This window comes from Oncorhynchus mykiss, chromosome 2, assembly GCF_013265735.2.
Source record: "Oncorhynchus mykiss isolate Arlee chromosome 2, USDA_OmykA_1.1, whole genome shotgun sequence".
Lineage (NCBI taxonomy): Eukaryota > Metazoa > Chordata > Actinopteri > Salmoniformes > Salmonidae > Oncorhynchus > Oncorhynchus mykiss.
In genome coordinates this window covers 89385128-89457216 of record NC_048566.1, presented here as the reverse complement: position 1 = coordinate 89457216, position 72089 = coordinate 89385128, and the positions used below count along the sequence as shown (strand labels likewise).

Here is a 72089-nt window from a genome sequence, read left to right as displayed (position 1 = left end):
TGGCCATTATAACACCTGGATATGTTTATTTTTGAACCATTCCATTGTAGATTTTGCTTTATGTTTTGGATCATTGTCTTGTTGGAAGACAAATCTCCGTCCCAGTCTCAGGTCTTCTGCAGACTCCATCAGGTTTTCTTCCAGAATGGTCCTGTATTTGGCTCCATCCATCTTCCCATCAATTTTAACCATCTTCCCTGTCCCTGCTGAAGAAAAGCAGGCCCAAACCATGATGCTGCCACCACCATGTTTGACAGTGGGGATGGTGTGTTCAGCTGTGTTGCTTTTACGCCAAACATAACGTTTTGCATTGTTGCCAAAAAGTTCAATTTTGGTTTCATCTGACCAGAGCACCTTCTTCCACATATTTGGTGTGTCTCCCAGGTGGCTTGTGGCAAACTTTAAACAACACTTTTTATGGATATCTTTAAGAAATGGCTTTCTTCTTGCCACTCTTCCATAAAGGCCAGATTTGTGCAATATATGACTGATTGTTGTCCTATGGACAGAGTCTCCCACCTCAGCTGTAGATCTCTGCAGTTCATCCAGAGTGATCATGGGCCTCTTAGCTGCATCTCTGATCAGTCTTCTCCTTGTATGAGCTGAAAGTTTAGAGGGACGGCCAGGTCTTGGTAGATTTGCAGTGGTCTGATACTCCTTCCATTTCAATATTATCGCTTGCACAGTGCTCCTTGGGATGTTTAAAGCTTGGGAAATCTTTTTGTATCCAAATCCGGCTTTAAACTTCTTCACAACAGTATCTCGGACCTGCCTGGTGTGTTCCTTGTTCTTCATGATGCTCTCTGCGCTTTTAACGGACCTCTGAGACTATCACGGTGCAGGTGCATTTATACGGAGACTTGATTACACACAGGTGGATTGTATTTATCATCATTAGTCATTTAGGTTAACATTGGATCATTCAGAGATCCTCACTGAACTTCTGGAGAGAGTTTGCTGCACTGAAAGTAAAGGGGCTGAATAATTTTGCACGCCCAATTTTTCAGTTTTTGATTTGTTAAAAAAGTTTGAAATATCCAATAAATGTCGATCCACTTCATGATTGTGTCCCACTTGTTGTTGATTCTTCACAAAAAAATACAGTTTTATATCTTTATGTTTGAAGCCTGAAATGTGGCTAAAGGTCGCAAAGTTCAAGGGGGCCGAATACTTTCGCAAGGCGCTGTAGCTTGGAGTATATCCACACATGCTCCATTAACTCCAGACGTTGTCTCATACAATTCAAGGTATTACACAGATTACACTATTCCAAAACCAAACTGCATAGGATATTTCCTGATACATCCCCTATGTGTGATAAATGTCAGGCTGCGCAGGGTACACTGCTCCACTGCTTTTCCCTATGCTCTAGCTTGTATGGTTATTGGTGTGGAATTTTTAGGATCCTCTCTGAAGTTTTGGAGACTTCAATAGACCCAGACCTGCTTCTGATAATCCTGAGAGTGTCTGATTCCCTAAACGGATTAACCAACCCCCCAAAACAACTAATCTCTTACAGTCTCACTTCGGCAAAACAAATAATCTTGTTGTTTTGGAAAAGGAGGGAAGCGCCCTCTACCAAATTATGGCTCAGCGAATTGGCAAACACTGTACACTTGGAAAGAATTAGATATATTCTGAACAATAAATGATCAACATTTGATCAAATCTGGCAGCCTTTCCTCTCATACTTGGACCAGTCGGCGCTGTGAATTTGTACTTTTTAAAGCACTCTCCATTGTAATATTTTAATCTACCTTTGGGCAGCATGTGCTGGTCCTGCCATCTACCCTCTTTCTTTCTACCTGTCCTTGTTCTGTATGTCTTGTTTTGTAATATTTGTATTGTTGTTCCTGTCTGCTCTTTTATGTCTAGATAAGAATTGTATACCTGTCTTTTATACCTATACACCATTCTTGTGTGTGTTCAATAAAAAATATTTTAACAGAAAAAAAAGGGAAAAATAACCTGCTCCAGAGCGCTTAGGGACCTCAGACTGGGACAAAGATTCACCTTCGTGGGTAGGTGGGTAGTGACAATGACCCTATCCATCCGTTGTATAATATAGTGCTAAATAACTGACACCAATTTAGTTCGAATTCCATCAGAGCTGTTGCGTCACCAACTTTTTAATCAATTTTGTCCACACTACTCGCCGCCATTCGTCTTCTCATTAAACACTGATACAGTATATGGGTATGTCAGTGGTCACCAACCGGTCGATTGGGATCTGGTCGATCTCCAAGGCATTTCTAGTCAATCCCAAACATTTCTGTAAAAAACCCAACGATAAAGCCTTCCGTTTAAAAAAAAACATGTTTTTTCATCTCGTGCCTTTTGGCGGTACATTTACATTTTTACATTTTTGCAATTTAGCAGATGCTCTTGGGGTGGGAGGGAGCCTAGTGGTTAGAGCGTTGGGCCAGTAACCGAAAGGTTGCTAGCTCGAATCCCCGAGCTGACAAGGTAAAAATCTGTCATTCTGCCCTTGAACAAGGCAGTTAACCCACTGGGCTGTCATTGTAAATAAGAATTTGTTCTTAAAACCTGTTTGGGCGCATGAACCACTAGAAGGACACCTACGACAACATCCAATGAAATTGCAGAGCCCGAAGTTCAAAATACAAAAATCCTAATTTTAAACATTCATGAAAATACAAGTGTCATACATCATTTAAAAGCTTAACTTCTTGTTAATCCAACCTCGTTGTAAGATTTCAAAAACGCTTTACAGCGAAAGCATACCATCTGAGGACAGCGCCCCAAACCAAAATACTTTTTCAACCAGCACAGGCATCACAAAATCACAAATAGCGATTAAATAAATCACTTACCTTTTGAAGATTTCCTCTGTTTTGCAACCCCAAGGGTCCCAGCTACACAATGAATGGTTGTTTTGTTTGATAAAGTCCTTTATATCCCAAAAATGTCAGTTTAATTGGCGTGCTTGATTCAGTAATCCACTCTTTCAACATGCATACAAACAAATCGAAAGAGTTACCAGTAAAGTTCGTCCAAACAAGTCAAACGATGTGTCTAATTCATCCTCAGGTACTCTAATATCTAAATAAACAATAATATTTAAGATGGAGAATAGTATGTTCAACAGGGCAGATAAATAACGAAGAGCGCGCACCTCATTCACACATCAACAAGACTAGATTTCTAATGAGAGACACCTTGTAGTTTTTCCAACTATTTGCTCATTTTTCAAAAAACAAGCCTGAAATCCTTTCTAAAGACTTTTGACATCTAGTGGAAGCCATAGGAACTGCAATCTGGGTCCTATCTATTTGTATATCCCATAGGCAAGCATTGAAGTGGCCTGTGACCTCAAACAAAAAACATTTCCGGATGGATTTTCCTCGGGTTTCGCCTGCCATATCAGTTCTGTTATACTCACAGACATTATTTTAACAGTTTTAGAAACGTCAGAGTGTTTTCTATCAAATGCATATCCTAGCTTCTGGGCCTGAGTAACAGGCAGTTTACTTTGGGCACTTCAGTCAACCGAAATTCCGGACAAAAAACAGTATGCTAATGAAGTTTAACTGACTTGCCTAGTTAAACAAAGGTTAAAAAGATAATAATCCAGTGTCCTTTTAGGGAGTGCACTTTCCCTTCCCCTTTAGTGAGTACACACATTTTCATACTTTTTTCCAGCACCGGATTCAGCTGCCCTAAGCGCCGGGTAGTCACAGTGTTACGATTTAGAGCCATTTAATGTGTCTGAAGGTACAAATCCGCCTTCCTGCAGCACTGACACCAAATCAACTGCACTATAGGCCTACCGCTGGATTGCTCAGATTTTGTCTGCAGTAGCGTAGCAGGCGTAAAAAAAGGTTGATACTGTGAGATTTGAAAACTTTTAAAACCATGACCAGAGAGAGACTGTCAACGAATACAGCAAAGAGATGCTGTTTTTATGAGTGAGTTCATGTTTAAGTTCTTACTCAGCACTGTCAACACTTTTTATTCAACACTTCAACACTATATAAGCCAGAAAATGTGTGTTCTACCTACTTCCACTCACGCATCTACCAACACTACAACTGTAATGAAGGAGTAGGAAAGGGTATCAATAGGCTTGGGTATTTTTTTTATATTGAGGAATATTTCTCTGAGTAACAACATGAATTTGTGCATGAGGCAGAAATAGTTTCACCATTAGCTGGAAGACTTGTCTCTTTTTGGTCAGTGTCAGTGGAAGAAAGGGAGAGCGGAGGGACGTTGAGAAGTGTACCCTCAGTCTGCTGCTCTCTCCCTCAGCTGAGACTGACCATCAGATGCAGGCACCATCAGCCCAGTAAAATAAAAAAGACATTATTTAAATGTATGCCTCACAAGTAATACAACAACTGATCTATTACCAGTGTGATCATATAGCCTACCTCAAATTCTGAAATGTATTTTCTTTTAAATGGTCCGAACAACAATACATTGACAAGGCTATTCAAGCAAAGCCAATACGCAGTGATAATGTATTGGGCCTTTAACCTACTGCACAAACCTAATTGCTACAGTAGTGTTTTTAATAGGTTAATGTTGCATAGGCTTAAGTTTAAGTCATGTTCCAAAAAAATCTGAGCAGTAGATCTCGACTTGCATTTTGACTCAGAAAGTGATCTTGACTCAGAAAAGGTTGGTACGAAACGGGTTAGGTTTTGTATCAGTTCCGATAGTACCAGTTATGTCCTCTGGGTGGAGACTTATTCAAAGGATTGCAGTATAGGTTGGCCTGGGTATTTTGCAAACTGCAATCAGTCAGTATCATGGGTAGCCTACTGGTATTGTTAAAATTGTTTTCTTCAGGTTTGTTTCAGGACCTCAATACGCTAAAGCAGAGTGAATATTAAACAATGAGCACAGCTATATATACATACATCCATATACATGACCTTATACATGGACAGCACATTTGTTCTGTTTGCAAAAGAGAATACATGCACAGGGGTGTCTGGACCATTTCATTGTTTTGTAGACAATGCCATTCACTCTACCCTTCACTTGCATAGTGCATTTTTTAAATGACATCATACAAAGAAAAGTGCATATCTATTCTATATAGAGAATACAAAGACAGATACTGTATGGACATGCCATATGCATGTGTGAACCGAGCACTCCTCCATCAAACTTTACAGCTGTCATTATGCATGGGGCAGGTAGCATTCTCCTGGCATCCGCCAAACCCAGATTTGTCCATCGGACTGCCAGATGGTGAATCATGATTCACCACTCCAGGGAAAGCGTTTCCACTGCTCCAGAGTCCAATGGCGGTGAGCTTTGCACCACTCCAGTCGATGCTTGGCATTGCGCATGGTGATCTTAGGCTTGTGTGCGGCTGCTCGGCCATGGAAACCCATTTCAAGAAGCTCTCAACGAACAGTTCTTGTGCTGGCGTTGCTTCCAGAGGCAGTTTGGAACTCGGTAGTGAGTGTTGCAAACAAGGACAGACTGGCTGATTCTTATTTACAATGACGGCCTACCAAAAGGCAAAAGGCCTCCTGTGGGGATGGGGGCTGGGATTACAAATAAAAAATAAATTAAATAAAAATATAGGACAAAACACACATCACAACAAGAGAGACAAAAACACAACATAAAGAGAGACCTAAGATGACAACATAGCATGGCAGCAACACATGACAACACAGCATGGTAGCAACACAGCATGACAACAACATGGTAGCAACACAACATGCCAGCAGAACAACATGGTAGCAGCACAAAACAGGGTACAAACATTGTTGGGCACAGACAACAGCACAAAGGGCAAGAAGGTAGAGACAACAATACATCACACAAAGCAGCCACAACTGTCAGTAAGAGTGTCCATGATTGAGTCTTTGAATGAAGAGATTGAGATAAAACTGTCCAGTTTGAGTGTTTGTTGCAGCTCGTTCCAGTCTCTAGATGCAGCGAACTGAAAAGACGAGCGACCCAGGGATGTGTGTGCTTTGGGGACCTTCAACAGAATGTGACTGGCAGAACGGGTGTTGTATGTGGAGAATGAGGGCTGCAGTAGATATCTCAGATAGGGGGGAGTGAAGCCTAAGAGGGTTTTTATAACATGATTCCATATGTGTTATTTCATAGTTTTGAAGTCTTTACTGTTATTCTACAATGTAGAAAATAGTAAAAATAAAGAAAACCTCTGGAATGAGTAGGTGTGGCTCACCCAGACGATTTGCATTGCCACCCCCCCACCCCCCTTTTTAACGCTGCTGCTACTCTCTGTTATTATCTATGCATAGCCACTTTAATAACTCTACCTACCTGTACATAATTACCTCAATTACCTTGACTAACCAGTGCCCCCGCACATTGACTCTGTACCGGTACCCCCTGTATATAGCCTCGCTATTGTTAAGATTTGATTTGATTTGAAAATAGTACAAATAAGAAAATCCCTTGAATGAGTAGGTGTCCGAACCTCTGACTGGTACTGTATGTACATATATTTTATTTATATATTTGCTAAATATATTTCCCCAATATATTTAAATATATCCATATTTTATTGAAATATTTTATTTATTGTATGGGCCAGGTTGTAGCATCAGATCCATCTCCAGCTCAAATATGAGCCACAGTTCCAGTCAGTGTATAAACTGTGAGACTGACACCAACCAGCATCCCTTTATGAAACGATGCAGTGTCTGTCTGTCCAATACAGCCATAAGCACATAAATCAATGCTTGTGAGGAAAACAATGGCATTTCAGGGTCTATTGTTTCACCAAGCAGGCCGGGGATGCTTTGGATTTAATTATTAGATTTGATGATACATTTCTCTCTGTTTGTACCAGTGACAGTATAATTCACTGTTTGTTCTGAGGCCAGTGTGTACAGTGTGCAATAAAGACAGCTGCGAGAGATGAGTCTCTCATTGTGATTGTTAGCCTGCCAGCTGAGCTACTAATGCAAGCTGCCATTTGAAATCAGCTATCAGTAATGGGTTATTACTAATAGGGTATAAGTTGTGAGCAGTGCGCAATACTCAAATGTAAACAGTTATAATCAATAACAGCTTTTTCAACTATATTTGTCCCACGTAAACTGTAAGATCTGATATAGATCTTCATCTCATCTTGAGTTAGCTGTCTGTTGAGAGATAATAATAATGATAATAAACTATTAGTTATGTCAGAGTGGGATGATTTTACATGACAGTTATCAGCTTCTGCCAACTGATGGGGTTAAACCTGTGAAATCAATCAAATCTGATCTCTGGCCAGTCTCTCTGGGTGCTAAAACATTTCCTTTATTATTAACCAGAAATGTCAGACCCATTTGGAAAATGATTGGTGTTAAATTGAATACATTTGATGTTTATGAACACTGTAGGCCAATTGCTAATGGATAAGGCCTTCACTAGAATAAATGTGCACGTTGGTGCTTGCCATCTGTATTCATGGGAGTCTTGTGTGTTAATCCAAAACAAAAATCTATCAACAGTTTCTAGTGTGGGCTGTATGAAAAATGTCATGGTCAACTGTTAAGAGAAATGTCAAAGTAATTAGTGCAGTCAATGGGAAGTCATCTTGTCTCTTAGGCCTGTGGTGTATGATGAGTTATATGCGGCAAGCTGAGTGAATCTAAGGCTTTCTTGGCTAGTAAAATTTCTGACTAGTAGCACAGCTGGATGAGGAGTTTATCAATGTATAGAGACCATTTTTTATCATAGGGGAATTAGGTTAGTGTTTGTCATGTGTATTAAAACGTGTATGGTTTGATATGGCTCTATCTCTGCATGGCAATGTGAATGGTGTGTCACTCATAAATTGTGTAAAGACGTACTTTTCCCTGGCAGGGCGATAATTTACTCCAGTTGAGCACATATCTGTGGAGTGCACGTATCTGGGGCTTAGTGTTGTAAACATGGTGGGTTTTAAGACCTGACTGTCAGAGATTGACAGGATAGTATAAACTCCACCGGTCATTTAAAGGAAGCATTTGGTCTTGTTTGTCTTCCTTCCTTTATTTTAATGGCATGATTTACTATGTCACAAACTTCATGTTTACCTTTAAAACAAAACTGTAAATTTGGTGAGCATTACGCTAGGAGGAGCTACAAAATACCCTGGGTGTTTAGGTTGGGGAGATGGTTCAATTTGGTATTTTTATAAACAGGAAGACCAACTTGACCAAGGTTGTTGTGTTGTCAGCATCAATCTCCAGCTGTCAAATGACATCATCACTATGGAAACAGAGCTCCTGTGGAATATTTTTCAGAGGGATTATGTGATCATATTTGTTATTATCTTTTCTCACTTTTTTCTAACTCTTTGACCCTTCTGACTGCCATCTTAGTCTTTTCAATTTTGTTTAAATAGAACTTTACAGATCTCTTTTGTGCTTCTTGTCCATTCAGATGCAATGATATTCCAAAGAAAAGCCTGTCACAACCACATTTAACTCCCTTTCTAAACCTCAAGGCCAGATTAGGTTAAATAACTAACATTTTAATCAGCAGAGAGCAGGAAACGTTCTAACGATCCCTTGCATTGTTGCACAAAAAGCATAGGAACATGAAGCAATGAAGGATTGAGGATGAAATCAACAAGCTGGGTTTAATACATCTTTCTGTCGACCACATACCTTGTATCACTAATCTGGCATCAATGTTTGGAAACATTTGTTTTTCTCTCAGCTTTACAATCAGGAAAATTTGATTTTAGTTTGCTGGAGAGAAGGAACAAATGTTTGAATGTATTATTAAATAAATTAAATAAATGATTGAATTGAATATATATATATATATATATATATATATATATATGTGTGTGTGTTATTTTACTCCACCTAAGAATAACTCAGACACTTTCCTTCTGAGAACTTTGTGAGACAATAAGAGATTAGGGTTTGACGGCTGCACCTTTCAGAAGAGAAGGGGGACAGAACTAGAAACCTTAACTTTTGAAAAGCAATTGAACCTAAAGGATTCTGCCTGTCATAGTTAAGGCAGGGGAAATATGGGGGAAATGTACACAAATAATATAATATTTCAGTCATCCAGTCTTCAAAATGAATGATTGTCCCTATTTGTTTATTAAATGTCTCTAGAAGCAGATTTCAGGGGGAATTGTAATGGTGTTCAAGGGATGTCTATAGGGAACAGTGTTGACCACCACCAAGGAATTCCACTTAAAACTTTTACCTCACTATTCAGCACTTAGGCCAAAAATGCATCCTTACATAAAAGCATAATGACTCAAGACATTGTTGTCTGTTTCTAATGTTGATTCATACACTGGCTCAAAGTTGTACCTGGGGCATACAAAGGTAGCCTGCACAGCGTTGGTCACAGGAAGGTAGCTAAGGTGGGCAAGAATCTGTTTTTTTGTTGTTTACACGACTCACTGTGCTGTAACCGTTTGGCCCCTGAGTCTGTTGCTAAGGCCCTGGGGCCTGGGATGTTTGTGTGCTATCAGGCCCCTTCATACCTAATGACGGCAGGTGGGTGAGTCATAGGATGAGGCAAGGAGCACCTGGCACGCTCCCTGTCAGCCCCTACCTGTGAAAAAGGCAGACCAGACAGATATGTATTTGTGTATTTGAGCTGTGAAATGAATCAGACATGACTCAAAGGATCCAGTGGACAGTAATTGTCATGTTCATAGAGCTTCAAAGGGGGAGGTGAATTCCAAACCTCTAGGGTAGTTGGTTGACTGACTCAGGTCATCCATGTTTTTGTTCATGAGAACACTGAAAAAAGGTGCCAGTTAATGATAATGTATGGGAATAGTAGGTTACACAAAAAAAATGGAAACAGACTTATAATTTTAACACGAATGAGTTACCAATGAGTGTGATAATCATTGAAACTGTTTCAGCCAATTGATTGCACACACTCACAGACTTTGATGTGTGACATTGCACCAGCAGACAGCCTACACACAATCCCACACTGATCGGTACAAACACTCATATTCACTCTCTTCCGCCACCCTTTCAGTTTTGATACAATAGCTTGGTAACCAATAGCATTGCTGGCCAGCATTGATGACTTCAAGTCTTCAAGTCATGCTGGATACTAGAAACAGACTATCAAACACTTAACAGTGAACTGTTGTGGATCTTAATGTTTTTCCTCATAATCCTGGACTATCGGACCACCATTTTATTACGTTTGAAATAATTTGCTCAGACCCCAACCAAGGAGCATCAAAAGTTTTGTTATAAATTCACAACACAAAGATTCCTTGATGCCCTTCCAGACTCCCTCTGCCTACCCAAGGACGTCAGAGGACAAAAATCAGTTAACCACCTAACTGAGGAACTCAATTTAACCTTGCGCAATACCCTAGATGCAGTTGCACCCCTAAAAACTAAAAATATTTCTCATAAGAAACTAGCTCCCTGGTATACAGAAAATATCCGAGCTCTGAAGCAAGCTTCCAGAAAATTGGAACGGAAATGGCGCCACACCAAACTGGTGTTTGCCAAGTGAGGATGGCTTTCACTTTAGCAGTAATAAATTCATAAACTTTTTGAGGAAAAGATCATGATTATTAGAAAGCAAATTACGGACTCCTCTTTAAATCTGCATATTCCTTCAAAGCTCAGTTGTCCTGAGTCTGCACAACTCTGCCAGTACCTAGGATCAAGAGAGACACTCAAGTGTTTTAGTACTATATCTCTTGACACAATGATGAAAATAATCATGGCCTCTAAACCGTCAAGCTGCATACTGGACCCTATTCCAACTAAACTACTGAAAGAGCTGCTTCCTGTGCTTAGCCCTCCTATGTTGAACATAATAAATGGGCACTGAGCACTGAGACTGCTCTTGTGAAGGTGGTAAATGTCCTTTTAATGGCATCAGACCGAGGCTCTGCATCTGTCCTCGTGCTCCTAGACCTTAGTGCTGCTTTTGATACCATTGATAGTTCACCACATTCTTTTGGAGAGATTGGAAACCCAAATTGGTCTACACGGACAAGTTCTGGCCTGGTTTAGAGCTTATCTGTCGGAAAGATATCAGTTTGTCTCTGTGAATGGTTTGTCCTCTGACAAATCAACTGTACATTCCGGTGTTCCTCAAGGTTCCGTTTTAGGACCACTATTGTTTTCCCTATATATTTTACCTCTTGGGGATGTCATTCGAAAACATAATGTTAACTTTCACTGCTATGTGGATGACACACAGCTGTGCACTTCAATGAAACACGGTGAAGCTCCAAAATTGCCCACGCTAGAAGTCTGTGTTTCAGACATAAGGAAGTGGATGGCTGCAAACTTTCTACTTTTAAACTCGGACAAAACAGAGATGCTTAGTCTAGGTCCCAAGAAACAAAGAGATCTTCTGTTGAATCTGACAATTAATCTTAATGGTTGTACAGTCGTCTCAAATAAAACTGTGAAGGACCTTGGCGTTACTCTAGACCCTGATCTCTCTTTTGACGAACATATCAAGACTGTTTCAAGGACAGTTTTTTTCCATCTACGTAACATTGCAAAAATCAGAAACTTTCTGTCCAAAAATGATGATGCAGAAAAATGAGTCCATGCTTTTGTTACTTCTAGGTTAGACTACTGCAATGCTCTACTTTCCGGCTACCTGGATAAAAAACTAAATAAACTTCAGTTAGTGCTAAATACGGCTGCTAGAATCCTGACTAGAACCCACAAAATGGATCATATTACTCCAGTGCTAGCCTCCCTATACTGGCTTCCTGTTAAGGCAAGGGCTGATTTCAAGGTTTTACTGCTAACCTACAAAGCATTACATGGGCTTGCTCCTACCTATCTCCATGATTTGGTCCTGTCGTACATACCTACACGTACGCTACGGTCACAAGATGCAGGCTTCCTAATTGTCCCTAGAATTTCTAAGCAAACAGCTGGAGGCAGGGCTTTCTCCTATAGAGCTCCATTTTTATGGAATGGTCTGTCTACCCATGTGAGAAACGCAGACTCGGTCTCAACCTTTAAGTCTTTACTGAAGACTCATCTCTTCAGTGGGTCATATGATTGAGTGTAGTCTGGCCCAGGAGTGTGAAGGTGAACTGAAAGGCTCTGGAGCAACGAACCGCCCTTGCTGTCTCTGCCTGGCCGGTTCCCCTCTTTCCACTGGGATTCTCTGCCTCTAACACTATTACAGGGGCTGAGTCACTGGCTTACTGGTGCTCTTTCATGCCGTCCCTAGGAGGGGTGCGTCACTTGAGTGGGTTGAGTCACTGATGTAATTTTCCTGTCTGAGTTGGCGTCCCACCTTGGGTTGTGCCGTGGCGGAGATCTTTGTGGGTTATACTCGGCCTTGTCTCAGGATGGTAAGTTGGTGGTTGAACCCTCTAGTGGTGTGGGGGCTGTGCTTTGGCAAAGTGGGTGGGGTTATATCCTTCCTGTTTGGCCCTGTCTGGGGGTATCATCGGATGGGGCCACAGTGTCTCCTGACCCCTCCTGTCTCAGCCTCCAGTATTTATGCTGTAGTAGTTTGTGTTGGGGGGCTAGGGTCAGTTTGTTATATCTGGAGTACTTCTCCTGTCTTATCCGGGGGTCCTGTGTGAATTTAAGTATGCTCTCTCTAATTCTTTCTTTCTCTTTCTTTCTCTCTCCCGGAGGACCTGAGCCCTATGACCATGCCTCAGGACTGCCTGGCATGAGGACTCCTTGCTGTCCCCAGTCCACCTGGCCGTGCTGCTGCTCCAGTTTCAACTGTTCTGCCTGTGGCTGTGGAATCCTGCCCTGTTCACCGGACGTGCTACCTGTCCCAGACCTGCTGTTTTCAACTCTCTAGAGACAGCAGGAGTGGTAGAGATACTCTTAATGATCGGCTATGAAAAGCCAAATGACATATACTCCTGAGGTGCTGACTTGCTGCACCCTTGACAACTACTGTGATTATTATTATTTGACTATGCTGGTCATTTATGAACATTTGAACATCTTGGCCATGTTCTGTTATACTCTCCACCTGGCACAGCCAGAAGAGGACTGGCCACCCCTCATGGCCTGGTTCCTCTCTAGGTTTCTTCCTAGGTTTTGGCCTTTCCAGGGACTTTTCCCTAGCCACCGTGCTTCTACACCTGTATTGCTTGCTGTTTGTGTTTTTAGGCTGGGTTTCTGTACAGCACTTTGAGATATCAGCTGATGTACGAAGGGCTATATAAATAAATTTGATTTGAACACAATAACTTATTTTTAAGTACTTCTTATGAGCTTTTCGAGTTTCAAGTGATTTAATTGAATGTAAGATATACATTTCAGTATTATCAACATCATTTCAATAAAACGGTGACGTTTGTTACATTTCAAAATATGTTCATTAACTTTTTCCAAGGATTGGACAGTTGGAATATGGACACTACCCACAGCGGATTGCCTTGACATAAACTGTAAATGTGCGCGCGTCGTCAACTCTGCGCGCGCTGTCAAGTGTCGTCTCCTCCACGAAAGAGAAAACGGTGGTGCGCGCTCTGTCAGCTGGCAATAACTACTACAGAGTTCATCGAACACAACAAACTGTATGAATGGATTCAGCTTCCATAACTCCGAACTTCCGAAGCATATTTCTTTTGACATTTTCTCTTCTGTCTGAATTGATGTGTGGAACTGGGACATCATCATGTCGCGCAGGAAACAAGCAAAGCCTCAACATGTACAATCGGATCATAATTTGGCTTTATCGGAACGCATTGGTAAGTTTGGGACGAAACTGTAGGCTAAATGGTTATAAGGGAACATATGATGCAATTGAAAATGATGCGAAGATAATTTAATAGTTGTGTGCAATTCTGTTCTAGATTTAGGGCAATTTTAGGCTTACAGAAGTTGCAAATTATTACTTTTTTCATTGTGTGATGATTGACAATGGAGGCTTCATTTTTTTTGAATGTCAAATGTTATTGTTAGTCTAATTGTCCATAGCCTTCATTTTATTACTAATAATGTCTCAAAAACAGTCATCACAATTCAATTTTCATGTCAGACATGAAATCTGTGTGTCTGCCCCTTTCAATTGAACAGAAATGATGTAGTCATAATTTACGAGTTTACGAATTTACGACACTTTCTACTATTCCTGGCTAAATAGGTAATACATATTTTTTTTATAGTCAATAATTCATTGCATTTAATGTATTAGTTTATTTAGAAATTGCAGTACTATTTATTGGTGGAAAAAGTACCCAATTGTCATACTTGAGTAAAAGTAAAGATACCTTAATAGAAAATGACTCAAGTAAAAGTAAAAGTCACCCAGTAAAATCCTACTTGACTCTAAAAGTATTTGGTTTAAATATACAGAAGTATCAAAAGTAAATGTAATTTCTCAAATATACAGTACTAGTGAAAAGTTTGGACACACCTACTTATTCCAGGGTTTTTCTTTATTTTTGCTATTTTCTACAATGTAGAATAATAGTGAAGATATCAAAACTATGAAATAACACATATGGAATCACGTAGTAAGCAAAAAAGTGTTAAACTAATCAAAATATTTTTTATATTTGAGATTCTTCAAAGTAGCCACCCTTTGCCTTGATGACAGCTTTACACACTTCTTGGCATTCTCTCAACCAGCTTCATGAGGTAGTCACCTGGAATGCATTTCAATTAACAGGTGTGTCTTGTTAAAAGTAAATTTATGGAATTTGGAATTTCCTTCCTTCTTAATGCGTTTGAGACAGTCAGTTGTGTTGTGACAAGGTAGGGGTGGTATACAGAAGATAGTCCTATTTGGTAAAAGACCAAGTCCATATTCTGGCAAGAACAGCTCAAATAATTGAAGAGAAACGACAGTCCATCATTACTTTAAGACATGAAGGTCAGTCAATGTGAAACATTTCAAGAACTTTGAACGCTTCTTCAAGTGCAGTCGCAAAACCGTCAAGGTCTATGATGACACTGGCTCTCATGAGGACCGCCACAGGAAAGGAAAACCCAGAGTCACCTCTGCTGCAGAGGATAAGTGAATTCGAGTTACGAGCCTCAGAAATTGCAGCCCAAATAAATGCTTCACAGAGTTCAAGTAACAGACACATCTCAACATCAACTGTTCAAAGGAGACTGCGTGAATCAGGCCTTCATGGTCAAATTGCTGCAAAGAAACCACCACTAAAAGGACACCAATAAGAAGAAGAGACTTCCTTGGGCCAAGAAACACGAGCAATGGACATTAGACCGGTGGAAATCTGTCCTTTGGTCTGATGAGTCCAGCGGCCGAGTCTTTGTAAGACGCAGAGTAAGTGAACGGATGATCTCCGCATGGGTGGCTCCCACCGTGAAGCATGGAGGAGGAGGTTTGATGGTGTGGGGGTGCTTTATTGGTGACACTGTCTGGGATTTATTTAGAATTCAAGGCACACCTAACCAGCATGGCTACCACAGCATCCAGCATTCTGGATGAGTTGGACCGCAGAGTGAAAGAAAAGCAGCCAACAAGTGCTCAGCATATGTGGGAACTCCTTCAAGACTGTTGGCAAAGCATTCCTCATGAAGAATGCCAAAATTGTGTGAAGCTGTCATCAAGGCAAAGGGTGGCAACTTAAAAAAAAAATGTGTTTAACACTTTTAGGTTACTACATGATTCCATATGTGTTATTTCATAGTTTTGAAGTCTTCATTATTATTCTACAATGTAGAAAATAGTACAAATAAAGAAAATCCCTTGAATGAGTAGGTGTGTCCAAATGTTTTCCTGGTACTGTATATATATAAATAACCTTTACCTCCTTCTTGTCTGTTTCAGGGGGCACCCATGACAGTTTAGCGACTCCCCCCATTTTGGTCTCTTGTTCTCATGTCTGCAGCAGATGCTGTGCTGCGTTTGTTGAACTATCAGATCTGGAACTACATGTCAGGGATTGCTCTCCCAATCATTTAGTCCTGATCGTCAATGATAATGAAGATCTAGTGTCGTCTGCTGAAATATTCCATCTAGCCTTGTCGCCTCGTAAAGCAGTGGAACCAGGCGAAACAGTCAACAACTCTGAAATGGAAGAGTGCTGTGATCTGTCGGAGGAGAAGTCAGAAGTGAAGGAAGAATCCATGAATGTTTCAAGAACTAAGAATAGCCATTGCCGGCTAGATAGCCCCAGTAGCATCAGTAGCAGCCGGAAAAGCAGTACTGACAGCAAGACTGACATTGTTTCATGTACCTCAGTTCTCCCAATTTCACTACCTCAACCTGGCAGCAATATGTTGGAACATCAGGGGACATTCTCATGGTTCAACAGCAATGTCATCATTGAAAACCTAGAAAGCACTAAAGTGGCAGTGGCCCAGTTTCCCCAGCAGAGCCGATCGGACACCGGCAGCAGTGGCAGCGGTAAGATGGCTGTCTCTTCTCTGATGGAACAACTCCTGGCCTTGCAGCTGAATCAGATTCACCAGCTGCAGCTGATTGATCAGATTCGTCACCAGGTCTTACTATTTGCTTCCCAGAGGTCTGAGGTATCAGAGACACTGACACAAACACCCATCAGCTGCCCTCAGGTTAGTCTAGCATCAACGCAGGCCAGCCAGTTGACAACCCTCAGTTCCCATCTCTCCCAGCAGCTAGCTGCAGCTGCTGGATTAGCCCAGGGTCTCGCCAGCCAGTCTGCCAGCATCGGACACTTTAAACGATTAACAGCAAAAGTGCAATCACCACAGAGCCCCTTTGGAAGGAGTATTGTACACTCTAGCACTGAACCCTTGCAAAGTATACGTAAACACATAGCTTCAGCAGTTAGCAAGCCCCACTCTAGAAAGAAGTACACTCATGCTAGCGGTCTGTACCCTCAACTAAATTTTTCAGCCCAAACCATAAGGAACTCACCGGCACTTGGCACAGGTAGCTTGCTAAACCGATCAAATACACCACGTCTACCTCAGCCACCACTCAGCAATCAAACACTCTCTAGCGCTGGACCAAGCATTGGCACAATTGTGCAGGACCTGAATGCCTTAAAGGCGCTAGCCGGACAAAGGAAAGGAAAACCATCCAATGTGACTTCTTTCGAACCCAAAAGCTCTTCCAAAGAGGCCTTCTTTAAACATAAATGCAGGTTTTGCGCTAAGGTTTTTGGGAGTGACAGTGCCTTACAGATCCATTTGCGATCCCACACTGGGGAGAGGCCATACAAGTGCAACATCTGCGGGAATCGTTTCTCCACCCGTGGGAACTTGAAGGTACACTTCCAGCGGCACAAAGAGAGGTTCCCCCATATCCAAATGAACCCTTACCCTGTTCCAGAACACCTGGACAACATCCCAACCAGCACAGGAATCCCGTATGGCATGTCTATACCACCAGAAAAAACAGTTACATGCTGGCAGGATAGTAAACCATCCCTAGCCACCTTGACTACTTCTGTAGGCCTGTTGCTCCAAACTGGATCACCCAACTTACCCTTTCTCATCAAGAAAGAGGAGCAGCCTGTTTCATTAACTGCATATTCCAGTCCAGTTGTACGTGATTCATCTAGTGCAGTAAAGAGCGTAGACTTGATAGAGGCTGGAAAAGTCCCAAAGTTCCACACCATGAATCTGAAAACAGACAACGTTATACCTCCCTTGACCTTTAGCTCGAAGATGAGCTCCACAACAGAAAGATCAGCTGACTATGTATCCGTCAATGTCACTTCCATCAGCACAAATCCCATCAAGTTGGAGCAGTTCAAGACCAAACATCCCTTCAGAGGAGGAGTCCTTGATCCCATGCAGACATCAGAGACCTTGAAACTCCAGCAGCTGGTTGAGAACATTGACAAGAAGGTGACAGACCCCAATGAGTGTGTCATTTGCAACCGCATACTCAGTTGTCAGAGCGCCCTCAAGATGCACTACCGCACCCACACAGGAGAGCGGCCCTTCAGATGTAAAGTGTGCCGACGGGCGTTCTCCACCAAAGGGAACCTGAAGACGCACCATGCGGTTCATCGCACCACACCGCCACTGAGGGTCCACCACTCCTGCCCTATCTGCCAGAGGAAGTTCACTAACGCTGTTGTCCTTCAGCAGCACATCCGTATGCATATGGGTTGCCAGATTCCCAACACCCCTCTCTCTGAACAGAACTACCCAATGTCAATGGAGTCTGATGGAGGTTCAATAGATGAGACGAAATTAGAAAAGTTGGAGAACCCTTCTGATGATTTAGACTTCAATGACAGTGAGATCGCAGGCATGTCTAGGTTTAATAACTCCTCGTCCGGCAGCATGTCTTCCTCTCCATCTGATAGTACAGGAGCAGGCTCCTCTGATCCCGAAAGGACAACTAACTATCATAGGCCAGTGGAGGAGAAGCAGGTCAACTGGTTTAAGACGAAGGTCTATGCCTCGTCATCTCTTGGAGGTGACCGAAGTGGTGGGAGCCTTGCTGTTTCTGAGAATACCGTTGACAAGCAGTCTCTTTCCCAAAGCAAGAGTGTTCCAGTATGTTCTAGCCCCACAAGCTTTGAGGAAATGTACCAGAAAGCTTTATCCCAGGCACATATCAATCCAAACCTTTTGCAGTTCACTGGCACTGGTCCACTGGTGTCCCTTGACCATCTAAAATCTTTAAACCCACTGAAGGATCCCACTAACATGGTCTACACTTTCCGTGAACAACTAGGCATATTCAAGAACACTGAATGTGATATTTGTGGTAAGACCTTTGCCTGCCAAAGTGCCTTGGACATCCATTATCGAAGCCATACCAGGGAGAGACCATTTATTTGTACAGCTTGCAACAGAGGGTTTTCCACCAAGGGGAACCTCAAGCAGCACATGCTAACACATCAGATGAGGGACCTGCCATCCAAGTTGTTTGAGCCCACCACTCCCAACATTGCCTCATGCCCCAACAACTCTGTACATCCTCTGAGCACCCAAATGATCAAGACAGAAGTGAACAGATTCCTGGGTAGTGCCCGCTATGGGGTACCAAGGGATCTTCTAGGCAGTTTGCGTTTGAGGACGTCCTCTGCCTCTTCCTCCCCAGCACTTGCCACCCAGCCACCTCGACGGACTCCCAAGCAGCATTACTGCCACACTTGTGGGAAAACCTTCTCTTCTTCTAGTGCCCTGCAAATCCACGAGAGGACTCACACTGGGGAGAAGCCGTTTGCCTGCACTGTCTGTGGTCGGGCATTCACCACCAAAGGAAATCTGAAGGTACATTCCACTTTTACACTTATGAGATGGGGTTTAGAGAGATTGTCAAGAAACAAAATGTGAAAACTGTGAAAGAGATGGACACTTGATATAAAATCATGCCAAGTTCAGCTTTTTTTCTTCTTCATTAATTCAGTATATATAATTTCGAAAACCCAGAACAGAAATCTTGCGCCAGTTACTCGATTAAAGTCTATGGGCCAAATGTCCCCTCCCGTTCTGAATTTCAAAAGATGCTCACACCTGCAAAATCTAGATTTTTCCAACTAATCAGTGGCAAAAAAACAGTTCACCGGAACAACTGTTGCTTGTTAGTCTTCTGACAGATGTTACGATACCATTTATGTTACGTACTCTGTCCACGAGAAATGTAGTATATCGAACCATTTGTCTTCATAAAAGGAGTGTGACTCACCATTGCTCTCTTCCTCATGTAGGTCCATATGGGAACTCACATGTGGTGTAGCACCCCCACCAGGCGAGGACGCAGACTGTCTGTGGACGGACCATTGATGTTTATGGGAACTCATCCTGTGAAGCTACCAGAGCCTCCCCAGAGGCCAGACATTAGGTCCAGTAATGGAGACTCCTTTTTTATCTGGAACCACTGTACAGACTCCTTCTCTAAGAACTTGGCCATGAGGACCAATGATATCTCAGTCGGAGGTGGGCCTCACCTCTCTGGACCAATGGGGCATGGGGCCAGCTCACCCATAGGGGGCGTAAATGTTGGTCGGGACAAATTTCACCATACAGAACACAATACTGCTCTTGCGCTGCCTGGTAAAGATGATACCAAAAGAGCGACTCACTTCTGTTTCACTCGTTTGATAGAAGAGAGGAAGGAAATTATTACAAATTAAAGAGTCTGAATATTATCTTAGGAGGAAATTAACTGCGATGTTCTTTGGAGTTTGTATATAAATGATAATAACCTTATTTGGAGTCAAGTGGCTAGGAAAGTCTCAGATTTTCAGTGTGCTTATTAGAGTTGGACTAAATTTTTACTACCTATTCACATGGGTAGAGTAGCCTACTGGTTGTGTACAGATGTAGGGTCTTAATTTGAGCCAGTTTGCTTCCTGCAGCAACAAGAAATGTGGATTATAATTCATGGACATTTTTGTAGGGGTTGATGGGGCAAAAACGTTCAAATTGCTCTTCGTGAACTGTTGCTTGGTGTTATCAACCTTCATCAGCACCGGCCTGTACCCTACCTGGCCTAAGCTCTCTCCTGGCCCCTTACACTAAGTCTGAATTTGTCCTGCTAGGTGACCTAAACTGGGACATGCTTAAACAACCTGACCAAATCCTCAAGCAATAGGACTCCCTACAGCTTTCTCAGTTTATTACCAATCCCACAAGGTATGACTCCAAACACCCAGAAAAGGCTACTCTCCTTGATGTTATCCTGACAAATAATCCTGATAGGTATCAGTTTGGTGTTTTCTGTAATGACCTTAGGGGTCACTGTTTTACAGCCTGTGTTCGTAATGGCTGCTCAGTGAAACGACCTGTCCTAATTTGTCATAGACGCTTGCTAAAAAACTTCCGTCATGACCTGTCCTGGTACAGAATCAGCTTGATCCCCTCTATCGAAGACAATTGGACCTTCTTTTTTGATATTTTCAGTGATATTGTTAACAAACACGCCACTATACAGAAAATGAGAATTAAAAACAGGTTCAGCCCCTGGTTCGACCTTGATCTTGCAGAGTTACTTCAAATGTGAAATAAGTGCACTCAGGCCTTCTGGAAGGACAAAGTTAGTTACTTTAAGAAGCAGTTCTCTCTCTGTGGATCTAACCTCAATAAGTTCTGGAAAACCTGGAGACCAGAAGAATAAACCCTCCTCCTTACAGCTTCCCATGTCCCTTAAAGTTGATGATGTGGTTGTTACTGACAAGAAGCACATGGCTGAGGTTTTTAATTACCACTTCATTAAGTCAGGATTCATATTTGACTCAGCCATGCCTCCTTCCCCTTTCAACATTTCCTCATCTCCCACCCCTTCTAATGTGACTAGCCCCGATGCTCCTCCCTCTTTTTCCCCCCGCCCCGCTACAAAGCTTCTGCCTGCAGGCGGTCGGTCACTGAGTCCAAGGTGCTAAAGGAGCTCCTTAAACTTGACCCCCCCAAAAACACCTGGGTGTAGATGGTTTAGACACTTTCTTCTTTAAGGTTGCTGCACCTATAATCGCCAAGCCTATCTCTGACCTTTTTAACCTGCCTCTCTTCTCTGTGGAGGTTCCCATTGCTTGGAAGGCAGCCATGGTTCGTCTTTTATTTAGAGGGGAGATCAAGCTAATCCTAACTGTTATAAGCCTATTTCTATTTTGCCCTGTTTATCAAAAGTGTTGGAAAAACTTGGCAATAATCAACTGACTGGCTTTCTTGATGTCTATAGTCTTTTCTCTGGTATACAATCTGGTTTCCGCTCAGGTTATGGATGTGTCACTGCAACCTTAAAGATCTTCAATGATGTCACCATTGCCCTTGATTCTAAGCAATGTTGTGCTGCTATTGACTTGGCCAAAGCTTTTGATACGGTAGACCATTAAATTCTTGTGGGCCGGCTAAGGAGTATTGGTGTCTCTGAGGGGTCTTTAGCCTGGTTTGCTAACTACCTCTCTCAAAGAATGCAGTGTATAAAGTCAGAACATCTGCTGTCTCAGCCACTGCCTGTCACCAAGGGTGTACCCCAAGGCTCGATCCTAGGCCCCATGCTCTTCTCAATTTACATCAACAACATAGCTCAGGCAGTAAGAAGCTCTCTCATCCATTTATATGCAGATGATAGAGTATTATACTCAGCTGGCTCCTCCCCGTATTTTGTGTTAAGCGCTCCACAACAAAGCTTTCTTAGTGTCGAACAAGCTTTCTCTGCCTTTAACGTTGTTCTGAACACCGCCAAAACAAAGGTTTTGTGGTTTGGTAAGAAGAATGCCCCTCTCCCCAAAGGTGTGATTACTACTGCTAAGGGTTTAGAGCTTGAGGTAGTCACCCCATACAAGTACTTGGGAGTATGGCTAGATGGTACAATGTCCTTCTCTCAGCACATATCAAAGCTGCAGGCTAAAGTTAAATCTAGACTTGGTTTCCTCTATCGTAATCTCTCCTCTTTCACCCAAGCTGTCAAACTAACCCTGATTCAGATGACCGTCCTCCCATGCTAGATTACAGAGACATAATTTATAGATCGGCAGGTAAGGGTGCTCTCGAGCGGCTAGATGTTCTTTACCATTTGGCCATCAGATTTGCCACCAATGCTCCTTATGGGACACACCACTGCACTCTTTACTCTTTTGTAAACTGGTCATCTCTGTATACCCTTCGCAAGTCCCACTAGTTGATGTTTATTTATAAAACCCTCTTAGGCCTCACTCCCCCCTATCTCAGACATCTACTGCAGCCCTCATCCTCAATATACAACGTCCATTCTGCCAGTCACATACTGTTAAAAGGTCCCCAAAGCACACACATCCCTGGGTCGCTCGTCTTTTCAGTTCACTGCAGCTAGCGACTGGAACAAGCTGCAACAAACACTCAAACTGGACAGTTTTATCTCAATCTTTTCATTCAGACTCAATCATGGACACTCCTACTAACTGTTGTGGCTGCTTTGCGTGATGTATTGTTGTCTCTATGTTTGTAAACTGTGCTGCTGCCATATTGTGCTGCTACCATGTTGTTGTCATGTTGTGTTGCTACCATGCTGTGTTGTCATGTGTTGCTGCCATGCTATGTTGTTGTCTTAGGTCTCTCTTTATGTAGTGATTTAGATTTAGATTTTTAACTGACTTGCCTAGTTAAATAAATGTTAAATAAATTAAATAAAACGTTTTTTAAAAGTCTGACATTTTAAAGTGGAAATTACAAACTTTAGAAGCGCTTTATAAAACCTTGAATACACTACAAGTTTGCGTTTCCTGCTGAGCAGGAGAATTCTCAGCAACAACAGGGTGATCAAATTAAAATCCTATAATCTGTAATTATGTTTTTTTTAATCGTTGAGGTATTGATGTTATTGAAGAGGAATTCAACTTGTAACACATAGTATCTTGTCATATCTATGTAAAATACATGGATAGATAATTTATGTGTGTCAATATCAATGTTCTATTGCAATTCATGTTAGTTTGATATTTCTCAAAACAACAACATATGAATAGTATGTAATAATGATGTTCAACATAAAATAAGGAGGCAACATATATTGTACATGTAGATGAACTGTAAACTGTTACTTAAGGTGCTGTAATATATTGTAAATCACTTTGCCATTGGTTTTCAGAAAATGAGTGGTCGTTATAGAACAATATTATTTCACAACTTCTGTACTACAACTCACTGGTTGTAGAATCCTATTCTATGATATGCTGTGGACACTTACCGCATTTCCCCTGTTCAGTAACAATTGATATACAGGTTAACGGTAAAGCTGCACCTCAAATTAAAAATGTTGAGATTGAGATGGGATATAGCTTTGAATTATTGTCCTTCTAGATGCTCCTTCTAGATGCCCCTGTTTCTGTCCTGAGGTGTATGGTCACCACATTCAGAATTCAGGTGTGTGTGTGTGTGTGTGCTTGCACACCCGCATCTGATGCCCTCTGCTGAAGATACTCTGTGTTCATTTGATATGACATATCACTTTCCAGGTAACAGCTAATGCAGACATGCTGCCCTAAAGCAGATGAATTTTCAAAGTGACTTGTTGTCTTTCCTGTTGTGTGCTACACCGTGTCACTAAATTAGAGACAATGCGATGTCAGTCACTCGGGATCACCTCAGGATATTATGTGTGGTTATCTTGACACCTGGACTCAACATTGTCTTGCTATCATATTGTCAATTTGTCAGTGTTTAAACGAAGACCAATGACCGTATTATGGCTTTGGTTTTTCAAACATTGCTGCAAGTTTAATTTCACATTTTCAATAAATTCTGAAATGTTTTCTGTTTGAATATTTTCATGTTGATACAACAACTCACCAAATGTAGATTTGAGCCAGGACTGTTGTCTCCTGTTCTACACTAGGGAGTAAACCTGATATAAAATGCACCACCAGTCTGACTTCCCGCTGGTTGTGAAACACTACCCCATTGAGTCATCTATGCAGCCTGTATGGCTGTAGCAGGAGCCCAGTGAAAAGCTGAACGAAATGCACAACACCTCTGACTAATAATGGCCACTAATATGTCCATTGACAGTAACCACATTCATCCAACATATCAAATCTCCTGTGAAAGAGACGTGGTCCCTGTGCCACTGTCACAACCTATTGCACATATGTCACAGTCCCACTGACCAGCTGACAGGGCTGAAACCTTAAACCAGCCCTCTGTCATTAGCATTAGAACATGAGTAATCAACTGGAATGAACCATCGCAGAGCCCTAAACAAAGGCCAGTTGGTCTGAAGCTTTTCAAAGATATATATCTGATAGAGACAGAGATGAATCAGTCACACGCATGCAAACACACACACACGCACACACACACACACACAATACAATTTGTTCAAGTGTGTTATCACTTGAGATATAACTTAAGTCATAAGCCATGGTAAAATTTGGAGAATTTTGATGTTCTCTTTCTGAGAAATCAGATACTGGCAAGCTGAAAGGTTTTCAACAATATGTATTGATTGTCAGACTGAGTTTGCCCTTGACTCGCCAATAAATAACAGATAAAGTCGAAACAGTTGGTTAACTAGTTCACATTTTATAATCTTCTGAATGTGAGTCTGACACCGCAGAAAATATCTCTGGTGATATAAATCTTACAAATGAATGGTTTGTGTGGGTGTGAGTGAGTGAGTGTATGTGCTTCACAGTGGAATAATGTCCTTGGTGTTGACTCGTTCCACAATAGAACCATAGAATACTCTGGACTGGAGTGTCAGAATACATTCCAAAATAATTATATCTCTGTCCAGGTTTCCAGTGTATTATTAAACTATTTTCAGTGTTTTTCAGAATACATTGAAGTGGAACAGACAGAGGAGTAAGGCAGGTTGGGGTTTCAGAAGCGGCACACAATGAACCCAACAGTGAACTTTTTAAACTCATCGCAGGAAAACAAATGTGCCTTTCTAATCATTGCATATTTCACTTCAAAACTGCAGAGGTCAGCATGCTGTTTGCAAGATGGCATTTCCTTTGTAAGCATTTGAACAGTGATCATCACACTTTTGTTGCATTGACAATGGAAATATTCAATAACAGAAGCCCTGCCAAATCTCCGGCAGGGTGAAAATCTAACCCCCCCCCTTCCCCGAACCAGAGCGTTGTCAACATTGTTCTTATGCTTTTGTGTCTATCTGACGTGCCTATTGCTCAGATCATTTCTGATCATAAACTTGCATGGGTCAACTGTTTCATGGTGACCCGGCCGGGCCGGCACTGTTTATGCCTGTGTTTCTAGAGCGAGGTTGGCAGCAGGCAGCTTAGGCCTGGTACATATTTGTCAACCTTCTGATAGCTCAATGCTCATAGCTGGCTTAGTTCTGTCACCTAGTACTGTATAGCCTCTCAATTTGAACATGACAAGAATTGTGTTATTATCTGAATAGAGTTGCTATAAATGAACTGCAACTCGTGAATGTCATCTTTACAGGCATTAAGGGTCTATGAAGGTTTATTGTGGCTTCATTAAGCCTTAACAGTATTACTTTGTTGAAAGTATGACTAGAAGGGTGATTCCATACTAATAATAATCAGTTATTTAAAATGACTTGGTGGGCTACTTTTTTGTAAATGTTTTCTGTTAGCTGCACTTTGCATTTTTCTACAAATAACCTCATGTATGAAATCTTTAATAAATGAAGCTGTTCTTCCATCCAGACATTTCTCTTCTCGTCCATTAGTAAGGGCTGGGGCCTCATAACTGACACTTAACGTTAACATCATCTTTCAAGTCTGCTTGATTTTATACAGGTATGTATTTATCAGTCACTGCCTGAATCCATAAAACCGCATTGTGTGGATTTAGTTAGTTAACAGTGACAAATAGCATTGTGTGGATTTAGTTAGTTAACAGTGACAAATAGCATTGTGTGGATTTAGTTAGTTAACAGTGACAAATAGCATTGTGTGGATTTAGTTAGTTAACAGTGACAAATAGCATTGTGTGGATTTAGTTAGTTAACAGTGACAAATAGCATTGTGTGGATTTAGTTAGTTAACAGTGACAAATAGCATTGTGTGGATTTAGTTAGTTAACAGTGACAAATAGCATTGTGTGGATTTAGTTAGTTAACAGTGACAAATAGCATTGTGTGGATTTAGTTAGTTAACAGTGACAAATAGCATTGTGTGGATTTAGTTAGTTAACAGTGACAAATAGCATTGTGTGGATTTAGTTAGTTAACAGTGACAAATAGCATTGTGTGGATTTAGTTAGTTAACAGTGACAAATAGCATTGTGTGGATTTAGTTAGTTAACAGTGACAAATAGCATTGTGTGGATTTAGTTAGTTAACAGTGACAAATAGCATTGTGTGGATTTAGTTAGTTAACAGTGACAAATAGCATTGTGTGGATTTAGTTAGTTAACAGTGACAAATAGCATTGTGTGGATTTAGTTAGTTAACAGTGACAAATAGCATTGTGTGGATTTAGTTAGTTAACAGTGACAAATAGCATTGTGTGGATTTAGTTAGTTAACAGTGACAAATAGCATTGTGTGGATTTAGTTAGTTAACAGTGACAAATAGCATTGTGTGGATTTAGTTAGTTAACAGTGACAAATAGCATTGTGTGGATTTAGTTAGTTAACAGTGACAAATAGCATTGTGTTGATGCATCTGTCATCAGTCATACTGTATGACGAATCACACCATTGCCCTCATCATAGGATAACAGCCCATGTCTGTGATATTCGTAGATATGGATTTAGTGGTGTGTCAGTAATACTATTGTTTGTGTCCTCACTCCTCTCACTGCTGTAAGCTGCCCTCTCCTTTTACAAGCTCACTATTTATCATACCTGTATTAAATAAATCAATATATCTCATCTCTCAATGTTGCATTGAGGCATATGCCAAAAACAGAGAGCCAACATCCAAAATACCTTTCTTATTCAGTATGTCCTATACAGTGGGGTAAGCTCTACTTTGAGTGACATTGTATCAGGTGTAGCGGTGTATAAGTTATCCTTCCCTCAGGGTTGGCTAGTTCTCTGTCTATCCTAATATCACTCAGCACCTGTCATCTTAACCTCATATCCTCACTAAACACCTGATCTCCACTTTGTCACACACAGCAGCCCCCTGCTTATATGTTTTAATACATTATTATGGTAGCCTGTGGCTAGGAGAGTCTGCACCTGGGCTGCATTCCTCTAGGGCTACTGGACTGCGTTTGTTTTCTAGTAATCTTGTATCTTTTCGACCCAGTTGATGTACAAAAGACATGACAGTATTTCATTCTGACCAGCAGGCCTCTGACCTCCAATACATGGGATGTGTCCCAAATTGCACTCTATTCCCTATATAGTGCATTACTTGGAGTTTTAGAAAAATGTTTCAAGTTGATGATTGACAGGGACAGATAGCCCTTTAAAAATCCTGCTGAGAGAGATGGGTAACCCTAAAAACAACCGTTGGATGCGCCCAAATGGCACCCTAGTCCCTGTATAGTGCACCACATTTGACCAGAGCCCCCATGAAGTACGCTACACAGGGAATCAAGTACCATTTGGGACACAGACCTAGTGTGGTGTTTCATTCAGTGAGAGAGCTGTGTGCTTTCTGAATAGTTATAGCTGGGTGCTGCTGTGGTGTCTGTGTCACAGAGGAGAGACGAAGGATTTGAGCAGGGTGGTGGGGATGAGGGTGGACATGGAAGAAGATAGTGAGAGAGGTGAAACATTGCCGTTCACAAGGTTTTGATCCACCCAAGAGGAGCAAGAGAGAGATCACCTGAGCTTCACTGAGATTAGTAGGGGGAGAATGGGGAAGGAGAGGATAGAGAAGGAGAGAGAGAGAGAGAGAGAGAGAGAGAGAGAGAGAGAGATACAGCATATGTCCCCCCATTCACTCCCTATTCTGCTCTTTAACTTGACACATAGTAGAGGAAACTGTCATTGTAAATAACAGCATTACCCATGCATTGTGAATAATGCCTGTATAATAATAATTAAAACCTGATAGGGTATAGCCTACTGGATCCATATGAAAATCTTAGTAAGAATCCTGTGTTGTCCAAGGAAGTGGTTAATACCAGTTCAGTTAAGGTGAATGACAAACACATGCATCTCCTACTATCTGCAGCTATACCTTTTATCAATAACCTATAATATAAATATGCAAATCTACTGCTCAGTCATTACAATCTTCATTAGAGGCTATTCACCTCCTAATAGATTTAATTTGCATTGGTAGAGGTATATTAATCGACTGTGAGACTGAGGCCTTAATTGGCCCAAAGCTGGCAGGCTGATGTACACACAGCAAGGCTATGGACTTAAAACTCTGATGTACATATTCACCCCTATAGTGGGGACGAACGTCAGATGATAAATCCGCTTTGGCATCAAAATTCATTATTAAGAAGCAAAAACTGCCATTATCAAATCAAATCTTATTGGTCACATGCACATGGTTAGCAGATGTTATTGCGAGTGTAGCCAAATGATTGTGCTTCTAGTTCTGACAGTGCAGCAATATCTAAGACGTAATCTAACAAAACTTATGTAAATAGGGTATTTTTTTGTTTGTTTTTATTCACAAATTTGCAAACATTTCTATAAAACGGTTTTCGCTTTGTCATTTTGAGGGAAAAAAATGTATTCATCAATTTTAGAATAAGGCTGTAACATTACAAAATGTGGAAAAAGGGAAGGGGTCTGAATGCTTTCCGAATGCACTGTACATCGTATCTGTTCTTGTAGTGCTGAGTCACACAAGTTGTTTTACTGTCCTTGTGGGGACCAAACAATTGATACCCATTAAAAATCCTATCCAATTGATACCCATTCAAAAGCCTCCCGGATGGCTCAGTGGTCTAGGGCACTGCATCGCAGTGCTAGCTGTGCCACCAGAGACTCTGGGTTTGCGCCCAGGCTCTGTCTTAGCCGGCCGCGAATGGGAGGTCTGTGGGGCGATGCACAATTGGTCTAGCGTCGTCCGGGTTTGGCCGGTAGGGATATCCTTGTCTTGTCTCACCGCGCACTAGCGACTCCTGTGGCGGGCTGGGCGCAGTGCATGATAACCAGGTCGCCAGGTGCACGGTGTTTCCTCCGACACATTGGTGCGGCTGGCTTACGGGTTGGATACGCGCTGTGTTAAGAAGCAGTGCGGCTTGGTTGGGTTGTGTTTTGGAGGACGCTTGGCTTTCGACCTTCGTCTCTCCCGAGCCCGTATGGGAGTTGTGGCGATGAGACAAGATAGTAACTACTAACAATTGGATACCACAAAATTGGGGAGAAAAGGGGGTAAAAAAAAAAAAAAAAAAAAAAAATCCTAACTGTAAGCCCAAAATCTTACCCGAAGTGTAACCCTTAACCCTCCAACCTGACAGAGCTTGAGAGGATCTGCAGAGAAGAATTGTAGAAACTCCCAAAATACAGGTGTTCCAAGCTTGTAGCGTCATACCCAAGAAGACTCAAGGCTGTAATTGCTGCCAAAGGTGCTTCAACAAAGTACTGAGTAAAGGGTCTGAATACTTATGTAAATATGATATTTCATCTTCAATCTAAACCTTTTTTCGCGTTTTCATTGTGGGGTATTGTGTGTAGATTGATGAGGGGGGAATACTACAATTTAATACATTTTAGAACAAGTAACTTAACAAAATGTGAAAAAAAGGGAAGGGGTCTGAATACTTTCCAAATGCACTGTATCCTACCACTAAACACAATTAGCATTTCCCCCTTCAATTTCTCCAAGGGTTATTGAAATGTGTAATACTGTTCTTTACAATGGTCTGCATTAGTAACAATTTCAACAAGCAATGGGTCTTTTATGTTGATTTATTTTCTATGCTGGGTTTCTATTTAAGCTGCCATTCCTAATGATGTAGGATCTTAATTCGATCACTCTTTTGTTGTTGAGAATTTTACTGCCCCTCAGGGAATTCAGATGAGCTTCTTGATTTACATAAATTCACTGAAAACCCAGACTAAGCTCCAAAAAATAAAGGGAACACTTAAACAACACAATGTAACTCCAAGTCAATTACACTTCTGTGAAATCAAACTGTCCACTTAGGAAGCAACATTGATTGACAATACATTTCACATGCTGTTGTGCAAATGGGAGACACAACAGGTGGAAATTATAGGCAATTAGCAAGACACCCCCAATAAAGGAGTGGTTCTGCACGTGGTGACCACAGACCACTTCTCAGTTCCTATGCTTCCTGGCTGATGTTTTGGTCACTTTTGAATGCTGGCGGTGCTTTCACTCTAGTGGTAGCATGAGACGGAGTCTACAACCCACACAAGTAGCTCAGGTAGTACAGCTCATCTAGGATGGCACATCAATGCGAGCTGTGGCAAGAAGGTTTGCTGTGTCTGTCAGCGTAGTGTCCAGAGCATGGAGGTGCTTACAGGAGACAGGCCAGTACATCAGGAGATGTGGAGGAAGCCATAGGAGGGCTACAACCCAGCAGCAGGACCGCTACCTCCGCCTTTGTGCAAGGAGGAGCAGGAGGAGCACTGCCAGAGCCCTGCAAAATGACCTCCAGCAGGCCACAAATGTGCATGTGTCTGTTCAAACGGTCAGAAACAGACTCCATGAGGGTGGTATGAGGGCCCGACGTCCACAGGTGGGGGTTGTGCTTACAGCCCAACACTGTGCAGGACGTTTGGCATTTGCCAGAGAACACCAAGATTGGCAAATTCGCCACTGGCGCCCTGTGCTCTTCACAGATGAAAGCAGGTTCACACTGAGCACATGTGACAGACGTGACAGAATCTGGAGACGCCGTGGAGAACGTTCTGCTGCCTGCAACATCCTCCAGCATGACCGGTTTGGCGGTGGGTCAGTCATGGTGTGGGGTGGCATTTCTTTGTGGGGTGGCATTTCCATGTGCTCGCCAGAGGTAGCCTGACTGCCATTAGGTACCGAGATGAGATCCTCAGACCCCTTGTGAGACCATATTCTGGTGCGGTTGGCCCTGGGATCCTCCTAAAGCAAGACAATGCTAGACCTCATGTGGCTGGAGTGTGTCAACAGTTCCTGCAAGAGGAAGGCATTGATGCTATGGACTGGCCCGCCCGTTCCCCAGACCTGAATCCAATTGAGCACATCTGGGACATCATGTCTCGCTCCATCCACCAACGCCACGTTGGACCACAGACTGTCCAGGAGTTGGCGGATGCTTTAGTCCAGGTCTGGGAGTAGATCCCTCAGGAGACCATCCGCCACCTCATCAGGAGCATGCCCAGGCGTTGTAGGGAGGTCATACAGGCACGTGGAGGCCACACACACTACTGAGCCTCATTTTGACTTGTTTTAAGGACATTACATCAAAGTTGGATCAGCCTGTAGAGTGGTTTTCCACTTTAATTTTGAGTGTGACTCCAAATCCAGACCTCCATGGGTTGCTAAATTTGATTTCCATTGATCATTTTTGTGTGATTTTATTGTCAGCACATTCAACTATGTAAAGAAAAAAGTATTTAATAAGAATATTTAATTCATTCAGATCTAGGATGTGTTATTTTTATTTTTTTGAGCAGTGTATATTAATAGTATTGCACGTTTCATGTAGGCTACTTTTGGCCAGATAGTAGCTCAGGGGTATTAAACTCCTACCCTACGACAGGCCTGGACAATTCCAGTCCTCGGGGGCCTGATTGGTGTCACACTTCTCCCCCAACCTAGCATACACACCTGATTTAAACAAATTGCATTTTTAACTGAAGATCATGATTAGTTGATGGAGTCAGGTGTGTTAGCTGGGGCTGGGGCAAAAGTGTGACACCAATCAGGCCCCCGAGAACTGGAGATGCCCAGACCTGCCCTACGAGGTCTGGAGCCTGCTGGTTTTCTGTTCTACCTGATAAGTAATGGCACACACCTGGAGTCTCAGGTAAAACTGCAGTGGAACTGGGTTCAAGGTCCAGAGTTGAGTTTGTAGGTAATAGCCTAACCACTGATCAAGCAACATTATGGACTAAACATAAAATCCAGTTGCTGCAGGATTATTTTCCTGTGACAATATAGGTCAAATGAAGATCCTACATCTGTATAACAGACACATCAAATCCATAGAGGGAGCGATGCTATGTACAAATGTATTTAAAAGGTTAATATCAACATTAAAATATAAGGATGAGAGTGCTGTGGCTCTGTGACACTCACAACCTCATGCAAATAACATTTTGTAGCAGTGGCAGGTGCATTTTGAGTGCCAAAAGGTATCTGACTTGATTTGAAGACACCAAAGGGTCTGGAAGGACATGGAGAATTAAGAGAGACATCTTGCCTGAGTTTAGGTCACAGTAGTACAGTGGGAGCAAAAACAGCATGATGCTTTTTTACCATGAGCCTTTTTTACCATGTCTTACTATCACTCTTCAGGAAGCACATAGGGCCATTGACAAATCTCCATCACATTCTGTTCTGGGCAGTCTTCTCCAGCTCGCTCCACCCTATGCCGGTTTTCTTAGTATCTGCCTCAAGCTGACGCCTCCATGTGTTTCTTGGCCTATTCCCTTGTGGGTTTCAGGTTAAGGCTTGACAGCATGGAGTAAAGGCAAACAAAAAGTGTACTAATTTAATAAATGATTGGGCGTCATTTAGACAGTTCACCTTTTGAGTAGGAGCAATTCATTACCTGACCCCAGAAAAAAACCTTAAAACACATCTTAGAAAAGAAGCCAAAGGCACGGGAGGTAGAGCTTTCGTGTTCTTTCAGGAAGCACCCAGCTTCAGTGGTGGAGAAGCACAGCCCAGGAGTCTTTTTGTTGTTGTTGTTGTTGTTGCTAATTTCTCCTCAATTGACCAATAAACCATGAAATGAATGAGCTTCTTTTCCAATCACAACTTTATATAAGAGCCAACACTTTGTCTCCGACAAGACCAACAGGGGGATAGTTACATCTTCTGCTCCAGCCACCCCCAGAACCACCAATTGAGAGAAAACTGGATCTACTCCACATCTGCCCACTAAAGCTATGTTTACACAGGCAGCCCATTCGGATCTTATTGGCAAAAGAGCTGATCTGATTGGTCAAAAGACTAATTAGTGGAAAAATATCAGAAATGGGCTGCCTGTGTAAACACAGCATTAGTGGCCCAGATCCTGCCAAATGTAAAAAGGTGGAAAATTTAAGCAGCAGCATGAAGTAGAAGCTAACACAAAAGAGCATTTAATAAATAATAGAATGGTTTATACAGTTGTTCACCTCTCAGCCCGGGGAAATTATCTGAACACATTCACACATTCTCAGAAACAAGCATTCAATAAACCATGCAAATAAAACGGTTCAAAAGAAAATAAGTGAAAAGCACAGGAAGTGGTGCAGCCCAGGAAGCAGCCGTCTGCTTTCCTTGTAGTTTTTTTGTCTGTCAAATACATTCACCACTTTCTCAACAAGACAGAACAAAGGGTTAAATATAGTACAGATGACCACTTAAATAGTCAATTAATTCATTTAAATGATGGGAAATTAGTTACATCTGTGACATAGCCATAGTCCCATTATGTTGTGTGAATGCCTTTGAGTTGGGTTTATTGAATGTATCTTTTACCCAGGTATCTTTGCTGTGGACAGAGCTTTGTCAAAGTCACAATATAACACACCACTGTCCCTGTTGTGATTATCGTAACCGTGACATATTTCAGTTGAAGAGCAGGAACAGGTTGCTTTGTATTCTGTACCATTGAAGTTAAGAGATGGGATCATGGCACATTGCTTATTTACATTTGAGTAATTTAGCAGACATTCTTATCCAGAGCGACTTACAGGAGCAATTAGGGTTAATTGACCTTGCTCAAGGGCACATCGACCAAATTTTCACCTAGTCAGCTCGTGGATTCAAAACAGCAACCTTTTGGTTACTGACCCAACGCTCTTAATCGCTATGCTCCCTGCTGCTTATGACCTAGTCAGGTTTCAGCCCTGGCTATCTTCAACAGCTGCGGTCGGACTGTCCCCCTTACAAATCAGATGTTATGTAGAGAAAATGCTTATTATTATGATCTGATAAACTATTGGCTCATGGTATTCCCAGACAAAAGCACTAGCAATACAAGAGAAGGAACAACATTGACATATGTACATGTGGAGACGGTTGAATGCCTAATTGAAAAAGTAACACAAATACTTTCACATAAAGCACGATCCCTGTCCTCCTGTATACTCCTCACACATTATAGAAGCCTACGATTACAGACAATACAGATTACTTGAATGGCCCATTTGGCACGAGCCACTGAACTATGGTGTTGACATAGTGATTCTGTACTTTATAAAGACCTCAGGTCTTCTCACCGTAGTATTTTACTACTGGATATACATACAGCACCATCTAGTGGTGAGCTTACTGACAATCACAAACATAACATCTTGTGATGAATTAAGGGCACTTAAGTATGGTTCCTAAGTAGATCTTTTTATTTCCAAAGGATGATTATTTTTAAAGGAAAGACAATTTAAACAAAGACATGTACAAGTACTACATCGCTTAAATGAATTGCTTCAGAAACGGATAAAGGCACTAATCACACTGCCTACGATAAAATAATATGCTTTATTTTTTATTTATTTTACAACAATGTTCAGACAAAGACATTTGCCATTACTTTTAAGTTGCTGATCAACAAAACGATAACATGCCATTGTGACTGACAACACAATTATAAAATGTATTGGATACTAAAAGTATTACCTTATAATTAATGGAAGCTACATGAGACAGAAAACAAATATTGTTGTCAGTGATTCTACTACTAAGTATCGTCATTGGTAAAATGGAAAGTTACTGTTTTTTGCTAACATATCTAAAGTTATAAAAATAGCATAAATATGTTACGGCAGCAGGTAGCCTAGTGGTTAGAGTGTTGGACTAGTAACCAAAAGGTTGCAAGATTGAATCCCCGAGCTGACAAAGTCAAGATTTGTCGTTTTGCCCCAGAACAAGGCAGTTAACCCACTGTTCCTAGGCTGTCATTGAAAATAAGAATTTGTCCTTAACTGATCTGCCTAGTTAAACAATTATATACAAAATAACAAAATAAAACTAAGCTCAAAAGACTTTGGAAAAGAAACCCGGCAGAGTTAACAACACCATGTCATCTTCTCTGGTGTTACAAAAGCTTTAAAAATACGTATTTGAAATGCTTGCATGTACTCAAGGCCAAACAATGTATAAAATATTTTAAGAACATGGTCATTGTTAAGTGCTTTCTTCTATTCTGACGCAACTCAATAAAAAAACTAATCTTATAAACTTCTGAGATATGAAATCCTAAATACATACTGAATATGAGTGTAATGATGGATTTTGTCTCAAGAAGAATATCAAAACACTGAAAGGAATTCATTCATAGTATATTGAACAGCTAAATTGTGGGCATGAGCAAGTTAGTAACACTGATAGAATACACTTAAAAATGCATGTGATTTTGAATTATTCTCCACCATATACACAAACTAGCAAAGCTCCACACCAATGGCAGTCCATTCTGTAATTACTGTGTATTCTAGACAAAATACATTAATTTGACTCTGGACATACACAGTGTACAAAACATTAAGAACATGCTCTTTCCATGACATAGACTGACCAGGTGAATCCAGGTGAAAGCGATGATCCCTTATTGATGTTAAATCCACTTCAATCAATGTTGATGAAGAGGAGGAGACAGGTTAAGGAAGGATTTTTAAGCATTGAGACAATTGAGACGTGGATTGTGGATTTAAGTGCCTTTGAGCGGGTTATGGTAGTAGATGCCAGGCGCACCACTTTGAGTGTGTCAAGAACTGCAACGCCGCCGGGATTTTCACTCTCAAGTTTCCTGTGTGTATCAAGAATGGTCCACCATCCAAAGGACATCCAGCCAACTTGATACAACTGTGGGGAGCATTGGAGGCAACATCAGCCAGCATCCCTTAGGAATGCTTTCAACACCTTGTAGTCCATGCCCCAATGAATTGAGACTGTTTTGATGGCAAAATGGGGGGGTGCAACTCAACATTAGGAGGTGTTCCTAATATTTTGTGCACTCGGTGTATATAGAAAAATATGGTGTTAAGGGACACAATCTGGCCATGCTAGAATAGACGGAAGTAACCTAAAATCTGATGTTTAACTACCAACCACTAGGCTAACTCTGAAATTAAACCATCATACTAACCTTAGACTAGAAGATCTTATCCTTTATGAAAAACAAATGTATCCTCATCAATTTTGATATTGATGATGTTGCCAGTTTATTTGTTTTTAACATGGCAGTCTAGTATGGTGACTACCGACTTCAGCCAGTGGTGTGTTCTGAAGGGGGTGTGTTCAACCTTAGTGGGAGGAGCTACGATCGTTGGCCACGTCTTGTAGCCTGCGGAAGAGGGCTGTCTGGTTGTCCGGACACAACCTCTTGGGAGACGGCTCCTCCTCCAGCTGCATACTGTGCTTCTTGGTGGGCGTCTCCCCGGTGCGGATCATACTGTTGATCTCCGCCAGGCGCTGCACATTAAGAGAGAGGTCAGAGACACAGGTTAGGGAGGTTCATCATCATCATCATCATCATCACAGGTCAGGTAAGGTTCCAGAAACAGTTAGGGTTTTTAGACACTAGTACGAGACGCCATCAAAACCTGGTCCTGAAGCTCCACTATAGGGTGTGTAGGCTTTTGTTCTACCCCAGCATTAACACACCTGATTCAACTAATCAACTAGCCACTGTAAGACTTTGAAAAATACTGTGCTGAACCAGTGTACATTGTGTGCATGAGTAATGTATGTGTGTGTGTACTTGTGACTCACGTTGGCTGGGCCACTGCAGATGTAGTAGTCTATCTTGTCCTGTGCGGTAGCGGTGGGGGGGCTGTCACTAGCCTTATGGGGGGAGATATAGATGGAGTGGTTGTGGGACAGGAGGACCCTGCGAGGGGAGCTGGTCCTCAGGGAGGGGTACAGGCACAGGGGAGGAGACTCTAGCTGTCAAGGATAAACACACGCAGCAGAGTTAGTTTTCAAAACAAAAGACAATGCAAAAAGTGAAAGGTTTGCAGAATAGAGGCTAGTTTGTAGACATAACTTCCTTCTTTTCTCTCTCTCGCTCACCCCTGCAGAGGATGAGCTGGGTGAGTAGCGCAGGGCAAAGTGGAGCATCTGTTTGATGTAGACCCGGTTGTAGAAGTGGATGAGGTCTCCTCGCTCCTCCTCCCCCACCACCACTCCCCCTTCATCATCCTGCTGCTGGGAGGGAGGGAGGGATGAGGACGTAGAGAGGAAGGTGGAGGGGGCCAGGGTGGGGGTGGATGGGGTGCTGCCAGGCTGAGGGGTGGGTAGGGTGCTGGTGGAACACATGGGTACGGGGCTGCTGTCTCCACTTCCTAAGGGGCGTAGAGAGAAAGGGAGATGGAAAATAGCGTTTGTGTGTGTGTGTGTGTGTGTGTGTGAGTGTGTGTGTGTGTGTGGGTGTGTTTGTGTTCCTACCCTCATGGCTGGTCTCTGTAGGAGAGCTCTGTCCATTTCTCTCACTGCTTCCTGAGTGACGTCTCTTCCTCCCAGAGATCAACACACTCCTGTAGACCTGGTAAACAAAATCAGACAGCTGGTGGTCCAATGATAGCTTTGCCACTATTCCTTCCAACTGACAATACTTCAGTGTCTATAAGGGAAAAACAATGACGCTGCCACAGTACAATAGGCTCAAACTAGGGCCTGGAGTTATTACTGGTCAGGTCAGGAAAATCTCCTGACCCTAGCCATAAGGCCCTACTACATTACTCACGCTGCTGCTAGCCTGGGGCTGAGAGCGGTAACACTTCATGATGTTCTGGAAGGACTTGTCCTCTTTGGTCACCTTAACAACGTAAGGAAACACAAATACAAGTCTTTAGGAAGAGGACACACAAACAATCTGCATGCTACACATAAACTGCATGGTACAGTACGTTATGCACACGCACACCCCCACCCCATACAAACATCCAACACACACACTCTAACCTACCTTGGTCATGACGTACACAGCACACATGAGGAGCTGGTCTAGGTGTCGGTCCATCATGAGCTCTGTGTAGTGCACCAGAGAGTACTCGAAACACGTCCAGATCTTCCTCCGCAGCTCACTAGAGATGTCCAGCTTGGCACACATGTCTCTGAGACGCACACTGGCCAGGTGGTACACCTGTTGGCATAGCACAGTGGCTTTAAGTCTTTAAACTCAAGCAAAAATCTATAATTTATGGTATGAAGCGCTATAGTTGTATGGTTCTTAAAGCTAGGGCAGAAACAGACTACTAGGACAGATCCAAACGACTTTCTCCATATCCAAAACATGAGTTAGATTTGTAACATGCCTGAAGTATCCCTTTAAATTCCGTGCCAGATGAAGATGGTGTTTGTGTTCCCTTACCTTGCGGAAGAACAGCGAGAGGGAACTCTTTTTCTGAGGCCCGTTATTGGACGGGCCCTGGGCTGCCGGCTTCTCGATTGGCTTGCCGGCGGCGTGGCTGCCCTGGAGAGTGGGACTTTTCAGGGTGGTGGTGGTCTGTGGTTGGCTGGTCAAAGTGCCAGTCAGGGACTGGGCAGACAGGGGCTGGAGCGTACCTTGTCCCGTCACACTTACCTTGACAGGGATGAAGGTGATGCCTCCGTTCTCATTGGCTATTCCTAAAAAGGTCAGAGGGCATGATATTGCTCATTTATATTATGTAATAATTGTATAGGATTCATCATAGTGTAGCAACCTGCACGCTGCATTGGAGTCAGAAATCTCCCTATATAATGCATATAGGAGTCACACAGTAATTTGGCTGAAGGGGCATAAGGTGTACAAGAAAACATAATGACATACTGTACAGTAATTCATCTGCAAATGTCACCTTGCACAGGTATGGTGACCGTCTGTCCGTTGTTAGCGGTAACTGTGGCCGTTGCCATGGTGACCACAGTCTGTCCAGCAGGGATGGCCTGGGAGGTCCTGAGGTTGGTAGTGAGGTTGGTGGTGGAGGGGTCCGAGGGGGCGTCGCAGGACACATCCACAAACAGCCGTCTCCTAGCCGAGCCCGTGGCGGGGCAGCTGTAGCGGTCCAACATGGTGGTGGTGGAGGTGGACACACCTGGGGGGGAGAGGAAAGGGAGGAGTGACATGGTTAACTTGACTGAGTAACCAACTGACTGTAACCCATTGACTGACTGACTATTTTAATTTATTACACAACAGACTGATAAATTGACTGCCTGACTGATGGCTGGGAATAGCAGCAAGATGGCGCCAACAGAGATGGTTGCCTCGCTTCGAGTCCTTAGGAAACTATGCAGTATTTCATTTTTTTATGTATTACTTCTTACATTGTTATCTCAGGAAGTCTAATTACATACAGCCGGGAAGAACTATTCGATATAAGAGCGACGTCAACTGACCAACATTATGACCAGGAATACGACTTTCCCAAAGCGGATCCTCTGATTGGACCACCACCCAGGACAATGGATCTAATCCCAGAAGCCGACCCAAAACAAAGGCATTGCAGAAGTGGCAGACGGAGTGGCCTCCTGGTCTGGCACATCGCCCACCGCTCCCGAGTATACTACTCGCTAATGTCCAGTCTCTTGACAACAAGGTAGATGAAATTCGAGCAAAGGTTACCTTCCAGAGAGACATCAGAGATTGTAACATTCTCTGTTTCACGGAAACATGGCTCTCTCTGCATATGTTGCCGGAATCGGTTCAGCCACCGGGCTTCTCCATGCATCACGCAGACAGAGGTAAACTCCTCTCTGGGAAGAGGAAGGGCGGGGGTGTATGCTTCATGATTAACGACTCATGGTGTAATCATAACAACATACAGGAACTCAAGTCATTCTGCTCACCAGACCTAGAATTCCTTACAATCAAATGCCAGCCATTTATCTCCCAAGGGAATTATTGCAAATTATCGTCACAGCTGTGTACATTCCCCCTCAAGCAGACACCACGACGGCCCTCAAGGAACATCACTGGACTCTATGTAAACTGGTAACCATATATCCTGAAGCTGCATTTATTGTAGCTGGGGATTTTAACAAAGCAAGTTTGAGAACAAGGCTACCTAAATTCTATCAGCATATTGATTGCACTACGTGTGGGTGTAATACACTCGATCATGCATACAAACAGGCAAAATGTCGGTATAGAGACATATGTGGCAGGGTCTACTGGAAATCACGGCCTACAAAAAGAAAACCAGTCACGCTTCCAGACAAATTAAACACGTTCTTTGCCCGCTTTGAGGATAATATCGTCGTGGCCCACTAACAAGGACTGCGCCCCCCTCTCTTTCTCTGTGGCCGACGTGAGTAAAATATTTAAATGTGTTAACCCTCGCAAGGCTGCCGGCCCAGACGGCATCCCTAGCCGCGTCCTCAGAGCACACGCAGACCAGCTGGCTAGTGTGTTTACAGACATATTCAAAAGCTCCCTATCCCAGGCTGCTGTCCCTACATGCTTCAAGATGGCCACCATTGTTCCTGTACCCAAGAAGGCCACGATAACTGTACTAAATGACTAGCACTCACTTCTGTCATCATGAAGTGCTTTGAGAGACTAGTCAATGATCATCTCACCTCCACCTTACTGGCCACCCTAAACCCACTTCAGTTTGCATTACTCCCCAACAGGTCCAGAGACAATGCAATCGCCATTACAATGCACACTGCCCTATCCCATCTGGACAAGACAAGAGGAATACCTTTGTAAGAATGCTGTTCATTGACTAGAGCTCAGTACCCTCCAAGCTCATCATCAAGCTGGTGGCCCCGGGACTCAACCCTACCCTATGCAATTGGGTCCTGGACTTTCTGACGGGCCGCCCCAGGTGGTGAAGGTAGGGAACAACATCTCCACTTCGCTGACCATCAACACTGGGGCCCCACAAGGGTGCGTTCTCAGCCCCCTCCTGTACTCCCTGTTCACCCATGACTGCGTGGCCATGCACGCCTCCAACTCAATCATCATGTTTGCAGACGACACAACAGTAGTGGGCTTGATTACCAACAACGATGAGACAGCCTACAGGGAGGAGGTGAGGGCCCCCAGAGTGCGGTGTCAGGAAAACAACCTCTCACTCAACGTCAACAAAACAAAGAAGATAAACGTGGATACAGCAGAGGGAGCACCCCCTACTCATATCGAAGGGACAGCAGGAGAAGGTGTAAAGTTTTAAGTTCCTCGGCGTACACATCACAAACAAACTGAAATGGTCCACCCATACAGACAGCATGATGAAGAGTGTGCAACAGCGCCTCTTCAACCTCAGGAGGCTGAAGAAATTTGGCTTGTCACCCAATTGAGAGCATCCCGTCGGGCTGTATCACAGCCTGGTACGGCAACCGCACTGCCTTCAACCGCAAGGCTCTCCAGAGGGTGGTGCGGTCTGCACAACACATCACCGGAGGCAAACTACCTGCCCTCCATGAGGTATGCACAACACATCACCGGAGGCAAACTACCTGCCCTCCATGACACCTACAGCACCCGATGTCACAGGAAGGCCAAAAAGATAATCAAGGACATCAACCACCCGAGCCACTGCCTGTTCACCCCGCTTCCATCCAGAAGGCAATGTCAGTATAGGTGCGTCAAAGCTGGGGCCGAAAGACTGAAAAATTCAAGGCCATCAGACTGCTAAACAGCAATCACTAACTCAGAGAGGCTGCTGCCTACATTGAGACCCAATCACTGGCCACTAATAAATGCATCACTAGTCTCTTTAAACAATGCCACTTAAATTATGCCACTTTAATAATGTTTACATATCTTACATTACTCATATCACATGAATATACTGTATTTTATACCATCTATTGCACCTTGCCTTTGCTGCTTGGCCATGGCTCAACCATATATTTATAAATTTAGCAAAAAAAGAAACGTCCCTTTTTCAGGACCCTGTCTTTCAAAGATAATTTGTAAGTATCAAAATAACTTCACAGATCTTCATTGTAACAGGTTTAACTTCTTGGTAACAGGGGGGCAGTATTGAGTAGCTTGGATTAATAAGGTGCCCAGAATAAACTGCCTGCTACTCTGTCCCAGATGCTAATATATGCATATTATTAGTAGTATTGGATAGAAAACACACTGAAGTTTCTAAAACTGTTTGAATGATGTCTGTGAGTATAATAGAACTCTGGCAGGCAAAAACCTGAGACAAATCCAACCAGGAAGTGGGAAATCTGAGGTTTGTGGTTTCATTTAAGTGATTGCCTATCCAATGTGCTGTGTCTATGGGCCAGATTGCACTTCACAAGGCTTACAGCAGATGTCAACAGTCTTTAGAAAGTTGTTTGAGGCTTCTATTGTGGAAGGGTGTCGAATAAGAGCTGTTTCAACAAGTGGACTAGGCTGAGGCCAAACAGTTGTTCTATCTATATTTCTGCTTTTTGTGACACCTCTCTTTGGTTGGAAAATGGCTGAAGGCTTTCTGTGACTAGTTGCTGACCTAACATAATGATATGTTCTGCTTTCGCCGAAAAGCCTTTTTGAATTTGGCGCCCTGCACTTTCACTGGCTGTTGGCGAGGTTAAACACTGTTTCCCATGCTTGTTCAATGAACCATAAACAATTAATGAACATGCACCTGTGGAACGGTTGTTAAGACACTAACATCTTACAGAAGCTAGGAAATTACGGTCACAGTTATGAAAACATAGGACACTAAAGAGGCCTTTCTACTGACTCTGAAAAACACCAAAAGAAAGATGCCCATGGTCCCTGCTCATCTGCATGAACGTGCCTTAGGCATGCTGCAAGGAGATATGAGGACTGCAGAAGTGGCCTGGGCAATAAATTGCAATGTCTGTACTGTGACACGCCTAAAACAGCGCTATAGGGAGACAGGACGGACAGCTGATCGTCCTCGCAGTGGCAGACAACGGGTAACAACACCTGCACAGGATCGGTACATCTGAACATCACACCTGCAGGACAGGTATAGGATGGCAACAACAACTGCCAGAGTTACACCAGGAACGCACAATCCCTCCATCAATGCTCAGACTGTCCGCAATAGGCTGAGAGAGGCTGGACTGAGGGCTTGTAGGCCTGTTGTAAGGCAGGTCCTCACCAGACATCAGCGGAAACAACGTCGGCTATGGGCACAAACCCACTATCGCTGGACCAGAAAGGACTGGCAAAAAGTGCTCTTCACTAACAAGTTGTGATTTTGTCTCACCAGGGATGATGGTCGGATTCGCTTTTATCGTCAAAGGAATGAGCATTACACCGAGGCCTGTACTCTGGAGTGGGATCGATTTGGAGCTGGAGGGTCCGTCATGGTCTGGGGTGGTGTGTCACAGCATCATTGGACTGAGCTTGTTGTCATTGCAGGCAATCTCAACGCTGTGCGTTACAGGGGAGACATCCTCCTCCCTCATGTGGTACCCTTCCTGCAGGCTCATCCTGACATGACCCTCCAGCATGACAATACCACCAGCCATACTGCTCGTTCTGTGCATGATTTCCTGCAAGACAGGAATGTCAGTGTTCTGCCATGGCCAGCGAAAAGCCCGGATCTCAATCCCATTGAGCACGTCTGGGACCTGTTGGATCGGAGGGTGAGAGCTAGGGCATTTCCCCCCAGAAATGTCCGGGAACTTGCAGGTTCCTTGGTGGAAGAATGATGTAACATCTCACAGAAAGAACTGGCAAATCTGGTGCAGTCCATGAGTAGAAGATGCACTGCAGTATTTAATGCAGCTGGTGGCCACACCAGATACTGACTGTTACTTTTGATTTTGACCCCTCTTTGTTCAGGGACACATCATTCAATTTCTGTTAGTCACATGTCTGTGGAACTTGTTCAGTTTACGTCTCAGTTGTTGAATCTTGTTATGTTCATACAAATATTTACACATGTTAAATTTGATGAAAATAAACGCAGTTGACAGTGAGAGGACGTTACTTTTTTTGCAGAGTTTATGTACATATTCTCATTCACCCCTCTAGATTTGTGTGTATTAGGTAGTTGTTGGGAAATTGTTTGATTACTTTTTATTACTGCATTGTCGGAACTAGAAGCACAAGCATTTTGCTGCACTCGCATTAACATTTGCTAACCATGTGTATGTGACCAATAAAATTTGATTTGATTTTGAGCTAAATGACAAACTGACTTTCTGAATAGAAAGCTAACTGACTAACCTTTCCCACCACGGTTGGCGCCCAGGTCAGTGCCATGGTTGCTGGGGGTGAGAGGGGCGGCTCCGTCCCCATCCTCCAGATGCTGTGGTGGCATCACCTGAACATCAATGAGAACAATTATTATTAAGTACTAATTTCAGTCCAGTCCATCTTTTTCAAGACATTGAATTCAGTATTCATTTTGGGTTCAAATGATTCAGCATGTTGGTGAGAAGTGAGCCTTGGCATCATTTTCCTGTCTGTTAAAGTGATGAGGGATTGGGAGGGATACTGTGGATGTCTTACCTCCTGGCAGGAGGGTGGTTGGTTCTTGGCCCCCCTGACGCTGTCCCACAGCGGGGATCCCCCCCTCCAGGCCAGGCTCTCCAGAACCTGCTCCTCCACCTGGTTCAGATGCTTCACCACCTTCCTGAACAGACCCTGCTCCACCCGCACCAGCACCTCGATCACCTGAGATACATTACACAGATATGATATGCATGCACACATATATCCATAAACACATGGAAGCACTGAGACAGGGGTTACATACAGTCTAATCAATTACTCGTGACTAGAACAGTCAACACATACAGTATGTGTGATGATTCCAAGATGGCGTAGCAGACGTCTTTGTCCTGTCGTGTCCCTTGTATATATCTTTTTACATATTTTCTTTGCATATCTTTTAAAAATATTTTCCTAAACCTCAACTTCTAAATACTCTCCTGCAACCCGTCTCACCCAATGCGGCGTGGATCTGTTTTTTTCTAAAGTATTTCTATTTACTTTGGATCTGGAATCCCTCAACTGAAGCTAGCCAGCTAACTAGCTACCAGCTATCAGTCAGCAAACCACTGCTAGCGGTCATCAGCTAACCTTTAGCTCGGAAAGCTCTAGCCAGTTTGTACAACGTGACTCAAAAAACAGCATAACGGATCTATTTTTCTCTCCATATCCCCGGATTCCTACCGCAAACTCTGAACCATTTCACCTGGATCTTTGCAACTAGCTAACCTCAATCCCGGGTGACTACTCCTGGCTAGCGTTTCCATCCCGGAGCAAGCACCAATTAGCCTGAAGCTAGCCCGGCTAGGGCTCCTGGGCTACCACCGAAGCCCACTCCTGGGCTACAATATCCAGACCCCTTCTACTGCCGGTACGGGGCACGGAACCCCGCCGATTCTCTACGACTGGAATACCGACATAATCTGCCCGAGGATTCCAACAGGCCTCTTAGGCGCGACGTCAGCTGAAGGCCCATTCTGCTAACCGTGGCCTGCTAGCTATCTAGAGCTACTTGGAACCCTACTAATCTACGACTGGTCTATCGACGTCACCGCACAAGGAGGCAAAAATAGACTTACCTCCATCGTGATGTCCCCCAAAGGACCTTCTGCTAACTTACTAGCCATGGTCTACTAACTGCTAGCTTGCTAGCCCCGGTCTGCTAACTGCTAGCTTGTTAGCCCCGACCTACTAAATGCTAGCTTGTTAGCCCCGGCCTGCTAACTGTCTGAATCGTCGTGTTCCCAGCCAGCCCAACCACTCACTGGACCCATATGATCACTTGGCTATGCATGCCTCTCTATAATATCAATATGCCTTGTCCATTACTGTCCTGGTTAGTGATTACTGTCTTATTTCACTGTAGAGCCTCTAGCCCTGCTCAATATGCCTTAACCAACCATGTTGTTCCACCTCCTATATATGCGATGACATCACCTGGTTTAAACGTCTCTAGAGACTATATCTCTCTCATCATTACTCAATGCCTAAGTTAACCTCCAATGTACTCACATCCTACCTTACCTTTGTCTGTACACTATGCCTTGAATCTATGCTTTCGTGCCCAGAAACCTGCTCCTTTTACTCTCTGTTCTGAACGTGCTAGACGGACAGTTCGTATAGTCTTTAGCCGTACCCTTATCCTACTTCTCCTCTGTTCCTCTGGTGATGTAGAGGTTAATCCAGGTCCTGCAGTGCCTAGCTCCACTCCCACTCCTCAGGTGCTCTCATTTGTTGACTTCTATAACCGTAAAAGCCTTGGTTTCATGCATGTTAATATTAGAAGCCTACTCCCTAAGTTTGTTTTACTCACTGCTTTAGCACACTCTGCCAACCCGGATGTCTTAGCCGTGTCTGAATCCTGACTCTGGAAAACCACCAAAAACCCTGAAATCGCCATCCCTAGCTATAATATTTTCCGCCAAGATAGAACTGCCAAAGAGGGCGGTGTGGCAATCTACTGCAAAGATAGCCTGCAGAGTTTGGTCTTACTATCCAGGTCTGTACCCAAACAATTCGAGCTTCTACTTCTAAAAATTCACCTTTCCAGATACAAGTCTCTCACCGTTGCTGCTTGCTATAGGCCACCCTGGCCATCCTACAATCCTACATCCTTGATGCCCTCAATCTCACACCAATTATCAATGAACCTACCAGGTACAACCCCAAATCCATAAACACGGGCAGCCTCATAGATATCATCCTAACTAACTCGCCCTCCTAATACACCTCTGCTGTTTTCAATCAAGATCTCAGCGATCACTGCCTCATTGCCTGCATCTGTAACTGTCAAACGCTCCCTAAAACACTTCTGCGAGCAAGCCTTTCTAATCGACCTGGCTGGGGTATCCTGGAATGACATTGACCTCATCCCGTCAGTAGAGGATGCCTGGTTATTCTTTTAAAGTGCCTTCCTCACCAGTTAATTTTTTTTATTTCTTTACCTTTATTTAACCAGGCAAGTCAGTTAAGAACAAATTCTTATTTTAAATGACGGCCTAGGAACAGTGGGTTAACTGCCTGTTCAGGGGCAGAACGAGCTGTACCTTGTCAGCTCGGGGTTTGAACTTGCAACCTTCCGGTTACTAGCCTAACACTCTAACCACTAGGCTACCCTGCCGCCCCAATAAGCATGATCCATTCAAAAAATATAGAACTAGAAATAGATATAGTCCTTGGTTCACTCCAGACCTGTCTGCCCTTGACCAGCACAAAAACATCCTATGCAACTTTGCAACTTTTCAGGGAAGTTAGGAACAAATATACACAGGCAGTTAGGAAAGCTAAGGATAGCTTTTTCAAACATAAATTTGCATCCTGTTGTACTAACTCAAAAAAGTTCTGGGACACTGTAAAGTCAATGGAGAATAAGAGCACCTCCTTCCAGGTGCCCACTCCTCTGAGGCTAGGAAACACTGTTACCACCGATAAATCCACTATAATTGAGAATTTCAATAAGCATTTCTCCACGGCTGGCCATGCTTTCCACCTGGCTACCCCTACCCCGGTCAACTGCCCGGCACCCTCCATAGCAACCCGTCCAAGCCCCCAACATTTCTCCTTCACCCAAATCCAGATAGCTGATGTTCTGAAAGAGCTGCAAAATCTGGACCCCTACAAATCAGCCGGGCTAGACAATCTGGACCCTCTCTTTCTAAAATTATCTGCCGGAATTGTTGCAACCCCTATTACTAGTCTGTTCAACCTCTCTTTTGTATCGTCTGAGATTCCCAAAGATTGGAAAGCTGCTGCATTCATCCCCCTCTTCAAAGGGGGTGACACTCTAGACCCAAACTGCTACAGACCTATATCTATCCTACCCTGTATTTCTAAGGTCTTCGAAACCAAGTTAACTAACAGATTACCTACCATTTTGAATCCCACCATACCTTCTCCGCTATGCTATCTGGTTTCAGGGCTGGTCATGGGTGCACCTCAGCAATGCTCAAGGTCCTAAACAATATCATAACCGCCATCGATAAGAGACATTACTGTGCAGCCATATTCATCAACATGGCCAAGGCTTTCGAATCTGTCAATCACCACATTCTTATTGGCAGACTCAACAGCCTTGGTTTCTCAAACGTTTGCCTCGCCTGGTTTACCAACTACTTCTCTGATAGAGGGCCTGTTGTCCGGACCTCTGGCAGTCTCTATGGGTGTGCCACAGGGTTAAATTCTCAGGCCGACTCTCTTTTCTGTATACATCAATGATGTTGCTCTTCCTGCTGGTGATTCTCTGATCCACCTCTACGCAGACGACACCATTCTGTATACTTCTGGCCCCTCTTTGGACACTGTGTTAACTAACCTCCAGACAAGCTTCAATGCCATACAATTCTCCTTCTGTGATCCCAACTGCTCTTAAATGCAAGTAAAACTAAATGCATACTGTTCAATCGATCACTGGCCAAATCCGCCCGCTCGTCCAGCATCACTACACTGGACTAGAGGTCGACCGATTATGATTTTTCAACGCCGATACCTATACCGATTATTGGAGGACCAATTAAAGCCGATACCGATTAATCAGCCGATTTTTAAAAACATTTGTATTTGTAATAATGACAATTACAACAATACTGAATGAACACTTATTTTAACTTAATATAATACATCAATAAAATCAATGTAGCCTCAAGTAAATAATGAAACATGTTCAATTTGGTTTAAATAATGCAAAAACAAAGTGTTGGAAAAGAAAGTAAAAGTGCAATATGTGCCATGTAAAAAGCTAACGTTTAAGTTCCTTGCTCAGAACATGAGAACATATGAAAGCTGGTGGTTCCTTTTAACACGAGTCTTCAATATTCCCAGGTAAGACGTTTTAGGTTGTAGTTATTATAGGAATTATAGGACTATTTCCCTCTATACCATTTGTATTTCATTAACCTTTGACTATTGGATGTTCTTATAGGCACTTTAGTATTGCCAGTGTAACAGTATAGCTTCCGTCCCTCTGATCGCTACTCCCTGGGCTCGAACCAGCAACACAATGACAACAGCCACCATCGAAGCAACGTTACCCATGCAGAGCAAGGGAACCAACCACCCCAAGGCTCAGAAGTTTGAAACGCTATTAGCGCGCGCTAACTAGCTAGCCATTTCACTTCGGTTACAGCAGCCTCATCTCGGGAGTTGATAGGCTTGAAGTCATAAACAGCGCAATGCTTGATGCACAACCAAGAGCTGCTGGCAAAAAGCATGAAAGTGCTGTTTGAATGAATGTTTACGCACCTGCTTCTGCCTACCACCGCTCAGTCAGATACTTAGATACTTGTATGCTTGTATGCTCAGTCAGATTATATGCAACGCAGGACACGCTAGATAATATCTAGTAATATCATCAACCATGTGTAGTTAACTAGTGATTATGATTGATTGATTTTTATAAGATAAGTTTAATGCTAGCTAGCAACTTACCTTGGCTTAATGCATTCGCGTAACAGGCAGTCAGTCTCCTTGTGGAGTGCAACGAGAGAGAGGCAGGTCGTTATTGCGTTGGACTAGTTAACTGTAAGGTTGCAAGAGTGGATCCTCCGAGCTGACAAGGTGGAAATCTGTCGTTCTGCCCCTGAACGAGGCAGTTAACCCACCGTTCCTAGGCCGTCATTGAAAATAAAAATGTGTTCTTAAACTGACTTGCTTAGTTAAATAAAGATATAAAAAATGTAATAAAAAAAATCTGCAAATCGGCCAAAAAAACGATTTCCGATTGTTATGAAAACTTGAAATGGGCCCTAATTAATCGGCCATTCCGATTAATCGGTCGACCTCTACACTGGACGGCTCTGACTTAGAATACGTGGACAACTACAAATACCTAGGTGTCTGGTTAGACTGTAAACTCTCCTTCCAGACTCACATTAAGCATCTCCAATCCAAAAGTAAATCTAGAATCGGCTTCCTATATCACAACAAAGCATCCTTCACACATGCTGCCAAACATACCCTCGTAAAACTGACTATCCTACCGATCCTCGACTTCGGCGATGTCATCTATAAAATAGCCTCCAACACTCTACTCAACAAATTGGATGCAGTCTATCACAGTGCGATCCGTTTTGTCACCAAAGCCCCATACACTACCCACCACTGCGACCTGTACGCTCTCGTTGTTTGGCTTTCATACTCATCGCCAAACCCACTGGCTACAGGTTATCTACAAGTCTCTGCTAGGTAAAGCCCCGCCTTATCTCAGCTCACTGGTCACCATAGCAGCACCCACTCGTATCACGAGCTCCAGCAGGTATATCTCACTGGTCACCCCCAAAGCCAATTCCTCCTTGGTCGCCTTTCCTTCCAGTTCTCTTTTGCCAATGACTGGAACGAACTGCAAAAATCACTGAAGCTGGAGACTCATATCTCCCTCACTAGCTTTAAGCACAAGCTGTCAGAGCAGCTCGCAGATCACTGCACCTTTACATAGCCCACCTGTAAACCGCCCATCTATCTACCTCATCCCCATACTGTATTTATTTATTTATCTTGCTCCTTCACACCCCAGTATCTCTACTTGCATTCATCTTTTGCATATCTACCATTCCAGTGTTTAGTTGCTATGTTGTAATTACATCACCACCATGGCCTATTTATTGCCTTAACTCCCTTATCTTACCTCATTTGCACGCACTGTATATAGACTTTTTGTTTTATTTTTTCTGCTATATTATTGACTGTATGTTTTGTTTATTCCATGTGTAACTCTGTGTTGTTGTATGTGTCGAATTGCTATGCTTTATCTTGGCCAGGTCACAGTTGCAAATGAGAACTTGTTCTCAACTAGCCTACCTGGTTAAATAAAGGTGAAATAAAATAAAATATAAAGTACAAATACAGATATAAGTACAAGTATGTACCTTATAAAAGTGGTATGCAGGGAGCTGGAAAATGTGTATGATTCGTGGGAAGTCCCCTGGGGGTCGGTAGGAGAAGATGACAATCTCTAGACAGCAGGCCATCAGAGAGCGCTGGAACACATCCTGCTCCAGAATACCCTAAGGACAGACACCAGAACACAGGGTTGATTGTTCATATTTTACAAGTAAGACTGGCAGGGACAACGGTGTCAAAGGTGTCATAACATGCAATATCTCAACATATGGATCAATTTAAACACATCTGTAAACCAAAAACACAAGAGCGTAACTTGGACCATTCCATAAATCATGCTTTGACGTCAATGGGAAACCTCTGTGAAATTTCTAGTTAGTTACAGCAAACTGAGCTAAGCTAGCGGGGCAGGTGAGACTCACAGAGAGATCCAAGTTGCCCAGTCTCTTCTTCTCCTGGTCAATGACGGCCTCCAGGGTTTTATAGTAGAGCGCCTCTGCCAGGCAGAAGTACACTGCGATGTCTTTCCCCAGTCCTGCGTTCTCTTCCCAGTTGCCCTCATAGTGCTGGCAGAAGAGCTGACACATGTCCTTCAGCCTAGTGGAGATGACCTCACTGGGGTCTCTGGCACACGACCTGACACAAGACAACACAGATGAATGTACTCTTACTACACCACTGCTGTTACAACACCAGTGCTGTTACAACACCAGTGCTGTTACAACACCAGTGCTGTTACAACACCAGTGCTGTTACTACACCAGTGCTGTTACACCACCAGTGCTGTTACAACACCAGTGCTGTTACAACACCAGTGCTGTTACAACACCAGTGCTGTTACAACACCAGTGCTGTTACAACACCAGTGCTGTTACAACACCACTGCTGTTACAACACCCCTGCTGTTATATCGTAGTTCCTGAAAAAACAACACTACTTGACTGCCTGTCTGCCTCCTGCACAGCTAAGCCAGTGTTTGCAATGATGATGAAAAGAGAACATTCAATCGCTGTTTAGACTGCATGTCTGTGTCTTGCTGCTTTCCACCTCTGGGCAGCCGAACATTCTAAGCAGCCGAGCATGTATCCAGACTGGTTAACATGGGCGAGTTCGTTTTGTATCGCCCTGTGCCATAGCTATGCCACAGGCCATATATGCAGATATACAGTTGAAGTTGGAAGTTTACATACACCTTTGCCAAATACATTTAAACTCAGTTATTCACAATTCCTGACATTTAATCCTAGTAAAAATTCCCTGTCTTAGGTCAGTTAGGATCACCACTTTATTTTAAGAATGTGAAATGTCAGAATAATAATAGAGAGAATTATTTATTTCAGCTTTTATTTCTTTCATCACATTCCCAGTGGGTCAGAAGTTTACATACACTCAATTAGTATTTGGTAGCATTGCCTTTAAATTGTTTAATTTGGGTCAAACGTTTTGGGTAGCCTTCCACAAGCTTCCCACAATAAGTTGGGTAAATTTTGGCCCATTCCTCCTGACAGAGCTTGTGTAACTGAGTCAGGTTTGTAAGCCTCCTTGCTCCCACACACTTTTTCAGTTCTGCCCACAAATTTTCTATGGGATTGAGGTCAGGGCTTTGTGATGGCCACTCCAATACCTTGACTTTGTTGTCCTTAAGCCGTTTTGCCACAACTTTGGAAGTATGCTTGGGGTCATTGTCCATTTGGAAGACCCATTTGCGACCAAGCATTAGCTTCCTGACTGAGATATTGCTTCAATATATCCACATAATTTTCCATCTTCATGATGCCATCTATTTTGTGAAGTGCACCAATCCCTCCTGCAGCAAAGCACCCCCACAATATTATGCTGCCACCCCCGTGCTTCACGTTTGGGATGGTGATCTTCAGCTTGCAAACCTCCCCCTTTTTCCTCCAAACACAATGATGGTCAATATCGCCAAACAGTTCTATTTTTGTTTCATCAGACCAGAGGACATTTCTTCAAAAAGTACGATCTTTGTCCCCATGTGCAGCTGCAATCCGTAGTCTGCCTTTTTTATGGCGGTTTTGAAGCAGTGGCTTCTTCCTTGCGGAGCAGCCTTTCAGGTTATGTCGATATAGGACTTGTTTTACTGTGGATATAGATAATTTTGTACCTGTTTCCTCCAGTATCTTCACAAGGTCCTTTGCTGTTGTCTGGGATTGATTTGCACTTTTCGCACCAAAGTACGTTCATCTCTAGGAGACAGAACGCGTCTCCTTCCTGAGCGGTATGATGGCTGCGTGGTCCCATGGTGTTTATGCTTGCGTACTATTGTTTGTACAGATGAACGTGGTACCTTCAGGCATTTGAAAATTGCTCCCAAGGATGAACCAGACTTGTGGAGGTCTACAATTTTTTTTCTGAGGTCATTGCTGATTTATTTTGATTTCTCCATGATGTCAAGCAAAGAGGCACTGAGTTTGAAGGTAGGCCTTGAAATACATGCACAGGTACACCTCCAATTGACTCAAATTATGTCAATTAGCCTATCAGAAGCTTCTAAAGCCATGACATCATTTTCGGGAATTTTCCAAGCTGTTTAAAGGCACAGTCAACATAGTGTATGTAAACTTCTGACCCACTGGAATTGTGATACAGTGAATTACAAGTGAAATAATCTGTCTGTAAACAATTGTTGGAAAAATTACTTGTGTCATGCACAAAGTAGATGTCCTAACCTACTTGCCAAAAGTTTTAATGACTCCAACCTAAGTGTATGTAAACTTCTGACTTCAACTGTGGCTGCATGTAACTCAGCAGCTAAGAAGATCATGAAATCGCCAGACTGCCTGTTTGTGTCGTGCTTATGTTTGCAATACTGACAACAATGTTTATACGAACATGTCGATAATGTATTTTGTGTAAAACATGTAAATAGCTGCATGTTGCCTACCCCATCCTGAAAAAGGAACATGAAATGGCGCTTTTGCTTACTGAGACAGGGAACGCAATAGTGAGAACAGTTTTGGGTACAACATGACGTTTGTAGGCTACACCAGCGACCAGACAAAGGCGATGAAGGAAGGGGGAGAGGCAGCGCAGCACTCAGCACAGCAGCTACACTGGCAGCGGAGTGGGCACTCAGCTAAATAAAAAACAATCCTGCTCATGCGCAGAAATATCAGTCATTTTTGCCTGGGCAAATTGTGATAGAGAAACTCTGTATCCGTAGCCACTCTGTAAATGTATTATTTGTATGGTGTGCAATACCTTAGTAAGTCTGTGAGTCTCCGGCTGGGGCCGCGCTTCAGTCCAGTGAGCAGGCTGTGTAGTCGACCAACACTCTGCATGGCAGTAGAGACCGGCATACACATACGCTTCAGGACTGAGGCCTACAGTGCACACACAGGAGACATAACACAGGGATTACTGTACATATGATTGAATTCAGACTCAAAGACACAAGTAACGGATGTGTGTGTGTGTGTGTGTCTTACAGTCTGACTGTTGTAGAGTCTGTATGCTGAGGCGTCCTGGTTCTCCTCTCCCTCACAGAGACAGGGGCCTGGGGTGCCCTCTCCCAAAAATATCCTATCATCCAGACCTCCAGTGGCCAGAACATGCTCCTCATACACACGGCCTATGGACACACTACACAAACAAATGTATACACAAATATATGAGTAATGTCACTCAAAAGACTATCGATATAGTCTTACAGGATTGACACATACGAACTGTCTCCAAAATTCACTGGATCTAAGAAGCCAGTCAAGCTCTCTTCTTTCCCTTTGAGAATCTGTTGAGGACACAGAATATCCAAGATGAGGCAGAGCATACAAGTAGGACTGAGGCGTGTGTGTGTGTATGTGTGTGTGTGTACGTGCCTGTGCGTGTGTTTGAGTGCATCTGTATGTGTGTCTGTGTGGCCCATGTGTGTGTGTGTGTGTGTGTGTGTGTGTGTGTGTGTGTGTGTGTTTGCCTAACCTTCTTATGGAAGAGCCTACTGATGAAGGGTTTCCAGAAGTGTTCCTTCACCCCTTTGGCCTCCAGCACCAGGCCATCATGCAGTTCACACAGCTGCTCTATGAAGCAGTAAGGCCCTGCAGTGGGCTTGTAGTCCTTACTGCTGAAGTCCTCAGGAAGGCCTGTGGATCAGAGGAGACATAATAGCTTCCTGCATTAGATGCGTGATAAGGTATTTCAGTAACTATGCATATTTGTATATACAAACGTACCATAGATTTAACATACTCTACGTACGCAGGGTAGTGTATACTAGAGGTCGGCATGGCCGATTAATTAGGGCTGATTTCAAGTTTTTATAACAATCGGTAATCTGCATTTTTGGACGCCGATTACATTGCAATCCATGAGGAGACTGCGTGGCAGGCTGACCACCTGTTACACGAGTGCAGCAAGGAGCCAAGGTAAGTTGCTGGCTAGAATTAAACAATCAATCTTAACATAATCACTAGTTAACTACACATGGTTGATGATATTACTAGTTTAACTAGCTTGTCCTGCATTGCATATAATCAATGCGGTGCCTGTTAATTTATCATAGAATCACAACCTACTTCGCCAAACGGTTGATGATTTAACAAAAGCGCATTCGCGTCAGGGTTTATGCAGCAGTTTGGGCTTCCTGGCTCGTTGCAAACTGTGTGAAGACCATTTCTTACTAACAAAGACCGTAATTAATTTGCCAGAATTGTACATAATTATGACATAACATTGAAGGTTGTGCAATGTAACAGCAATATTTAGTCTTAGGGATGCCACCCGTTAGATAAAATACGTAACGGTTCAGTATTTCACTGAAAGAATAAACTTTTTGGTTTCTAAATTATAGTTTCTGGATTTGACCATTTAATGACCTAAGGCTCGTATTTCTGTGTGTTATTATATTATAATAATTATAATTATATAATTAAGTCTATAATTTGATAGAGCAGTCTGACTGAGCGATGGAAGGCAGCAGCAGGCTAGTAAGCATTCATTCAAATAGCACTTTCCTGTGTTTGCCAACAGCTCTTGGCAATGCTTGAAGCATAGCGCTGTTTATGACTTCAAGCCTATCAACTCCCGAGATTAGGCCGGCAATAGTATAGTGCCTATAAGAACATCCAATAGTCAAAGGTATATGAAATACAAATGGTTTAGAGAGAAATAAAAGTGTTCATTCAGTGTTGTTGTAATTGTCATTATTACAAATATATATATAAAAATCATCCAATTAATCAGTATTGACTTTTTTGGTCCTCCAATAATCGGTATCGGCGTTGAAAAATCATAATCGGTCGACCTCTAGTGTGTAAGGCCCAGTACATCACTGGGGCCAAGATCCCTGCCACCCAGGACCTCTACACCAGGCGTGTCAGAGGAAGGCCCTAAAAATGGTCAAAGACTCCAGCCACCCAAGTCATAGACTTAATGCTACACTCGCATTAACATCTGCTAACCATGTGTATGTGACAAATAAAATTTGATTTGATTAGACTGTTCTCTCTGCTACTGCATGGCAAGCAGTACGGATGCACCAAGTCTAAACACCAATAGGACCCTGAACAGCTATAAGACTGCTAAATAGTTAGTTAAATAGTTAACCAATAGCTACATGGAGTATCTGCATTGATCCTGTTTTTCACAAAAATTTGACTCATCACATATGCTGCATTTCCTGTTTATTATCTATCCTGTTGCCTAGTCACTTTATAGGGATAACCTTCAGTGCATTTGGAAAGTATTCAGACCCCTTCCCCTTTTCCACATTTTGTAACAGCCTTATTCAAAAAATGAAAAATAATACAAATAAATCCTCATCAACCTACACACAATAACCCATAATGACAAAGTGGAAACAGGTTTTTAGAAATTTTAGCAAATGCATTAAAAATAAAAACTGAAATAACTTATTTACATAAGTATTCAGACCCTTTGCTATGAGACTCGAAATTGAGCTCAGGTGCATCCTGTTTCCATTGCTCATCCTTGAGATGTTTCTACAACTTGATTGAAGTCCACCTGTGGTAAATTCAATTGATTGGGCATGATTTGCAAAGGCACACACTTGTCCCACAGTTGACAGTGCATGTCAGAGCAAAAACCAAGCCATAAGGTCGAAGGAATTGTCTGTAGAGCTCCGTAACAGGATTGTGTCGAGGCACAGATCTGGGGAAGTCCACCAAAAAATGTCTGCAGCATTGAATGTCCCCAAGAACACAGTGGCTTCCATCATTCTTAGATGGAAGAAGTTTGGAACCACCAAGGCGCCCGGCCAAACTGAGCAATCGGGGGAGATGGGCCTTGGTCAGGGAGGTGACCAAGAACCCAACGGTTAATCTGACAGAGCTCCTGAGTTCCTCTGTGGAGATGGGAGAACATTCCAAAATGACAACCATCTCTGCAGCACTCCTCCAATCAGGCCTTTATGGTAGAGTAGCCAGATGGAAGCCACTCCTCAGTAAAAGACACAGGACAGTCCACTTGGAGTTAGCCTAAAGGCACCTAAAGACTATCAGGCCATGAGAAACAATATTCCCTGGTCTGATGAAACCAAGATTGAACTCTTTGGCCTGAATGCCAAGTGTCACGTCTGGAGGAAACCTGGCACCAACCCTATGGTGAAGCATGGTGGTGGCAGCATCATGCTGTGGGAATGTTTTTCCGTGGCAGGAACTGGGAGACTAGTCAGGATCAAGGGAAAGATAAATGAAGCAAAGTAAAGAGAGATCCTTGATTAAAACCTGCTCCAGAGCGCTCAGTACCTCAGACTATGGCAAAGGTTCACCTTCCAACAGGACAACGACCCTAAGCACACAGCCAAGACAACGCAGGAGTGGCTTCGGGACAAGTCTCTGAATGTCCTTGAGTGGCGCGGCCAGAGCCCGGACTTGAACCCGATCAAACATCTTTGGAGAGACCTGAAAATAGCTGTGCAGCGACGCTCCCCATCCAACCTGACAGAGCTTGAAAGAATCTCCAAAGAATGGGATAAACTCCCCAAATACTTATGTAAATGTCATATTTCCGTTTTAATTTTCCATACATTTTACAACATTTCCAAAAACCTGTTTTTACTTTGTCATTATGGGGGGAACAATTTCATAAAATGTTACAATAATAACGAAGGGGATATAGGCCTACGAAGGGGATTTAGGCCTACAAAGGGGATATAGGCCTAGGGAGGGGATATAGGCCTACGAAGGGATATAGGTCCTCAAAGGGGATATAAGCCTATGGAGGGGATATAGACCTACGGAGGGGATGCAGGCCTACGGATGGGATGCAGGCCTATGAGGGGGATGCGGACCTATGAAGGGGATGTAGGCCTACGGAGGGGATACAGGCCGACGGAGGGGATATAGGCGTGGGCTGGGAGTGCACCTTTGAAGTTGGGGTTGAGCAGCTCCTTCCTGGTATTACAGAGCAGAGCGTTGGAGAAGACCAGGTCCAGAGCACACAGAAGGAGATGGTACGAATTCACTAGGTCATCACTGATCATAGGGAAGTTTCCTGGCAGAGGGAGAGAGAGAGAGAAGCGACAAGTCAGAGAAATGTAGGAGACATAATCATACATAGGATTTTATTGTGCTTTTCTAAAGACCAAAATACACTTTGACACAACGGACAATGGAATCCCCCTCAATGATCTGGTCATTCCAATAAAGCTTGTTGAATAGAATTAATCTGAAGGATTGAGGTCTTGTATTGACTGCAGAGTAGTGCTGGTTGCCTCAAACATTGATTTTGCTCACTGCAATTAGCGTACCAAAATGTCACCGCAAATGTATCTATCTGAATGTAGCAATCACTGGCTTCCAAGCTAAATAGGCTGCTCTGTCGTATTGCCAACTATTATAAACACATGTGCCTGCTGGCAGTGCTAAATCCAGGCTGTGACACAGGCAAGTCCTGACCTGCCCCAATGCAATATGTTGCCAAGATAATTGATACACCCTGAAGGATCTGACTGCGTGTGTTTGTGTGTTATTATTAATGATTAAAGAGATATAAAAAGGACACATCTACAGTATTTGCCTTTGCACCTGGTCTCCTGCTGATGTCAAGACATCAGTGCAGGCCTTGGCATGCCCAGTGTAGAGTACCTAGCCCTTGTCACTGACTTATACTTTGACTGTAACCAAGCAGCGAACACTTCAAATACAATCAAACCAGACTTTTCTCCTTCAAAGTACCCCACTGAGCCCTAGCCCTTTCCCTCTGTCCTCCCCTCTTTTCCTGTATTTTACAATGAACAAAACAGACGTACTCACCTTTAGCGTGGACAAACAGAATCCAGCAGAAGTTGAAGACTTCAGCAACGGTGCAGGGATGGCGTCTAAATCAGAATAAGTCCATACATAAGTTTAATCAGAATAAGTCCATACATAAGTTTAATCAGAATAAGCCCATACATAAGTTTAATCAGAATAAGTCCACACATAAATTTAATCTGAATAAGCCCATTCATAAATTAAATCAGAATAAATCCATACATAAGTTTAATCAGAATGCTTAAGCCTGGTCAAGCAGACTGACCGCATTGATCAGAGATATTGCGCGATCAGGCTGGCACCAGGAAAGAAACCCCTTGGCTTTTTCAAGAGTAGCCAAACTACAGTATAAAATAGTAAAGCATCAGAAGTTCATATCCATCTACAGTATCAACAACTGACTCACCTCTGTTTGCGGCTCCTGTGGACTCTGGGTGGTTCATCCGAGGGCGCCTTAAAGATGGCTTTGAAGATGGGGACGTATTTCTTGAAGATGACGGCGGAAACTGTGAAATTTCTCTCCAGCTTCTCCGTGCTCTGGCGGAAGTCCTGAGGAAGACTGGCCATATCCTGCCATTTCTTTATCTTGTTGAAGAACTCAATGAGGCTGGAATCAGAGAACAGGGCAACTGTTTGAGTAATTCCATTAGTACTGTATTTTACTGTTCTTTAAATTATATATTACAACAAATAGATATGATTAGTTGATGTGTGGTCATTTGTTCAGCATTTTTAAACATTAATACATCATTTATTGCACAAAGAACCAAGCTGGAACAAGAATCTAAGATCTGGCCAAGATACCATATAGACATGTATGAAAGTCAATGATGAATTTGGATGAGGATTTGGGTCCTACAGTAAATTGTGTACTGTATGATGTGGGATACCTTTAGGGCCAGTTTCCTGGACACAGAATAAGCTTAGTCCTGGATTAAGAGGCACGTTCAGTGTGTAATCTCGATTAAACACACTGTTTTGTTGAGGATTTAGCATTTAGATAAGTGCATGGGCGTACGTACCTTTGTTCTGAACAGTGGAGTATTCGGGTCAGGGAGACGTAGTTTCCCTCTGCAGTACCCTTATCCACTGTTGGTACTGGTGTTCTACAGGCCACATAGATGGCACAGGCCAGCCAGTGTAGGTCACTGCCCTGTGTGGGTGTATGCGTGAACGAGAGTGTGAGAGAGGTTCAATGATTGTTCTGTCACAGGGTTCTCTCTCAATAGTAAGTCAAAGCTGATGGGGCCAGGGACTAGAGTTGTCATGTTGGAAATTCTCCCCTCAAGGGATTTCTTATTTTCTTCATATTACCTTATGCAACCAAAATAAACCATTAAGATGTACCCAAATATATATACACATAGTGATTATAATGACTACTATTACCATTCGCTGCTGTGGTGATTATTACCATTAGTAATTATCCTGCTACCAGCCACTTTCTACCCCTGTTCAATTATTATGATTATCATTATTGCCATTGGTATTTATACTGCTACTACTAGTCACTTTTATCACACTTCACATGTTCATACCTACCTCAATCACTCCAGTACCCCTGCAGATTATATTAATGGTACTGGCACTGACCTTTATATAACTGCATCCTCATGTATTTCTTATCTCGTATTTCATGTGTTTTTTTCTTCTGAGCTATATTATTACCTTTATTCTGCATTGCAGAGAATGAGCTCGCAAGTTAAGCATTTCACTGTACTGTACACCTGCTGTATCCTGTGCATGTGGCAATAAAACGTTGAAACTTGAAATAGGCACACCACTGCATATCCCTACGGACATTTTTTAATTAGGCCAATGTAAAATGCACACTGTCATTTGAATTTAGAGGTTGCGGACTATATTATAACAATATATTATAGAACATTTCAACAACATAATAGGCTAAAAACTGAATTATGTTAAACGTTTGATCATACTCAGTGTTAGTCCTAACCCAGTCCTATTCTAGACCCCGAGATTGGTCCGCCTCCAAACCTGACCAACACCGGAAAACTCCTCCCCTTTCCATAGACAAATATTAGCAATAATGCCGTTTTATGATATATTTGTGCAAATGTACAAAAAATATTAGAAGCTGCGTTTTTAAATAGAAAATGTCACGACTTAACATATGTGTCATATAAGGTAGAGGCGAGGCAGACTACACGTGAACTACTGCTAAACCGGTTGCCAAAATAGGAACAATTATAATATACTGTACAATATACAATACAACAGACATAATTAGGCATACCTCTAATGTGTATTTTTTTCTTATGCTTTCGTAACTCCTCCATGCTTCGTTGCTCGCCTCCACGTCCATATTCAAAGCTCGACAGAGTTCTTCAAACCCCAGCCTTATTTTCTGCAAAAAGTCTTCCTCCTCGTTCATTTCAAATGTGTGTCAAAAACGTAGAAACGCAAATAGATTCTTGTACAAATAACAATGAGGTTGCAAAGCAGAGTCGACTCAAGCGCGGTTTGTTACAAAGTACATGGAAACAATGTTACTATTCGTACATTTTGAGCACCGATATACTGTGCTGTACAGTGTAGCCATTTAAATGTCATTTGAGTGAAAGCTACTATCGTGCGTAGAAGACTACGCCAAATGCTAGCGTACAGTAAGTACAACGTCACATTTTGGATGGTATGTTGTTTGGTGAATGCAACATCATGCGTACAGGAGGTTTCCTCCCACAAAAAATGCGTTCGGGTGTTTATACTCAACATTCGACGATCAACAACGTATGCCAGCCACTACATACTAAAATACATCTGATAACTTTGATACTTTCCTTTTTAGATTGATGTTTTGACAAATTTCCCATTCTGGACACTATAGGGTGTAACTTTGTAGCAACCACCACCCACGTGCCTGCCAGTCAACGTTCAAATGCTGTGCAGGAAACTTGGTAGCAACTATGTAACAACAACTTGCATTTTAGCCCAATAGGCCGCCAGATGTCGCTATTATTCGTTTTACAGCGCTTGTCATCTGCAGTAATAGTGCCATCAGGCGGACGGATGGGCTACTTGCGGCTATATGCAGATTTAAATTATACAATGTAACGTGAAAATCCTTTGTGGTTCTTTTGTTCCATCAACACCGCATCCAATATTTATTAAATGGCATCTTATTTTGTCAGGTAACTCATTGTTGAAAAACACAACAATATTTATCAGCACAAAGGAATGTCCCACTAGATTAGATTGCTATGCAATGAGTGGCATGGGAAGGGACAAGCATTTTTAATTTGTATTGTATTTAAATAAAGGTATTTAACTGGGCAAGTCAATTAAGAACAAATTCTTATTTACAATGACGGCCTACCTGGCCAAACTCTAACCCGGATGACACTGGGCAAATTGTGCACCACCTCTATGGGACTCCCAATCACAGCCGGTTGTGATACAGCCTGGAATCAAACCAGGGTCTGTAGTGATGCCTCTAGCACTGAGATGCAGTGCCTTAGACCGCTGCGCCACTCGGGAGCCCCTGAGTTTTGATAAAGTTCTCAAATGGTGTAAAAAAGCTTATACCATGGCATCGTTGAATACTTGTTTCTGATTTGCTTGAAGGGCATTCTAGAGCTTACATTATTTTCATGTAACGCACAGAATTCATGGGTTACGTGTATCGTCACAATGGTTTTTTGAACATTCGTTTTGGACAGATGACCAACTGAGCATTCTACTCAATGTACCGTCAATGAGCGCTGATGAAGATTTAATCAAAAGTGCATTACAGTGGCTTGGAAATACAATATCATTCAAAAAGAGGCAAATAAAAAAGTACTTAAGTAAAAATATGTATTACTTAAGTTGTTTTTTGGGGTACAGTGCCTTGCAAAAGTAGTCATCCCCCTTGGCGTTTTTTCCTATTTTGTTCCATTACAACCTGTAATTTAAATGGATTTTATTTGGAGAAGTGAAAAAAATACAAAAATAATACAAAAATAACGGAAAATGGTGTGTGCATATGTCTTCACCCCCTTCACCCCCTAAATAAGATCTGGGGCAACCAATTACCTTCAGAAGTCACATAATTAGATTAATAAAGTCCACCTGTGTGCAATCTAAGTGTCACATGATCTGTCACATGATCTCAGTATATATATATATATACACACCTGTTCTGAAAGGCCCCAGAGTCTGCAACACCACTAAGCAAGGGGAACCACCAAGCAAGTGGCACCATGAAGACCAAGGAGCTCTCCAAACAGGTCAGGGACAAAGTTGTGGAGAAGTAAAGATCAGGGTTGGGTTATAAAAAAATATCCGAAATTTTGAACATCTCACGGAGCACCATTAAATCCATTATTACAAAATGGAAAGAATATGGCACCACAACAAACCTGCCAAGAGAAGGCCGCCCACAAAAACTCATGGACCAGGCAAGGAGGGCATTAATCAGAGGCAACAAGGAGACCAAAGATAACCCTGAAGGAGCTACAAAGTTACACAGTGGAGATTGGAATATCTGTCCATAGGACCACTTTTAGCTGTACACTCCACAGAGCTGTGCTTTACGGAGGAGTGACCAGAAAAAAAGCCATTGCTTAAAGAAAACAAGAAGCAAACATGTTTGGTGTTTGCCAAAAGGCATGTGGGAGACTCCCCAAACATATGGAAGAAAGTACTCTGGTCAGATGAGACTAAAATTGAGCTTTTTGGCCATCAAGGAAAACGCTATGTCTGGCACAAACCCAACACCTCTCATCACCCCGAGAACACAATCCTCACAGTGAAGCATGGTGGTGGCAGCATCATTCTGTGGGAATGTTTTTCATCGGCAGGGACTGGGTAAATGGTCAGAATTGAAGGAATGATGGATGGTGCTAAATACAAGGAAATTCTTGAGGGAAACCTGTTTCGGTCTTCCAGAGATTTGAGACTGGGACGGGGGTTCACCTTCCAGTAGGACAATGACCCTAAGCATACTGCTAAAGCAACAAGTGCAACAAGAAGCAAAAAGTGGTTTAAGGGGAAACATTTAAATGTCTTGGAATGCCTAGTCAAAGCCCAGACCTCAATCCAATTAAGAATCTGTGGTATGATTTCTGTACACCAGTGGAACCCATCCAACTTGAAGAAGCTGGAGTAGTTTTGCCTTGAAGAGTGGGCAAAAATCCCAGTGGCTAGATGTGCCAAGCTTATAGAGACATACCCCAAGAGACTTGCAGCTGTAATTGCTGCAAAAGGTGGCTCTACAAAGTATTGACTTTGGGGGGTGAATAGTTATGCACGCTCAAGTTATTATTTTTTTGTCTCATTTCTTGTTTGTTTCACAATAAAAAAATATTTTGCATCTTCAAAGTGGTAGGCATGTTGTGTAAATCGAATGATACAAACCCCCTTTTAATTCCAGGTTGTAAGGCAACAAAATAGCAAAAATGCCAAGGGGGTGAGTACTTTCACAAGCCACTGTATCTGTATTTTACTATCTATATATTTCACAACTTTTACTTTACTACATCCCTAAAGAAAATAATATAATATTTTCTCCATACATATTCCCTGACACCCAAAAGTTAAATTTTAATTAGCAGGACAGAAAAATTATCCAATTCACACGCGTATCAAGATAACATCCCTGGTCATCCCTACTGTCTCTGATCTAGCATACTCACTAAACGCACATGCTTCATTTGTAAATTATGTCTGAGTGTTGGAGTGTTCCCCTGGCTATCTGTAAATAAAAAAACAAGAACATGGCGCTGTCCGGTTTGCTAAATTTAAGGAATTTGAAATGATTTATACTTTTACTTTTGATACTTAAGTATATTTTATTATTTACATTTACTTTTTGCTATCATTTTGATACAGGCAGATTGACTTTAGATGCAGTATAAAGTTACTCCACCTCAAGAATTCCATTTGGCGAAGGGCTCAGCACACGCATACTCAGAATGGCAAATGAAAAATAAGTGCACTCAGGCTATCCGGAAGGCCAAAGTTAGTTACTTTAAGGAGCAGTTCTCTCTCTGTGGGTCTAACCCCAAGAAGTTCTGGAAAATGGTTAAAGACCTGGAGAATAAACCCTCCTCCTCACAGCTGCCCATGTCCTTTAATGTTGATGATGTGGTTGTTACTGACAAGGAGCACATGGCTGAGCTTGTTAATCACCACTTCCTTAAGTCAGGATTCCTATTTGACTCAGCCAGGCCTCCTTGCCCGTCAAACATTTCCTCATCTCCCACCCCTTCTAATGCGACTAGCCCCAAAGCTCCTCCCGCTTTTTCTCCTGCCCCGTTACAAAGCTTCTCCCTGCAGGTGGTCACTGAGTCCGAGGTGCTAAAGGAGCTCCTTAAACTTGACCCCCCAAAAACATCTGTGTCAGATGATTTAGACCCTTTCTTCTTAAAGGTTGCTGCCCCTATCATCGCCAAGCCCGTCTCTCCTCTCTAGGGAGGTTCCCATTGCTTGGAAGGCAGCCACAGTCCTTTATTTAGAGGGGGAGATCAAGCTGATCCCAACTGTTATAGGCCTATTTCTATTTTGACCTGTTTATCAAAAGTGTTGGAAAAACTTGGCACTAATCAACTGACTGATTTCTGATGTATTCTCTCTGGTATGCAATCTGGTTTCCGCTCAGGTTATGGATGTGTCACTGCAACCTTAAAGATCTTCAATGAGGTCACCATTGCCCTTGATTCTAAGCAATGTTGTGCTGCTATTGACTTGGCCAAAGCTTTTGATACGGTAGACCATTCAATTCTTGTGGGCCGGCAAAGGAGTATTGGTGTCTCTGAGGGGTCTTTAGCCTGGTTTGCTAACTACCTCTCTCAAAGAATGCAGTGTATAAAGTCAGAACATCTGCTGTCTCAGCCACTGCCTGTCACCAAGGGTGTACCCCAAGGCTCGATCCTAGGCCCTACGCTCTTCTCAACAACAACATAGCTCAGGCAGTAGGAAGCTATCTCATCCATTTATATGCAGATGATACAGTCTTATACTCAGCAGTCCCCTCCCTGGATTTTGTGTTAAACGCTCTGCAACAAAGCTTTCTTAGTGTCCAACATGCTTTCTCTGCCCTTAACCTTGTTCTGAACACCGCCAAAACAAAGGTCATGTGATTTGGTAAGAAGAATGCCCCTCTCCCCACTGGTGTGAATACTACCTCTGAGGGTTTAGAGCTTGAGGTAGTCACCTCATACAAGTACTTGGGAGTATGGCTAGACGTTATACTGGGCTTCTCAGCACATATCAAAGCTGCAGGCTATGGTTACATCTAGACTTGGTTTCCTCTATCGTAATTGTTCCTCTTTCACCCCAGCTGCCAAACTAACCCTGATTCAGATGACCATCCTACCCATGATAGATTACGAGACGTAATTTATAGATCGTTGGATAAGGGTGCTCTCGAGAGGCTAGATGTTCTTTACCATTCGTCCGTCAGTTTTGCCACCAATGCTCATTATACAACAACACATCACTGCACTCTATACTCCTCTGTTAACTGGTCATCTCTGTATACTGTCGCAAGACCCACTGGTTGTTGCTTATTTCTAAAACCCTCTTAGGCCTCACTCCCCCCTATCTGAGACATCTACTGCAGCCCTCATCCTCCACATACAACACCCGATTTGCCAGTCACATTCTGTTAAAGGTCCCCAAAGCACACACATCCCTGGGTCACTTCTCTTTTCAGTTCGCTGCATCTAGCGACTGGAACTAGCTGCAAAAAAACACTCAAACTGGACAGTTATAGCTCAATCTCTTCATTCAAAGACTCAATCACGGACACTTACTGACAGTTGTGGCTGCTTCACATGATGTATTGTTGTCTCTACCTTCTTGCCCTTTGTGCTGTTGTCTGTGCCCAATACTTTTTGTACCATGTTTTGTGCTGCTGCCATGTTGTTGTCATGTTGAGTTGCTACCATGCTTTGTTAGCATGGCTGCAAGACATGACATGTTGTTGTCTTAGGCCTCTCTTTATATAGTTTTGTGGTGTCTCTCTCATCATTTTACTTTTTTCTTCCAAGATGGCGTAGCAGTCAGACGTGTATGTATATATCTTTTAACATCTTTTTCTTCGCATATCTTTTAAAAATATTTTCCTAAAAATCAACTTCTAAATACTCTCTTGCAACCTGCCTCACACAATGTGGCGTGGATCTGCTTTTTTCTAAAGTATTTCTATTTACTTCGGATCTGGAGTCTCTCAACTGAAGCTAGCCAGCTAACTACCTACCAGCTATCAGTTAGCAAACCATTGCTAGCAGTCATCAGCTAACCTTTAGATCGGAAAGCTCTCGCCAGTTCGATCAACGTGACTCAAACCAGAGCATAACGGTTCTATTTCTCTCCATATCCTCGGATTCCTACCGCAAACTCTGAACATTTTCATCTGGATCTTCGCAACTAGCTAACCGCAATCCCGGGTGACACTCCTGGCTAGCGTTTCCATCCCGGAAAAAGCCTGAAGCTAGCCCGGCCAGGGCTCCTATGCTACCACCGAAGCCCACTCCTGGGCTACAATATCCGGACCCCTTCTACTGCCGGTACGGGGCACGGAACCCCGCCGATCCTCTACGACTGGAATACCAACATAATCTTTCCGAGGATTCCAACAGGCCCCTCAGGTGCGACGCCCGCTGTAGGCCCATTCTGCTAACCTGCTAAGCCTGCTAGCTATCTAGAGCTACTTGGAAACCTACTAATTCCACGACTGGTCTATCGATGTCACCGCACGAAGAGGCACAAACAGACTCACCCCCATCGCAACGCCCCCCAAAGGCTAACTTGCTAGCCCCGGTCTGCTAACTGCTAGCTTGCCTGCCCCGGTCTGCTAACTGCTAGCACGCCTGCCCCAGTCTGCTAACTGCTAGCTTGCCTGCCCCGGTCTGCTAACTGCTAGCTTGCCAGCCCCGGTCTGCTAACTGCTAGCTTGTATAGCCCCGGCCTACTAACTGTTAGCGTGTTAGCATTGGCCTGCTAACTGTCTGAATTGCTGTGTCCCCAGTCAGCCAACCACTCACTGGAACCATATGTTCACTTGGCTATGCATGCCTCTCTCTAATATCATTATGCCTTGTCCATTACTGTCCTGGTTAGTGATTACTGTCTTATTTCACTGTAGAGCCTCTAGCCCTGCTCAATATGCCTTAACCAACCATGTTGTCCCACCTCCTACATATGCGATGACATCACCTGGTTTAAACGTCTCTAGAGACTATATCTCTCTCATCATTACTAAATGCCTAGGTTTACCTCCAATGTACTCACATCCTACCTTACCTTTGTCTGTACACTATGCCTTGAATCTATGCTATCGTGCCCAGAAACCTGCTCCTTTTACTCTCTGTTCCGAAGGTGCTAGACAACCAGGTCGTATAGCATTTAGCCATGCCCTTATCCTACTTCTCCTCTGGTGATGTAGAGGTTAATCCAGGTCCTGCAGTGCCTAGCTCCACTCCCACTCCCCAGGTGCTCTCATTTGTTGACTTCTGTAACCGTAAAAGCCTTGGTTTCATGCATGTTAACATTAGAAGCTTACTCCCTAAGTTTGTTTTACTCACTGCTTTAGCACACTCTGCAAACCCAGATGTCTTAGCCATGTCTGAATCCTGGCTCTGGAAAACCACCAAAACCCCTGAAATCTCCATCGCTAACTATAACATTTTCCGCCAAGTTAGAACTGCCAAAGGGGGCAGTGTTGCATCTACTGCAGAGATAGCCTGCAGAGTTCTGTATTACTATCCAAGTCTGTACCCAAACAATTTGAGCTTTTACTTCTAAAAATTCACCTTTCCAGAAACAAGTCTCTCACTGTTGCTATAGACCTTGCGATAGACCTCCCTCTGCCCCAGCTGTGCCCTTGATACCATTTGTGAATTGATTGCCCCCCATCTATCTTCTGAGCTCATGCTACTAGGTGACCTAAACTGGGACATGCTTAACACCCCGGCCATCCTACAATCCAAGCTTGATGCCCTCAATCTCACACCAATTATCAATGAACCTACCAGATACAACTCCAAATCCGTAAACACGGGCACCCTCATAGATGTCATCCTAACTAACTCGCCCTCCAAATACACCTCTGCTGTTTTCAATCAAGATCTCAGCGATCACTGCCTCATTGCCTGCATCAGTAATGGGTCTGCGACCAAACGACCACCCCTCATCACTGTCAAACACTCCTTAAAACACTTCTGCGAGCAGGCCTTTCTAATCGACCTGGCCGGGGTATCTTGGAATGACATTGACCTCATCACGTCAGTAGATGATGCCTGGCTATTCTTTAAAAGTGCCTTCCTTACCATCTTAAATAAGCATGCTCCATTCAAACATTTTAGAACTAGGAATAGATATAGTCTTGGTTCACTCCAGACCTGTCTGCCCTTGACCAGCACAAAAACATCCTGTGGCGTTCTGCATTAGCATCGAATAGCCCCCGTGATATGCAACTTTTCAGGGAAGTTAAGAACAAATATACACAGGCAGTTAGGAAAGCTAAGGCTAGCTTTTCCAAACAGAAATTTGCATCCTGTGGTACTAACTCAAAAAAGTTCTGGGACACTGTAAAGTCCATGGAGAACAAGAGCTCCTCCTATCAGCTGCCCACTGCTCTGAGGATAGGAAACACTGTCACCACCGATAAATCCACTATATTGAGAATTTCAATAAGTATTTCTCTACGGCTGGCCATGCTTTCCACCTGTCTACCCCTACCCCGGTCAACTGCCCGGCACCCTCCACAGCAACCCGCCAAAGCCCCCACCATTTCTCCTTTACCCAAATCCAGATAGCTGATGTTCTGAAAGAGCTGCAAAATCTGGACCCCTACAAATCAGCCGGGCTAGACAATCTGGACCCTCTCTTTCTAAAATTATCTGCCGGAATTGTTGCAACCCCTATTTCTAGCCTGTTCAACCTCTCTTTCGTATCGTCTGAGATTCCCAAAGATTGGAAAGCTGCCGCGGTCATCCCCCTCTTCAAAGGGGGTGACACTCTAGACCCAAACTGCTACAGACTATCTATCTATCCTACCCTGTCTTTCTAAGGTCTTCGAAAGCCAAGTTAACAAACAGATTACCGACCATTTCGAATCCCACCGTACCTTCTCCGCTATGCTATCTGGTTTCAGGGCTGGTCATGGGTGCACCTCAGCCACGCTCAAGGTCCTAAATGACATCATAACCGCCATCGATAAGAGACATTACTGTGCAGCCGTATTCATCAACCTAGCCAAGGCTTTCGACTCTGTCAATCACCACATTCTTATTGGCACACTCAACAGCCTTGGTTTCTCAAATGATTGCCTCGCCTGGTTCACCAACTACTTCTCTGATAGAGTTCAGTGTGTCAAATCGGAGGGCCTGTTTTCCAGACCTCCGGCAGTCCCCATGGGAGTGCCACAGGTTTCAATCCTGGGGCCGACTCTCTTCTCTGTATACATCAATGATGTTGCTCTTGCTGCTGGTGATTCTCTTATCCACCTCTACACAGACGACACCATTCTGTATACTTCTGGCCCTTCTTGGGACATTGTGTTATTAACTAACCTCCAGACGAGCTTCAATGCCATACAACTCTCCTTCTGTGGCCTCCAACTGCTCTTAAACTTAAGTAAAACTAAATGCATGCTATTCAACCGATCACTGCCCGCACCTGCTCGCCCGTCCAGCATCACTACTCTGGACGGCTCTGACTTAGAATACGTGGACAACTACAAATACCTAGGTGTCTGGTTAGACTGTGAACTCTCCTTCCAGAATCACATTAAGCTTTTCCAATCCAAAATTAAATCTAGAATTGGCTTCCTATATCGCAACAAAGCATCCTTCACTCATGCTGCCAAACATGGCCTCGTAAAACTGACCATCCTACTGATCCTCGACTTCGGTGATGTCTGGCTATGTGTGTCTCTGCTATAAAGGATCTCAGTTGCAATGTGTAAGGGACTCTCAGAGAATTCATTGATAGACTCTGAATTGATCTGAGAGTCACAGGGTTGTGATAGAGCTCATATAATTAAAGATGGACCTTGTGATAACTAACTGACTTGTGTGTGGTTTTCTCTCATGATTTGGTAAATAGAGAAAATTTCCACGACAGTCTCTGCTAGGTAAAGCCCCGCCTTATCACAGCTCACTGGTCACCATAGCAGCACCCACTCGTAGCACGCGCTCCAGCAGATATCTCACTGGTCACCCCCATAGCCAATTCCTCCTTTGGTCATCTTTCCTTCCAGTTCTCTGCTGCCAATGACTGGAACGAACTGCAAAAATCTCTGAAGCTGGAGACTCATATCTCCCTCACTAGCTTTAATCACCAGCTGTCAGAGAAGCTCACAGATCACTGCACCTGTACATAGCCCATCTGTAATGAGCCCATCTACGTATCTACCTAATCCCCATACTGCATTTATTTATTTATCTTGCTCCTTTGCACCCCAGTATCTACTTGGACATTCATATTCTGCACATCTACCATTCCAGTGTTTAATTGTTATATTGTAATTACTTTGCCACCATGGCCTATTTATTGCCTTAACTCCCTTATCTTACCTCCTTTGCACTCACTGTATATAGACTTTTTGTTTTCTTTTGTTCTACCGTATTGTTGACTATGTTTTGTTTATTCCATGTGTAACTCTGTGTTGTTGTATGTGTCGAATTGCTATGCTTTATCTTGGCCAGGTTGCAGTTGCAAATGAGAACTTGTTCTCAACTAGCCTACTTGATTAAATAAAGGTGAAATAAAACATTTAAAAAATCGTAATGTGTGTTTTGTCCTATATTATTAGTAGTTTTTGAACTCCCAGCCCTCGTCCTCGCACGAGGCCCTTTGCCTTTTGGCAGGACCTCATTGTAAACAAGAATTTGTTCTTAACTGACTTGCCT

General features: G+C 43.0%; 2 protein-coding genes across 2 annotated transcripts; one reads left to right on the top strand and one right to left on the bottom strand.

The window, feature by feature from the left end:
- The first annotated feature begins 13572 nt into the window (after positions 1-13572).
- LOC110502285 (sal-like protein 1) lies at positions 13573-19951 on the top strand. Its single transcript, XM_036934393.1, has 3 exons — positions 13573-13645; positions 15697-19088; positions 19526-19951. The coding sequence occupies exons 1-3, from the start codon at positions 13573-13575 to the stop codon at positions 19949-19951; spliced, it is 3891 nt and encodes a 1296-aa protein (XP_036790288.1).
- A 14827-nt stretch (positions 19952-34778) lies between these two features.
- Positions 34779-62160, bottom strand: LOC110499234 (retinoblastoma-like protein 2). Its single transcript, XM_021576243.2, has 21 exons — positions 61487-62160; positions 60252-60382; positions 59636-59836; positions 59230-59294; positions 58340-58468; positions 54938-55098; positions 54685-54749; positions 54448-54601; positions 54221-54342; positions 51421-51634; positions 51025-51162; positions 44684-44848; positions 44399-44495; positions 39099-39335; positions 38630-38886; positions 38225-38401; positions 38003-38074; positions 37705-37801; positions 37330-37601; positions 37030-37203; positions 34779-36729 (listed from the first exon to the last, which is right to left on the bottom strand). Exons 1-21 carry the CDS (start codon positions 61622-61624, stop codon positions 36562-36564), a joined length of 3234 nt encoding a protein of 1077 aa, XP_021431918.2. The 5' UTR covers positions 61625-62160; the 3' UTR covers positions 34779-36561.
- Between the last annotated feature and the right edge of the window lie 9929 nt (positions 62161-72089).

Bases quoted from the DNA above. Each gene is read 5' to 3' on its own strand.
- LOC110502285 (XM_036934393.1), top strand. From the start codon at position 13,573: ATGTCGCGCAGGAAACAAGCAAAGCCTCAACATGTACAATCGGATCAT. The intron at 13,646-15,696 runs GTAAGTTTGGGA...TGTCTGTTTCAG, and splicing joins GGCTTTATCGGAACGCATTG to GGGGCACCCATGACAGTTTA. The intron at 19,089-19,525 runs GTACATTCCACT...TTCCTCATGTAG, and splicing joins CCACCAAAGGAAATCTGAAG to GTCCATATGGGAACTCACAT.
- LOC110499234 (XM_021576243.2), bottom strand. From the start codon at position 61,624: ATGAACGAGGAGGAAGACTTTTTGCAGAAAATAAGGCTGGGGTTTGAA. The intron at 58,469-59,229 runs GTGAGTACGTCT...TCCCTCTGCCAG, and splicing joins TCTGTTTGTCCACGCTAAAG to GAAACTTCCCTATGATCAGT. The intron at 54,750-54,937 runs GTTAGGCAAACA...TGTCCTCAACAG, and splicing joins GTAGGCTCTTCCATAAGAAG to ATTCTCAAAGGGAAAGAAGA.